General features: G+C 35.8%; 1 protein-coding gene across 2 annotated transcripts; it reads left to right on the forward strand.

Moving 5' to 3' along the window:
- The first annotated feature begins 33140 nt into the window (after nt 1-33140).
- LOC131064923 (cytochrome P450 734A1) lies at nt 33141-44606 on the forward strand. 2 transcript variants are annotated; one of them, XM_057999263.2, is made up of 5 exons: nt 33141-33720; nt 38827-39038; nt 39603-39847; nt 43234-43618; nt 43892-44606. In XM_057999263.2, exons 1-5 carry the CDS (start codon nt 33447-33449, stop codon nt 44321-44323), a joined length of 1548 nt encoding a protein of 515 aa, XP_057855246.1. In that variant the 5' UTR covers nt 33141-33446; the 3' UTR covers nt 44324-44606. The 2 variants fall into 2 exon arrangements, with proteins under 2 accessions (XP_057855246.1, XP_057855247.1); XM_057999264.2 differs by having other exon boundaries at nt 39606-39847.
- The last annotated feature ends 27483 nt before the right edge of the window (nt 44607-72089 follow it).

Raw genomic sequence — 72089 nt, forward strand, 5'->3', positions numbered from 1 at the left:
TCAATGTAGCTATAAATCTTTCATAGAAGACATATGATGACTCTTCTTTTCTTTTCCCTACTTTCTTTCTTAAAAACCAGACAACTTTATCTTGGATCTCTTGAAGACATATTTCAATTTCCCTATCAATTTCTTTTAGATCTGACAGAGAATTTTTAGATCTAGGAACTACATCTAGATCCATCAATTTTAAAACATCTACTGAACCATTATCATGACCATGCATCTTACCGTTTCATAAATTCTTTTCAAAACACATACAATCATACATTTTTAGAATCACATACTTTTCCCATCACTTAACTAAAATTTATTTCAAAACATGAAGTATGTAAACTGCAAATTCTCTTTTCCTTTCAATGGTGACTTTTTCACCTCATAAGGAACAAATTTATTTCATGAATACCTTGAGGAATACTTGGTAAATTTGCTGCTTTTCACTTCACCTCTGACTGAAGATTTGAAGAACTCCTCCAAATCTTAGGTTCGTTCTTACAGAGTTGCCACCTCCCTGAAGAGGAAGAAAATTTAAACCACTAATCTACACTCTGAACACTTTCAGACTTCTAGGTCATACCACATAGTAGAGTCACATAATATTTTTCACATTTCAAAGCAACAAGAGTTTCCAGGGTATACACTTTCAAATGTGAAAATAACTTTAAGATTTACAACACTTTTATGACTCTTTCCTCAAATTGGATAGGCACAACTATGGGATTCAATTGACATAATTTTTTTACATCATTTTCCCCATGCAGAGTCACCATTTTTGTTGATCATAAAAAATGATTAACCCAAGCACACCTGCAATTGATCTATGAAGTAGCCAATTCAATCTATGAAGAACCTCAAGGCTTGGACAATATGACAAGGATCTAAATCCTTCTACTCTTTAGGCTCTGCAAAACCTAGGTGGGTATACCTTTGATGCATTTAACCAGACCTATTACACACAATACTGCATCAACAAAAGCAGATGGATCTGAAAAGGTTCAAAAACTAAGAGGTTACTGTAGATGGGCTAGATCCACACTTGCAACTCAACAATGTTTGAATCATGAGATGGATGAAACATTCCCACAAAACATAAAACAAAGAAAGATATTCTGATGTTGGATTTTAAATTGTTTGAGAATCCCTTCAATTGCAAGATCAGTGCCTTATCCAAGGGCAACAAAGTCACATATCAAACTATAGATGAAAACTTCTATTGCAAATCCATCTTCATTATTAAGTATTCCTGCATTAATGCCTTGCATGAATGCATTACTAAGATTATTCACAAAATCATCAAATCATGAAACTATATTCCATTATTAATGATTTATTATAGAATTTAAATCCTTCCTTGAAGAATCCCTGCAAACAATCACAACTACCTCCTTGAGATAACAAATTTCATCCTCCTTGAGGATCTAATTTGAATAAATTGGAAATACAAATCTAGAGACAATCTTGTGTGAATTTATGTATGCCTTACATACACAAGAACTTGCAACTAAGAACACCTACAACAAGAATTAAACTCCATTACTCAAAGAAAAGCCCTGCCTTGTACAATCTTCAAGAATAATCAGAATTGGAAACCATGAAAATCTGGACTCTCTCTCCAAATTTCTAGAACCCTTACAAATGATAAGAATTGGGAATAAGAAGGAGAGGGAAAAAGATCGGAATCCATCAGAACATGCCATGTGTCTTCTTTTTCCTTAGCTACAAAAATATCTCCTTCCTTCCCGTGAAAACTTCTCTCAAAATATCCCATATTTGTTAAAACTAATTGCATGATTTGATTTCTTATTTTGAGGACTTTCCAACAGTATATAATACTTGCCATTTCGGGCAAAAATAACCCTCTGAGCGAATTAATCCACTTTATGCCTCCATCATTTAAATTTTTGAAATTTTTTATATAGTCTCAACTATATATTTAACTTTGATTTTTTACTTTTTAAATGTCCCACGTCCTGCCACGTGGCAGCTTGTGATTCGTTGACGGGTCCACTAGGATGACACCTCACTGATTCACCACTTGGACTACCTCGTCACCACTACCTATGCACCACATCATCGCCATGTTAGCAGTAACCGCGAGATGGACCTCCACCCAGACCGCCACGTCATCTTTCACCATTTCACAATGGCTAACGGGCGTGCATCTTCGGGTCACGATGTCATGTCGGTCGTCGGATCTTGCTGAACCTGCAGGGTCTTTAACACTTTGCCATTTGAGCACGTGCTTTTTGCCATTTCGCGATGGTTATTCTTTGAGCGTCTTTCCTTTGCGAGATTGTGTGCATCGTCTGATCTCCTCAACTTGCTCACTTGTTAATCCACTCTTTCTCTGCAAAACTCACCTGCCTTGGGATCCGTGCCTATGTGGGGTCCACCTAGTCACCACTTGTCGGCCTCCTTGGTCACCTCGGGAAGCACACCCATGCACGTGGGGTTTGCCTGGGTTCCCAATCGACACTATTCGTCAAAAGCATTTGAGGCTTTCACATTATGGTAGTGTGGAGCTTTGGTTATAAATATCAAAGAGTTACATTCCCCAGCCAACGTGGGATATTGCCTTTTGCCTGGCACTGCAATTTTGAAGGTTTTCCTGAGTTTTAATGGCTGCCATTGAATTTGTTTGGGACTTTAATAACTTCTCAGAGCCAAACTTCACGCAGGGAGGAAGAAACGATCATTTACATGCGAATTGCATTTGATTTGAAAGCTTTTTAATGATGTCTTCTTTACCTAGCCACATTCTATGCAGAGAGGAATGGTGACTGATTTTCTATCATTTGCTGGAGCTTCTAACAGTCTTCCAAACAACCATCACATGGAGGGGGAGATTAGCATAACTTTGCTAATGCATTATGCTAAGAAGTTTCTACATTGCTGAACATTGCCCCTTGTTTCCAATGCAAGGGAGGGATTGCTTGTTGTTGCATTTGTTGTTAAGAGTTTATACAACCTTTCAAACACCACGTAAGCCATTTCCACCCTCCAGCTGTTAATTTCATTTGCCTTTGGAACTTCTCCAAGTCTTTACCGGCTGCCAATGCATTTGATGGTGTCTCTATTGCTGCCCCTTTCCAGCTATGTTGCAGATCTGGAATTTGATTTTAGACCTACTGATTGCAATTTTCTTTAAATTTTTTAAATGCTCCTCTTCAAACTACGTAGGGAGAATTGGGAAAAGGTTGTGGAATTTGGGCTTGCATCTTCCAATTGAAATTTGCTGAAACCATAAAATGTAGTCTATTCACCATGTACGTGGGAGAATTTGGTTTTGGCATTTGTCAATTGAATTTGCTTTGAAATTTTCTGCAGTCGTTTACATCCCAACTGCCTGTAGAGAACTTTGGCATTTGCCAATTGAATTTGCTTTGAAGTTTAATTGAAACCTTTCCAAACCTGGCACCACAGCAGGGAGGATTTACAAAATGTTACACCTTCTAATTGTATTTCACATTGCCCCCTTTCTATAGTTTATTGTATATGTAACAAACTTGATGGACATATACATGAAGTACCAACATCTGTTCTTGCTGCTCGGTGCAAAAACCAATGAGCCTCGCTGAGCTCTTCTGGTAGCTACCATTTCACCTTCTGGTAACATTACCTTTTTAACACTGCCACTGAACAATTATCCCAAACTCCACAAATCTCTTCTTTTCAACGATATAAATGCCATTCCTTCATAGTTAAATCATAATCATATGATTACGAAATAACAATTTAAACTTTGCCTGAAAAGATGCATGAAGTGGCAAGCCAGGTCGGGCCCCAAAGTGGGTCCGGCTAAATTTTTTTTCATTTTCATGCAACTGACCTTCGTAATACCTTAGGAACCTTAAACATACATCTGGAAACAATCGACATCATTTTTGGATCATCAAACTGAATTTTGCAACTTTCAGGCATCTGCGTCACATTTTTCGCATTTAATCGCGAAGATGTAATTTTCAAACCAGTCAAAACACATTTCTAGACCTCACCATCTGACAGGCGTGTACTCTAATATACAAGCATGAACTCTACCAAACAGTTTTTCAAGATGAATCCTGAGTGAAGAGACACGACTTATCAAAAATGACCAACTGGCTTTGTCGGCACTACAAACTTGATGAAGTCGATGCACAGGCAACACATGATGCTTGTCTTAAAAATACCAAACGATCTCCGGAGACCCTCAAATCTGAGGCATAGGTACCTTGAAGTACATATAAAATCTTAGGATACTTAGTTTGACCGAGAAGCTAGCTGGGTGCAAATGGTGCGCTCATGAAAATAGCAACTTTAACTGATACGACAATGAAAGTAGAGATCACTGAAATAGATGGCTCAAGAAACCCTTTTGAAAACCGATTAAACGGATCGACAGGAGCTTGAAACTAAAAACATAGCTTGTCATTTATACCAAAAATAGCCCAGAAAAAATATTCTAACATGACACTTACTGAGGCAACTTTTACACTTATGTAAAATAGGGCTTCGACTAGCAGCTGAAACAGAGACTTGTCAAACCATACAAACTGCAAACGGATTGAGATTTGAAAACTGAGCGAATGGATTCATAAAGACTTGCAATTTTGCATGCTAACTCACATTTATGCATAAAATTAAATCCATTTTGAATTTCATCATGACAATTAACAGGGCAAAATATATAAACACTCAAAGTAGGCTACTTGGTAAAATCTGCATTTGCACCTAAAATGCACTTTCAGCTCACACCCCTTGAAATGGGTACCTAATAAACTGATCCAAACTGAAAAATGAAAGTTTCAACACACTGCATAGGCCAAATGAAAGGTGTACAACAAGTTTCCAAAGCCTTACCCCTTGAAAATCAACCAGCTCCATTTTACTCTCTCTCTAGCTAGGCCATTCAAACTGACTCATTTTATGATCATTTGGAAATGCAGAGCAAAATTTTGAAATGGGCCTCTAAAATTCACTCAAATTTAACAAGTCCCAACAAGTACAACTTCTTCCTTAAGAAAAGTTTATTCACTGAGGGCTTGCCTTGATAAATATCTCCCAACTTATTCTAGAGAAGGTGTGCAGTTTTCTCCTCATGAACATTTAACAGAACATAATCATCAAGACATAGCTTAATTAGACCCCTTGCCTTCCGATCGGCTAATTCCCAATCCTCTTGCTTCATGCCTGTAGGTTTGTGCCCAAACATCGCAATCCAAAGGTCTCGATCGACCAACAAGTCTTGCATCTTGAGTTTCCATAGTTTGAAACTTGAACCATTAAATTTCTCCATGTCTATGCGCCTTGAAGTGCTCGTCATCTTAACCTATAAAATAAACAAGTAGACACCCTGCAAGATTCCCACTGAAACATAACTGACACAAAAAACTAACCCTACTCAACAAGGATAACAAAACGGGCCAAGCTCTGATACCACTTGGAAGGAAAGCACAGTGCGGATACACCTTCCTCATGTCAATTAACAGGGAAGATCATACAAGAATGTAGTTTAAAAATTTTACAGAATGTTAAGAATAATATAGACAAAACAAATAGAATCAACACAGAGATAGAACACCAAGAATTACGTGGGAAAACCCTTTTGGGAAAAAACCCACCACCAACAGTTGAACACTTTATTTCAAGTAAATGAATTTACAATAAAGTTCTAGTCTGCAATTACAAGTATTCGTTCTCAGATTCTCACAAATTGGAGACTACAATCGACTCCTGGAATCAATCATTATGTCACGATAGTTATCCAATGGATTCATATTCCAAATTGTTGACAGTTCATCTAAGCAACTGCACCAACGGTTTGAAGTCTAACTATCTACGACAGTCTGCATTCATGAGTGATAGGGAGAGTCCTAATTTACCACCAACTGGAGTTCTTTGATGGTGCAATCCTATCCACTATTAGGGCCCATAGTCTTCTCTGATGTACTCCCCTACTATTAGTTTGCTTGTTTCACCTTCCTCTAGCTCACAAAGTAAGCTTGCTCACTATATCCTTGCAGGGGAGCAGGACAGTCAACACTTGTTCTCTCTTTTTTGCAAAACCACCCTTCATGTTTGGTTTGGAAAACTCTCACTTTTTGGTTACAAAATGACAAGGTTCTAGGGCTAATAGCCTTTTGGATCTTCTTCTAGTTCTCAATAGATTCCTCCCTTGCAAGTTATCTCCTTCACACTACTGACACCTAGCCGGACTATTACCAAACTCGCCTAGCACCAGTTTGCAGGAATAACTAATGCCATCTCCTAGACTTCGACAAATGAAAGCCTACTGTACATGATTGGCTCTGCTTGACCACCTCCAATGGTCATGTGGAGTTTCAAGCCAGAGCCATGCTGTTATTTACAAACAAAAAACCAAAACTGAAAAAAGGAAAACTTATTTACAGATTTTGAGCTTATTCCCGGGTTCAACCCAGTAACTCACAAAATGGAGAAATGAAGCATTTACATAGACTGCAATAGTGAACTTAAAGATTTTAAAACATTATTGCAATTCACAACAATAACCAGACACTGAATGGAAACCAGAAAATATACTTCTCTTTTTATTCAGGAAAACAAATGCATTCTCCGTGGCAAGTTATTACATTCAACAACAACAACCAACCCGTTCATAGATGCTTGTTGGGTCTTTTATACATTCCTCCCTCTGTCAGGAACTCCTCCTATTAGACAAGATTGATTTCGTTACCAACGATTTCTAGCGGCAACTATCAGGCAGGTTCTATCGTAGCATCAGGGTAACATCCAGACAAGGTCACTGATGTCCGATGACAACCTCCAACTCTTTGCACTTCCCATCGGGTCATCAGGTGGCATGACATTATCCTTTTCTGATGGCCAATGTCTCCAAAGTCAACCTCCTCCACTTGCACTTTGTTATCGGGCTATCGGGGTACCAAGAAAACACTCCTCCTGATACCCGATAACTCTTTCCTCGACCAGCAGTTTCCTATTGGGTCCGCGGAATAGCTTGAAACTCCATCCACTTTCCTATCAGGTCCGCGAGATAGCTTGAAACCATTCTCCCCGATAGTTGATGACAATACTCTATATCTTTGTTTGCTCATCGCATCATCTGGTAGGTTGAAACCACTCTCGCCAATACCCGATGGCTCCACTCTAAGCCAATGCTAACTCATCGGAGTAGGTTATCCCAATGCACTTATGGGATGCTATTTCAAACTGAGAAAACACACCTTTGAACCTAATCACACCAAAATTGTAAAAACTTTGAAAATGCAACCAAAACTAGGTGCTCCTGCACCAATGAGAAATACAGTATCCCACATGCACTAGAAAGCCAGGTCGGTTCGTATTTATATACATCGACAAGACCATCTTCAATGTCCAAGTGTTTACCTTTTGGACTCTAGTTCGAGTGCACACCCGTAGTTGGTCTCTACTCCATCGACCATCGGTAAGAACACAAATGCATTGCTTCGATCTCGCGATGAACTAGTAGATGAATCCTCTGATAGCTGATGACATCCCGATCGTCTGATCTTCCTTGATCTTCTTGATCTTTATCTCAACTGAACTACTCTCTCTTTTTCCATGGTGTTACTTCTTGGTTTGTTCGTGCATCCAGCTGGGATTCACCTGACCTGCCACTGGACTGCCCCCTCACCAGTCGCTATATCACGAGGGATAACTAGCGAGTATCTTCATCATGCAGTATAATGAGAATCGTTCGATCATCCTGGACTTTCCCACCCGTTAACTCGCTTGAGCTCCTCTCTTGTCAGGCCCTACCACTTGGTCGCCAAGTCATGGGGAATAACTTTCGTGCATCTCTCCATTGCACCATAGCAATAGCCATTGATCCACCTTCAACTTGCACGGTTGTTAACTCTCCTCTTTTTGCATGTGCTTTGTCGCCAAGTCATGAGGATTATCTGGCTATCATCTTTCCATCACAGTATAGCGAAAGCCATTGGATAATCTATGATCATCGTCTGAATATAGGTCAAGTTAATTCGAGGCACACTTCCAACAAACTCCCACTTGACGAGGAATTCACTAGACCGATTACCATTCCAGACATTACTGAGAATTATGGGTATCGAGACCCATAGAATTAGAACACCACTTGAACTTGTGAGTGCTCACTGATTTCGTGAAGGTGTCTGCAACATTTTCTAGAGTGTCTACCTTGTTAAGAATAACTTTTCCATCTTCCACCATGTCACGAACAAAGTGATACTGAACATCAATATGCTTCGATCTGGCATGGAAAGTAGGATTCTTCACTAGACATATAGCACTCTCACTGTCACTCCAAATTTCAACCTGCCCTGCATCAAAACCAATATCTCAACTCAAACGCCTAAGCCAGAAAACTTCTTTACAAGCATGTGTGGCCACCATGTATTCTACCTATGTAGTGGACAAAGCGACTAGAGGTTGCCTCTTGCTCATCTAACTAATTGCGCCACCATTCAAGACAAAGATATATCCATTGGTGGATCTGCTGTTGTCAATGTCTCCTGCCCAATCAAAATCCACATATCCACAAATGCTTAGAGTCCTCTTTGAATCAAATGAATTACCATTAAAACACAAGGCAAAGTTTGAAGTTCCCTTTAGATATCTGAAAACTCTCTTTACAACATCCCAATGCGGTCTTCTTGGGTTTGACATAAATATGCTTAGTACTCCCATTGGTTGGGAAATGTCTAGTCTTGTACAGACCATAGCATACATCAAGCTGCCAATAACACTTGCATAAGGGATCTTCTTCATGTTAGCAATCTCTTATGGAGATTTCAGATTGTCAAGCACAGACAACTTAGTTCCCTGCAAGATGGGAACAACCTGTGATTTATAGTCAGACATATGAAACCTATCAAGAACATTGGTTATATACTTTCTTTGGCTGAGCCAAAGTGTCCTCTTAGATCTATCCATCTTGATCTCCATTCCCAGAATGTACTTTGCTGCTCCTAAGTCCTTCATTTCAAACTTCATAGATAATTGAGATTTTAATTATGAGATCATACCTTTTGTATTTCCTATGAACAACATGCTGTCTACATACAAAGCTATGATAAGAATCCCATCACCTTCAGTTTTGTAGTAAACACAATGATCAGCTTTTGATCTCACAAATCCCAAGGACAAAACAAATGTATCATACTTTTGATACCACATTCCGGGAGACTGTTTCAAACCATATAGAGACTTCTTGAGTCTGCAAACCAAGTGTTCTTTACCTTTTTCCACAAAGTGGTCAAGTTGAGACATATAAATCTCTTCTTCAAGATCACCATGAAGAAATGTTGTCTTCACATCCATCTGCTCAATCTCCCAATCATATGCTGTTGCAAGTGACAAGAGAAATCTGATAGATGTCAGCTTAGTCACAGGAGAAAAGATCTCTCCATAGTCAATACCTTCCTTTTGAAAATACCCCTTTGCAACCAATCTTGCTTTGTACTTGTCAATGCTACCATCTGGACCATACTTCTTTTTGAATACCCACTTGCATCCTATAGGCTTTTTGCCTTTAGTCAATGGCAGCAAATCCCAAGTTCCATTTTTATCCAATGATGACATTTCATCATTCATGGCTTCCAACTAGGAATCTGAATCAGACATCTTAATAGCTTCTTTGACACTCCTAGGCTCATCAGTATCTATAAGTAAAGCATAAGCACAATTATCATTCAACATAGAGTGACTGTACTTATTTGGAGTATACCTATCAAGTTACCGCCTCGCTCGAGTAGATCTTCTCAACTTTGGTGTTGAGGCTTCTTGAGGTTCAACAGTAGGCTCATCATCATTTTCTTCTTCAGAACTATTCGAACTGCTTGAACTCTCCTCATCTTTAGGTAACTCTAGAGATTCTTCCTTTGTTGGAGAAATTTCAACCTCAGCTTCTCTTTTCTTTCCTATGTTGTGATCTAGTGACATAGGTTTCTGCTCATAAAAAATCACACTTTTGCTGTACATAACCTTTCCAGTCACTAGATTCCAAAGTTTGTATCCTTTCACACCAACTCCATAGCCAATGAAGATACATTTGACAACTTTTTTATCCAACTTAGATCTATTAATATCAGGCACATGAGCATATGCCTCTGCACCAAAAATACAAAGGTTTCTTAAAGAAGGTTTTTTACCTAACCATGCTTCCATAGGTGTTTTGTCAACCAATGCTGAAGTAGGAAAGCGATTCAGCAGGTAACATGCTGTTGCAACTGCTTCGGCCCAGAATTTTTGTTCCAACCCAGCTCCGCTCAACATGCTTCTTGCTTTCTCCATTAGAGACCGATTCAACCTTTCAACAACTCCATTTTGTTGTGGAGTGTAAGGTACGGTCTTATGTCCCTTAATTCCATGATCAACACAGTACTTGTCAAAATCTGCACTACAATATTCACCACCATTATCTTTTCTTAAACATTTAATCCTTCTCCTAGTCTGATTTTCAACAAGGTTCTTAAACTCCTTAAATCGACTGAACACTTTTGATTTACTTTTAAGAAAGTATACAAATGCCCTTCTTGAATAGTCATCTACAAAAGATACATAATACTTAGACTTAGACAGAGAAGGAACCTCTACTGGACCAAACACATCAGAGTGAACAAAATCTAGAATGTCCGAAGATTTATGAGAAGTGGAATAAAATTGAACACGTTTATGTTTTCGATATATGTAGTGTTCGCAGAAATCAGACTCAAAACTACAATCATCCAGACCCTCAACCAGAATCTTATTCTTCAAAGATTTTAAACCTTTTTCACCTATGTGGCCTAACCTATTATGTCGGAGCATTGTTTTCTCAGTGGGAAGTTTAGCTTCCAATGAATTAGCATTATACATCATTATAGTTGTCTTAACAAACTTTTCAAAGGTTACATTACAACATATAGGTTGAACATTTAACTTATACAGTGTACCAATGTGATCACCCTTTGCCAATACAATAGAACCCCTAGTTATCTTGCAACCACCAGATACAAATGTAACTTGTACTCCAACATTATTAAGTTTACTTACGGAGAGAAGGTTCCGTGCCAAACCTGGTATATGGAGAACTCTATTGATCCCTTTCACTCTACCATTTGGGAATTGAATTTTAATTCTGCCTCTCCCTAAAATCTCCAATGTAGAATCACTAGCCAAGTATACCTTTCCACCAACATACGGTTCATACTTTGAGAACCACTCCTTGTGGGAGGTCATGTGAAAAGATGCACTAGAATCTAATAACCAGGTGTCATCTGAGGTAGGCACTGCCAGGGCTGCTACAAATGCATCTGCATCACTCTAAGAAGATTCAATGTTAGAATACTTCTTCTTTTTCTTCTCCTCCTTGCAATCCTTTCGGATATGCCCTTTCTGCCCACAGTTCCAGCACTTCACCTTTGACTTCTTGCCTGGAGATTTTGATCTCTCTTGAGACTTGGACTTGGACTTCTTTCCTTTCCTCTTGTCTTTGTCCTTTGGTCTGCCTCAAACAAAGAGTGCATCTTTTGTCACCTTAGAAGACTTCTTTCTCATTTCTTTTGAAATAAGAGTATAAACCACAGTATCCATCTTGAACTGGGTCATAGTACTACCGATAGCCATCACTAAGTGAGCCCAAGAGTCAGGCAATGAACACAACAACAACATGCAACGTTCTTCTTCTGGAAAGGTCACACCAATAGAAGTTAACTGTGCAAGAACCATGTTGAATGCATTCAAGTGGTCTTCCGATGGTGTTCTTGCATCCATTTTCAGAGAGTACAACTTCTTCCTCAAGAAAAGTTTATTCACCAAGGACTTACCTTGATAAATATCTCCCAACTTATTCCAGAGAAGATGTGCAGTTTTCTCCTCATGGACGTTTAACATAACAAAATCAGCAAGACATAGCCTGATTAGACCCCTTGCCTTTCGGTCGGCTAATTCCCAATCCTATTGCTTCATGCCTATAGGTTTTTGCCCAGACATCGCAATCCAAAGGTATCGGTCGACCAACAAGTCTTCCATCTTGAGTTTCCATAGTTCAAAACTTGAACCATTAAATTTCTCCATGTCTATGCGCCCTGAGGTGCTCGCCATCTTAACCTGTAAAACAAACAAGTAAACACCCTGCAAGATTCCCACTGAAACATAACTAACTCAAAAAACTAACCCTACCCAACAAGGATAACAAAATGAGCCAAGCTCTGATTCCACTTGTAAGAAAAGCACAGTGCGGAAATGCCTTCCTAATGTCAATTAACAGGGAAGATCATATAAGAATGTAGTTTAAAAATTTTATAGAATGTTAAAAATAACATAGACAAAACAAATAGAATCAACACAGAGACAGAACACCAAGAATTACATGGAAAACCCTTTTCGGGAAAAAACCCACCACCAACAGTTGAACACTTTATTTCCAATAAATAAATTTACAATAAATTTTCAGTCTGCAATTACATGTATTCATTCTTAGATTCTCACGAACTCGAGACTACAATCGGCTCTTGAAATCAATCATTATATCATGATAGTTATCCAATGGCTTTATATACCAAATTGTTGATAGTTCATCTGAGCAACTGCATGAATAGTTTGAAGTCTAACTGTCTGCGACAGTCTGCATTCATGAGAAACACAATATCCCACATGCACGAGGAAGTCGGGTCGGTTCGTAGTGTCCAAGTGTTTACCTTTTGGACTCTGGTTCGAGCGCGCACTCATAGTCGGTCTCTGCTCCATCGACCATCAGTAAGACCACAAATGCATTGTTCTAATCTCTCGATGAACCAGTAGATGGCTCCTCTGATAGACGATGACATCCCAGTCATCCGATCTTCCTTGATCTACTCGATGTTTATCTCAATTGAACTACTCTCTCTTTTGCCACGATGTTAATTCCTGGTTTATCAGTGCATCCAGTTGGGTGCCATCTGACTTGCCACAGGACCTCCACCTCACCAGTTACTATATCACAGGGGATAACTGTAAAGCGGAAAATCGATCGAACCCTAGTTGCTCTCCCCTCTTCCAACTCCAAGGAGAGAGAAGGGAGGTTACTAGGGTTGACGGTTTTCACTTAGGGGAGACTTTACATTCAAAAGAGGGGTTGAAACCCACAAGATCCACTCCCACACAATGCAAGATTGGATTCTAAATGAGTTTCAAGGGTTAAGACAGCAAGGCTACCCTCTTTTGTAAAGAATGTGCATAGAATGATCAAGCTAGGAATGCATAGAAAGTGAGAAAGATTCGCTTATAAACTGAGATAGGGATATAGGATGAAGCTGCAGACCTGGAATTAGCTGTAAAATGTCGATACGGCGTTGTCCTGCAAATTTGAGCAAAATTTGACGGGACGATGGTGCCCGGCGTGCACACGGTCCTCCGAAAAATCCGCGAAACGAAGGGGGATCTGTTCGTCTCTGCACAAGGATTCCAGATCTTCAATTTCAGCCGTGTACCTGTAACCTACACACAGAAAAGCGAAGACGATTGGGGGGTTAGAGATTAGGGGTTTGCCCTTAGGTCAAACCCCGGTTTTGGAATTAACCAAGAAATGAGAAATGCTGTAAATGTAAATGATTGTAATGTAAAACAAGTACTAATACCTTGTTGTAAGGATGTTTGTATCCTTATGTGCAAAGGTATAGATGTTGTTGTTTGTTGTATTGTTGTATGTTGTAGTATGTGATCTCCTCTTCAATGGTTGAATCCTTGTCTTGAATGCAACACTTAGCCTTGAATGGAGACTTAGAATGATCAATTGCTTAAAGGAATGCTTGAATGTTTGAATATCGCTTTTGCCTTTTTTCCATCCATCCAAATGAGAGAGGAAAATGTCGTTTATATATTTGCCAATTAGGGTTGATAGACTGATTTTTCCGACCTTGGGCCGACAAGGAAATGTTATTTTCCAAATTGCAAACAAAAAGACCCGAAGCCCCATAGGAGACCGGGCCCAAAATAGGGCTAGGGACCAGGGCGCTGGGCGCTCTGGTCCCACCTCCCGGGACAACAGGGTGCAAGGAGGATCAGGCTAGGGTGCTGGAAAAATGCAGTTTTTGGTGTCGTGAGCAAGTTTCGGGGTCTCCATTCAGGTTCCGTGTTGCGTCGCCATCGTGAAGACCGAAATGCAGTCGAAATTGCAAGTGTCACAATTTTAGGACGCTACAATAACTAGCGAGTATCTTCATCACGCGGTATAGCAACAATCATTTGATCATCCTGGACTTGCCCACCCGTTAACTCGCATGAGCTTCTCTCTTGCCGAGCCCCACCACTTGGTCACCAAGTTGCGGGGAATAAATTTCGTGCATCTCTTTATTGCGGTATAACAACAACCATTGATCCAACTTCAACTTGCATGGTCATTAACTTGCCTCTTTTTGCACATGCTTTGTCACCAAGTCGTGAGCATTATCTGGCGATCATCCTCATCGCGGTATAGAAACAACCATTGGATCATCTGCGATCACCGTCCAAATACAGGTCAAGTAAATTCGAGGCACATTTCCAACAATATTTACACCTCCTTTGATTGTATCAAGCATAGGTGTACATATCTCACTGAACCCTCTAATGAACTTCCTATAAAACTGAGCGAAACCATGAAAAATCCTCACTTCACTTGCTGTTTTAGGTGTAGGCCAACTGATTATTGCTTCCACCTTTGAGGTATTCATCTTCAAATCACCACTTAAGATTACAAACCCAAGATATACCAACTCTTATTTAATGAACTCACATTTGTCCAAATTGTAAGTTAGTTGCTCATCACATAATTTCTTCAATACAATCTCTATATGCCTAAGATGTTGTTCTTTAAATTTACTAAAAATCAAGATGTCATCTAGATAAACAAAAATAAATTTACCAAGTGATCTTTGAGCACTTCATTCATGAGCCTCATGAATGTGCTAGAGGCATTTGTTAGTCCAAATGGCATGACAAGCCATTCATAAAGACCTTCTGTGGTTTTGAATGTTGTCTTCCACTTAGCTCCCTCCTTGATTCTGATTTGGTGGTAGCCACTCTTGAGATCTATCTTGGTGAAATACTTAGCACCTCCTAAAAAATCTATCAAATCTTCAATTCTTGGAAAAGGAAATCTATACCTGATTGTAATTTGGTTGATGGATCTTGAGTCAGTACAAAGCCTCCAAGTACCTCCCTTCTTTGGCGCCAAAATGGTGGGAACTGCACATGGGCTGATGCTCTTTCTTATCAGACCATTATTCAAAAGTTTTTGGATTTTCTTAGCCACTTCTTTGTTATGCTCTGGTGTCATTTTGTAGGCTGATTTTGTTAGGATAACTGGTGAACAACTAAGAGGGGGGGGGGGGTAATAAGTTGTTAATAGTTATAACACTTAATCCACGATAAAACCTTAAACCAGAGCACATAAACATTCAAATGTCCATAAAGCAGAAATAGATGCTGGTAGACACAGATACCGGTAAACAATGTAACTCAACAATTAAAGAGATAATCAATGCAAAGCAACCATACCACATAACACCATGATTTGTATGTGCAAAACCTGGAAAGGGAAAAACCATGGTGGGAAGCCTACCCACAATTAGATAATACATTTGCAGAAAGTATGTGATACAATAAGGGGCCTGCACATGCAGGATGGCACACTTCCTAGAGTGTACTTCTCATTACAAAAGAGTCCAACTGACTAGAGAGGTTAAAACCACCTCAAGATAAATGGAAAACAATCCAATAAAGTGAACTGCTAGAGATAGCATCTACCATGCCTGATTACAGTCCCGGTTAAGCTTAATACCGAAGTCCTTTGACCTCTTCCTTAATCCCAATTCGATCACCTATGATCGATCAAATCTCCTTCGCATATGATATTGCATTCCAAGTCCATGACACACTTTCTACAATGAGATCTTACATCATTTTATACAAACCCTAAGGCCTCAACCAATTAGGTCAGCCACTTAAAAGATATTATAATAAGATCATTACATAATTCCATATTACAATGATATGCCACGTCGTCTTAAGACCAAAACAACAATAAAAAATCCATAAATCCTCTTGAAACATCTCAGTAACATGTAGAGTACACGTTAGCATGATACCGGTCCATAACCTAGATAGGTACCAGACCTATTCTAGGTCCACTACGCCAAAGCAATATCTTCAAGCAGTTGAAGCACGATCAAAGAACATCTTCAGCATCCTGAAATCCATCTAGAAATTGTACCAACACCACTTATGCATCTTGTCAGGATTCCTCAGTGAAAGCTCTGTCGATAAAGCCTTAAACCAATGTCGGTAAGGGTTTACAAGAGTGTATGATAGTATCTAATACCAAGCCAATACCAACTGACCAAAACATGCTCCAGAAGCATTAATCACATTCCATAGATCCAAACATTCTGGAAGTGTCCAACAGATAATCTCTTCTATTGGTAACACTAGATCTTCTACCGGTAACTAAAACATGTCTGCTGGTAACCATCCATAATAGCTAGTGTTGACATCAATGACAAAACATCAATGCAACACATAATCAATTCATCCGTAATGCCAACAATCTCCCCCTTTGGCATTGAGGGCAGCACTAGATGTGAAAAACATCTAAGTACCAAGAAGTGTCAAACAAGTCTCCCCTTGTGGAAGACAACCAACAATTTGTGTGAATGATATCTCTGTAAAGTTTTGAATAAATCTCTCCCCCTAAAGTATACAACTCCCTTTTCTTTATTTTCACATCAATATCTCTCCCCCTTTGACATCAATGCCAGAAATCTGACAAACATATCAAAGTGTAGACTAGGAAATTGGGAATCATCAAAACAATAGCAATTAGGACAATCACAAAACCTAAAACTGCAATGAAAGCAATCCTAATCCAATCAATGAAGACATAAAGACAAGATATTCAAATTGAATGAAATTGAAGCAAACCGACGCAAATATCTCCTTCATGTGGCTCCATTGTTCTTCTTTCACCTTCAAATTTGATGTGGATCTCACCTACAAGTGCAAAATGCATGTGGAAAGCAAGTTGTTGAGAGTTGAAATTCGTAGCATAAGGTTACTCGAAAATGTGATTGATTGATCGATCCTTTCATTGAAGAAAATCATCCAATTTATAGACAATTTGGAGAGAGGACAAGATTAGCATGAAGAGATTTGAAAGGAAATTCAAATCAAGAATGGCAACATTATGACAAATGCATGGCAATTTGTATGCAAGGTGTATGACAAATTATGATAAATTATGGCAAGTTGCTATGCAAGATGTATGACAAATTATGACAAATTATGACAAGATTGAAATAGAAATTAGGAATTAGGAGAAATTAGCAAATTAGAAAATTGACGAAAAAGATGAAATAGAAATTAGGTGAATTAATTAATAGGTTTTCATCCATTAATTAATTCATGAAAGAGACCTAGGACTAAATAAATAGATTTATTTAACCCATAAAGAAGAAGAAAAGGATTAAATGAACAAATCATAAAACCCTAGAAATAAGAGGACAAGGAATTTGGTCAAGACAACAAGAAATTAATGTAGGTTCGATCATAATTCTGATTGACAAAGGACCAACGTTGATAAATGATTGAGATTGGATGACAGAAATCAATGACAAATTGACCAAGATTGACAAAGAGATCAAATTGATAGGCGCCAATTGACGAGGAATAATGACTAATAGATCCAAATTGACATGATTGAAAAGGACAAGGATCGATGATGAATCGATTGCAAAATGATGAGATTGACAAGTTGATAATCGCAAATGATTACTAACAAGCCAAAGATGATTGAAAGATTGACAAGAGGACAAAACCCTAATTCTATCAACAATTAGGATTGACGATGTCCAAAATGATGATAAATGAGCACGCACCATGATGCGACAGGATAAGATCAACCAAAATCATGACTGAAGATTGCTATCGATAAGACCTAATTCGAAAGTGAGAAAAATGAGGAATGTAGAAGAAGGAATCGATGCTCGCAAATGATAAAGACCAAGTGCACAACATAGAAGAAATGTTAATGCAACGCAAGAACCCTAAAATAAGGCAATGCGCAAATGTTAAAGTATGACTCCACAAGCGTTGACCATTTTTAGACGTCTACACAAAGCAATAATGTAAACCTCAAAGATGACTACTCCCCCTGAATAATAGCACCACTCATTAGTGCCAGAATGAATAATATTTTTGATAATGCATGCCAGACTGATGACAAAACTACATCAATCAAGTCTCTGTCGGAGGAGCAGAAACCCCTAACCCGTCTCTCAAATACTCAAATGATTCCTTAGACAATGGTTTAGTGAATATGTCTGCAATTGTTCTTTAGTGTTCACATAAACCAATTTGATTTCCTTTTCTTCTACCTTGTCCTTCAGAAAGTTGTACTTTATTGATATATGCTTAGTCTTAGAGTGAAATACCGGATTTTTAGACATGTCAATAGCTACAAAGTTATCACTGTAGATAACTACCGGTCCACTACAATTTACCCTGATATCCTTCAACATTTGCTTCATCCACAAGACTTGAGTGCAATTAGTTGCTGTTGCAACATACTCAACTTTTGCAGTAGATAAAGAAATGCATGACTATTTTTTGCTGATCCATGAAACCAGTTTCTTTCTAAGAAAGAAAGCTCCACTAGAAGTGCTCTTCCTTTCATCAATATCACCTGCCCAATCTAAGCCAGTATATACACATAAAGTGAAATCATCATGTTTGGAATACCATAGGCCATATTCTGTTGTTCCTTGCAAATACCAAAATATTCTCTTTACTACATATTCATGATTTTATTTAGGATTACTTTGATATCTTGAAACAATACTTACTGCATTCATAATATTAGGTCTAGTACGAGTTAGATATAATAGACCACCAATCATAGACTTATACCTTGTTGGATTTACTGGTGTATAAGTATCCTTGATAGATAATTTCTCACTTGTCATCATAGGAGTACTTACCGGTTAGGAATTATCCATACCAAACTTTTTCAACAATTCCCTTAGATACTTAGTTTGACAGATAAAAATGCCTTTGTTAGTTTGAGTAATCTGTAAACCTAAGAAAAATTTCATCTCACCAGTCATGGACATTTCAAATTCATTCTTCATGTTGTTAGAAAATTCCATGAACAATTTATCTTCTCCTCCAAAAATAATATCATCAACAAATACTTCAATAATCAGAATATCATCATCAGTGATCTTATAATATAAATTATTATCAGCACTTCCTTTAGTAAAACCAAGCTTCAAAAGATATTTATCCAACCTTGCATACCAGGCTCTAGGAGCTTGTTTCAAACCATATAAAACTTTCTTCAATCTACAAACCATATCTTTATCATCTGCCATCGAAAATTAATTAGGCTGCTCAATGTATACTTCTTCCTCAAGCTCACCATTCAAAAATGCACATTTAACATCCATTTGATAACCTTATAGTTCTTATAAGCTGCATAGGCAAGAAATAGTCTAACAACTTCAATTCTAGCTACAGGTACAAATGTCTCACCATAATCAATTCCTTCCATTCGAGAATATCCTTTACAAACCAATCTAGCCTTGTTTCTTACAACTTGACCATCCTAATTTAGTTTATTCCTTATAACCCATTTAGTTCCAATAAAATTCTTATTTTTAGGCTGGGGAACTAAATTCCAAGTTTCATTCTTCTCTATCTGATCTAATTCATCTTCCATAGCCTTTAACGAATGTTTATCCTTACAAGCTTCAATAACAGTTGCCAGTTCAATTTGAGAAATAAGACATACCTCTTCATTAGCTAGTTTTATTCTAGTCATAACTCCCTTGTTCTTATCTCCAATAATTTGATCTTTAGAATGATTTAATCTTACATACATTGGTGTCTTTTGAACTTCAGGTTCACGACTCTGATCATCAGTCATATTTGAATTTTATGATTGTGTCGGTGTAACTGTCTCAGCTTCCTGTACCGATTGAGGCATTGTCGGTTTAGTTATGATCATTTCTACTGCTGGTTCCTTGTCGTATGATATAGAATGATTTTTGTACTGCTCATCCACTTTCACATTAGCACTCTCAACAATTTTCTGTAATCTTTTATCATAACATCTATATGCTTTGCTCTGAATTGAGTATCCAAGAAATATCCCTTCATCACATCTAGGATCAAACTTTCCAATTTAATCATCTCTTTTGATATAGCATTTACTTCCGAACATTCTGAAATATTTAATAGTAGGTGTATGTCCAAACCATAATTCATAAGGGGTCTTACTGGTTTCACCTTTTAATGTGAACTCTGTTGAATGTGTAAACTGTTGTACTCACAACTTCTCTCCAGTAGATATGAGGCAATTTAGCTTCCATCATCATAGATCTTACTGCATCCAAAATGGTTTTGTTCTTTCTTTCCACTACTCCATTTTGTTGAGGAGTCCTAGGTGCAGATAACTCTCTCCTAATTCCATTTGTCTCACAATCTGTTAAATTCATGAGAAGTAAACTCACCTCCTTGATCTGATCTTAGACATTTGATTTTCAATCCAGTTTCAGTTTCAACCTTTGCTTTAAAGATCTTGAATTTCTCAAAAGCTTCAGACTTCTCCCTTAGAAAAGTCATCCACATCATTCTAGAATAGTCATCAATAATCAACATGAAATACATGTCACCTTCAAAGCTTCTATTCCTTGCTGGACCACATAAGTTAGTATGAATCAAATGAGCACATCATTATATTTATCATATATTCCTTACATACCGGATTGAGGCTTCATAATCTTAGGTATATCTCTAACTGCCTTAGTTGAACTGATCTTAACAATACAATCAAAATTAACATGACACAACCTCTTATGCCATAACCAACTCTCATTAATATGAGCAATTAAGAATGTCTTATTACCAGTGTTCAAGTGGAAGATATTACTTCCTATCTGAATACTGGTTGCAATCTCCAAACTAGTCTTGTTAATGATTTTGTATTTTCTATCTTTAAACAGAAGTTGGAAACCCTTATCAACCAATTTACCAACACTCAAAAGATTATGCTTTAAACCTTTTACATAATAGACATTATCAATATTATGCTTGCCATCCAAAGAAATAATACCTCTACCTTTGATCATACATGCCTTGTTATCTCCAAATTTGACTTGACCGCCATTGTATTCTTACACGGACATAAATTTCCCTTTATCTCCAGTCATATGATGTGAGCATCCACTATCAATTACCCATTCATCCTTATCTTCAACTTTTGCTGCCAGGGCCTTTTCTTCATTCTTGATATCCAGTTTTGGTTCATCTTCCTTCAAAGCATAGAACACCCATTCCTTTCCATTGCTAGATCTACTAGCAGAGTCTTCTGCCAGTTCATCTCCAGAGTCATCAGTTACTCCTTCCTCATCTGCTATGTAGCATTGTTTACTTTTATTGAATCTGTATCTATTTTAGTTAGGCTTAAAAGATTTCTTAACTCTTTCCTCAAATATTGCATTTTTTATAGGACATTTAGATGCAAAATGACCAATCTTATTACATGCAAAACATTTAAAAGGTTATTTTCCTTGATACTTACTTCCAGTTGGTCCTTTAGGTACTCTTCTAGCAAATAAGGCTTCAAGTTGCTGAAGTTCTTTATCTTCTTTCCTCATATCTTCTAATTCTTTTGCATATAGGGATTTCCAATTACTTTTGCCGATAGATGATGATGATGATGCATGAAAAATAGGTTCACAGTTTATAGCTCCAGAAGATCCAAATTCTTCAAGCTCAAAAGCAAATAATTTCCCAATCAGAATGTCTCTGTTAATTGAAGTGTTTGCCATTGTTCTTAACTCATTAATTGCAGTTGCCTTCATCTTGTAAGACGGTGGAAGGGATCTCAAGACTTTGGAAACTATTTCATCTTCACTTATAAATCCTCCACAACATTGAATTCCCATAACAATCTCATTTAATCTTTCCATAAATACAACAATTCTCTCATTATCTTTCAATTTCAAGTTTTCATATCTTACTCATTAACCATCAAGTTAATAGGGTCACCTTCATTCAAAGTTTGCAATTTGTCCCACATAACCTTTGCTGATGATTTATCAGTAAATCCCATGATCTACTAATCAGTAAGTGCACACAAGAGGGCTTCTCTAGCTCTGCAATCATTTTCAATATTCTTATCCAAGTCTATAGGAGCAGGATTGCCATATGCCAGATCATAAGGTGTGTATCCTTTCTCAATGATTTCCCAAATATCCTTTCCAAGACATCTAAGATGAGTATCCATTCGAATTTTCCACATCCCATAGTTTGTTCCATCAAGTTTAGGTATTTCTCTTCTGAAAATAGTTTCTGGTGGATTAGAAGTGTTAGTTTCCATAGGATCTACCTCAAGTGGTCAAGCTTCTACAAAAGAGGACCAAAGCATTGATACCAATTGTTAGGATAACTAGTGAACAACTGAGAGGGGGGGGGGGGGGTGAATCAGTTGTTAATATTTATAACATTTAATCCACAATACAACCTTAAACTGGAGCACATAAACATTCAAATGCCGTTAAAGTATAAATAGATGCCGATAGATGCAAATACCAATAAACAATGTAACTCAACAATGAAATAGATAATCAATGCAAATCAACCATACCACATAACACCATGATTTGTATGTGGAAAACCCGGAAAGGGAAAAACCACGGTAGGAAGCCTACCCATAGTCAGATAATACTTTTGTAGAAAGTATGTGATACAATGAGGGGCATGCACATGCAGGAAAGCACACTACCTAGAGCGTTTTGCTCATTACAAAAGAGTCTCACTGACTACAGAGGTTAAAACCACCTCAAGATAAATGGACAACAATCCAATAAAGTCAACTGCCAGAGATAACATCTACCATGCCTGATTACAGTCTCGGTTAAGCTCAATACCAGAGGCCTTTGACCTCTTCCTTAATCCCAATTCGATCACCTATGATCGACCAAATCTCCTTCGCATATTATTGTATTTCAAGTCCATGACACACTTTCTACAATGAGATCTTACATCCTTTTATACAAACCCTAAGGCTTAAATCAATTAGGTCGGCCACCTAAAAGATATTATAATAAGATCATTATATAATTCCATATTACAATGATATACCATATTGGCTTAAGACCAAAACAACAATAACAAATCCATAAATCCTCCTGAAACATCTCATTAACGTGTAGAGTACACGTTAGCATGATATCGATCCATAACCTAGATAGGTATTGGACCTATTCTGGGTCCACTACGCCAAAGTAGTGTCTTCAAGTAGTTGAAGCACGATCAAAGAACATCTTTGAACAACATCCTGAAATCCATCTAGAAGCCGTACCAACACCACTTATGCATCCTGTCACGATTCCTCAGTGAAAGCTCTAGCAGTTGATGATAGTTGTAGCACTTCATTATGGAGAAATAAGACCCTCTTCCCGATCCACTAGACCTCCCTCTACTACAGTTGCTAGATCCCCTTCCTCTATAGCTTCTCTTGCTATCAGAATCCCCACTTTTCTCTACCAACTTGGATTCCCCTTGGGATCTTTGGTCTACACCTCTTCCACCATAGCTATCTCTATGACCTCTACCATCTCTTCTCCTACCTTTGTCTCTATTACTTTTCTCTTGTTTTTTTTTACTCTTCTCTTCCACCTTGAGTGCCAATTGATAGCACTTGTGGATAGTACTAGGACACAACAAGCTTAACTCTTCTTGGATATTCCACCACAAACCATTCAAGTACCTGACAACCTTGATGCTTTCATCTTCTACCACCTTGGATCGCAAACACAACTTCTGAAATTCTTCAGTGTAGCTACTCACGTCTAGTTCTCTTTGTCTCAAATTTTGTCTCCTTTTGTGTAGTTGGATCTCATAATCTTCTGGGATATAGGCTTCTCTCACCTTGGCTAACATTCCTTTGCAAGTGGCAATTGGGTTCTTTTCCTCCTTTTTTCTCTCCTCTTGGATGAACTTCCACCAAATCAAGGCTGCTCCTCTCAATCTAGATTTGGCTACCTTCACCTTTGGGGCTTCACTAACTCCATTAGACTCAAAGTGATTCTCTAACCCTTCAATCCACTCCATAACCACTTCTGGTTCCATTTTTCCACTACAAAGTGGCACTCTTTCTAGGGACTTACCTCCTAAGGCTTTGATGGCTCTAAGGAAAGGTTATTCTAAAAAAATAGGATCTAGTTCAGGTGTGCCATCCTCTTCTACCACTTCTTTACCCTTTTCTTCATTGACTTTGATAGTCACCTTCTTGGTTTTGTCTTCTACTTCTCCTAGTTTGTTCTCCAATCGTTCCAACTTTTCCTTGAGGAGCCTATTCACTTCCTCTTGGTCTTCTACCCTTTTGGCCAACTTTGCATTAGTCACCATACTGAAAATATTTTTACCCACTGACTCAGTCTTTGACATAAACTATTTCCTTCCTAAGTCTTATTGGGCTCTGATACCACTTTGATAGGGAGATTCTCTAAAAAAAGTGCAATTTGGCTTAGACACTAGGAATAGGTCTCATTGTGGGATTCCTTATTTGTCTTATGCCCTACTCTCCTTGTTTGAATCAATCCCAACACCCAACTCCTTTGGAGAACTCTCTACCACTTAAGTTTCTCCAGTTACTCAAGTCCATGGTTAGAACTCACAGGAGTAAATTCAACCTCCAACTTGCCTAATCCAATGGTCTTCATTTGTAGGGGACTAGGAGGGGTCTGAAATGGTTTGAAAACCCCCACCATGTGGTTCTAGTGTTTGATTCCCTTCACTTCTCTATCGCTTTCATAGTTTCCTATTTTTAAGGCCTAGTAGCCCTATCAACCCCTTTTAGCCCTCCTTTCACGGTTTTGCTCATTTTCTCTAAAAAATTCCAAAAGACCTTCTAGAAGCTTTGGTGATTCGGATACCCATGTGGAAAATATTTAGGATTTAGGAGATGAGGTGGTCTGATATGTTCGTACAGGTATGGCCCCCAAAATGGCACTTTTCAAGGGTTTAAGGTTTATGTGCTTTCAATAATGGGTTTTATAGGACTCTACACTATGTCAAACCTCCATTCTCATACTAAGGATTTGCATAAAAACCATCCACCATGCCAATCACTTGGCTTTATCAATTTTGATCGCCCCTGCAAGAAATAGGAAAAATAACAGTCATGTTCCTAGTCGGGCTATGGCAGAGCTCGCCTAGGGCATGCTTCAAAATGCTCAAAAACAACTTCCAAGTCTTGAAACTTTTTATATACACTGTACATAGACTCCATTACTTGAATCCCAAGGGCTATAGAGAAAACACAATGGGAGTTCATGTTGGAGCCATTTCTAGGGCCTTAACCCCTTTACTCAGGTTGAAAGCAGTGAAACAAGAAATAATTTCAATACACCAGTTAGATCTATATAATGAAATGACACAAGTACTTTCTAAGCACCCATGAAGGTACAATACATAATTTAATCCATCTAGTACAGACTGCTATAAGCAATTTAACAAGTTTTTCTGAAAAATCAGGAAATTGCTTCAAGTTGCTTATTGAGAAATTCAATTTTATATCTTCCAACTCTTCTACAATTTTTCGAGAGGCCTTACATATGCCTACTCAATCAAAACCAACCACTAATTGGACCTCTAACTACCGATTTGAGCATTTTGTAGAAAATGCTCACATTGTTGCAAAATGTTGTCAAGCAAACATGACAACCTTTACTCCACAATGCATTTTTACAACTTTTACATATATTCACACTCTTGACCTCCTAGGATGGTTTCCTAACATCAAATAAACATTTTCAAAAGCCTTATGAGGCCTTACAAGGAGTTTTACAAAATTTGGCTATATGATGCCATTTGAGGCTTACAAAGGCACATAGGCCAAATCTGAGTAAATAAGCTAAGATTAATGACAAACAAACTATAAAAAAAACTTAAGAACATTTTTGGACTCTTAAATATTCCTTTATTTAATCATTGACCCAATGAGGATCATTCACTCCAAAATTTGAAAGTTCATCAAGAAACCTCAGGTGCTCTTGCACCAGCCTTAATACTTCCCATATGTCCCCCCTATTTGATAAGGAGAAGACAAGACATAGAGGGGAAGAACTAATTAATATTAAAGACAAAATGGAAAGCAAAATTTAATATAGTCCTGGACCCAATGATTGTGTTCATACATGCAGATGAGACTCGAACAACAAAGAAATTGGATTCATACCTAGACGCGTTATCAAAGTTTGAATCAGGGTTGACATAGATGAATATTGCAAGGAGAATAATTGATGATGAATACTACCAAAGACATCTCCAAAGGATTCAAAAGTTTAAAGAAGGAGGAACCCAAACCCTATGATCTGTAGTTCTCTCTGAGAAATAATTTTGTAATTTTGAAACAGGGAGTAGTCGTGGTTTCTTGCCAACTTTTGAAATTTTGTAAATTTCACTTTTTTGATTTCTTTGATGTAAACGACATACTAGATCTTATTCTTAGCATCAATTGTAATCCTGCTAGGAAGATTTTGAAGGCTAGTTGTAGAGATTTGACCGTTAATTTCATGCTTGTTAAAATCTGCAACAAGTTGCTCTCTGTCATGATGGTCTTAATGTGTTTGTAGGATTTTCAGATCTTCTTCAACGTGATAAGAAGCCTTGTGAGGAGAAAAGGATGTTTCAAGCTATCAAAAACAACTACACCTACAAATAATGAAAGAGAATGTTTGATTTTGTCAGTAACTCAAAGTTTTTTTGTCTTCTTGTGTGTTAGGTGGTTACCTATTGCCACTTATCTTTTGTAAAAGGCCCAAAGATTGTTTCTCCCTTATCATATAAAAGGGAATTCAAGATCTTATTTGAGATTTCTTAGATTCTTTTAGTTTTTATCTTTTGAATAGTTAGAGACTTTGACAAAAAACACATGTTTGTAAGCTTGTGAAGTAAGAAGTATGAGAAGTATCCGTTTTAGCCCTAGTGTTTGTTCATGAATACAATTGACATTGTGAAGCACATGTAATATAAAAGCATCTTGAAATCAAAGTACAATGGTTTCCAAGTTGTCTCCAATATTTGTATTCCAAAATCTTATGAAATCAATGGTCAAGGATCTTTTTGATTTTGTCTTTGCACAATGTTGCTTATGTGTGTCTGATTTTAGCTTCATCTAAAGTATAAGATTAAATGCTTAAATAAAATTTAGAGATTTTGTAGAGTCTTTTCTTGGATAATAAGTAGAGCTTGTAATTCATCATCATGGTTTGATCGATACAAGGTATTAATAAAAAAAATAGATATGTCTCTGGTTAACATATTGCGGTTGCTTCAAGTGGTTCTATTTTATTCATGATTCCATTAACCCTAGGATAGGCACCGATCATTTTTCTTAAAAAAATTTCCTTTCAATGTTATTTTTCTTTAAGTTTGTTTTAGTTTCATTTTTAGGGTTAAGATCTCAAAGCTCATGAATTAGGGATATAGCCAAATCCACTTGATATCACACATCCATCTGATTTTCATACATTGAGAACATATCTATCACAATACCCATCCAATAAGGATTTAGGACTATTAAGGGTATCGATATAGATACACCCACCTTGGTCTAACAGAGCCTAAAGTGCACAAGATTTTGATTAGTTCCTTATCCTTGATCAAAGATCTTGTCAGTTGGCCACTGATCCAAGTTCTTGTTGATTGAAATGGCTACCTCATAGGGGCCACTTGGGCAACCAGTTAGAACAACCAACATCCACATTGTAAACCTATTTTTATCAGTCTTTCATTTTATTCCCATCCAACATCCTCTCAGTTATCTTCATAAAACCCTTAATATAGGATTTTATTTTTCCATTGCCTTGAGGATGATAAGGTAATGAGAAGGTCAGGTTGACACAATACCTGACATATAACACATAATTATGAACTACTATTCTTATTAGTACACTAAAATTTGTTATCATATCAAGCAATAAATCAACCATAACCTTTGATGTCGTACTTATATCAAGCGAGAAATTTGTAACCCACTTGGCGGTGAGATAATAGTTGCCACAAGTATCCATCTAGAACTATTGTTTAACCTTTCAACTATTTACCCTATTAAATATTATGCCCCATTGCAAGAAATGAGCCTTAACTTAGGCAAACATAAAAAAGTATAAAAAAACTCTAATTTGCCTAAGAATCTTTGACATGGATCACTTCTCCTTATTACCATTGCTAAATCTTTAAATATAGTTGGCCACCAATAATCTACTCTTGAAAATTTGTGTGCAATGGTCTTAGCCATTAAATGCTCACCACGAATTTATTGGTGATACTCATTAATTACTTGTAGGGAATATTCATGATTCAAACACTTGAGAAGAATCCCATCATGGTTTCTCCATGATAGTTCTCTTCAAAACAAAAAATATTATTGTGATTCCAACTTAAATGTCAATGCCAAATTCTCTCTTATACAAGCACAATTCATTTCAAGCCAAGATCTAGTTGACCAAGATCAAGCATCACACATAGTGTATCCTTATGCATATCCAAAACCCAATGCATAAAATGTAAAGAATTCATGTTATTCATATGAACAAAGCGAGGATGAGGGTATCTTATGTTGTGTCTATTTTCTCCATGTCAATCAAATTTCTAAGTAAAATATTGCCTCCCTATACCTTAGGTTATTTTAATCTACAAGGAAATGATTTAGGAGCACCGTTTACTCAATACATCTTTGTTGCATCTAGATTTTATTTTTCGTAAGGTTCACCAATCCTTGTCCTTATATCAACGATATTGTTTACACATCTAAAATGTATCCTTCGATTTTATTGATCAACCAACACCTTTTGCAGATGCTTCCTATTAAGTGAAGACATCCTTTAATGTTTTATACAACATATAGGTGATTATCATAACAATGAGATATGACCTCAAATTTTTGTTTGGCTTAGCACGTCCATGTGCATATTATCCCATAATTATATATTTCAATTCTATAGCTTGCAAGGACGTGCTGAAGACAGTAATGGATTGATTATATTTATCCTTGTTCTTTTAAAAAAATACACCAACAATAGTGTAAAGTAAATAAAACATGAAAAATTTACAGTGATCCGAATACTTTATACTTACTAAGACAAGTCCCTACTTCAATGATTTCGACAAATTTGTTAGTTGGTTCCTTGCCTTGAATGACTATTATTTTTTCAATTATTTTTAAAATATATTCAACAATTTATAATACATAAAATATATAATAAATTAATAATATAATATTATATATACATACAATTAATCAACAAATATATTTAAATATATAACTTTAGTATCTGAATTAAAAAATCTAATTGGGAATATGAGCAATGTTTTATAAACATATTTAGTTGGCTCACATTAATGAATTGGTCACATGCCTACACAAAAAACCAAAGGCCGTAATAGTTAACTTACAAAAAAAACATCGGATTCAAATAAGAACACTTAAAAAAAAGTTTAGTAAATGAAAATTCGATCAAAGAAAAAAATAGAAATTTGGATGAGGTAATTGCGCATGCCGTATACTTTGTACCACCATTTTTCCTGACGTACATTCGTTTTTACGACTGCTACACTCTTTTTCTGTTTATCTGGCATCAAACAATTTTCAATATAATTAGTTAAAGAACCTTTAGTGCAACGGTCATTTCAAAAATAGGCTAGGGCCTGAGGTGTTCTAGTATTACATACAAGAAGTGGTAAGAAATAAATATATTTTCAACATTAAATGGTGCTTAGACCATTACAGAAGACAATGTTGCGTATTAAGAAATCTGTTGTGTTGTCAATGACATTGAGAAGGAAAAATGGGTCAAATTTGTAGAAATTAAAATAATGTATAAAAAATATTGGTAAAAATATGTAATGATTGTAGACATTTCAATCATCTAGCATATCTTTTAGCAAACTTGGATTGTTGATCTTAGACATTAGGTTGTCCATTTCATATATGAAGAGATGTAGAAGACTATTTAAGAAAAAATTATTCTATTTTTTGCATACATATGTGCATCACGTAAGGTCAATTGGTAGGCCATTTAGCAAATGATGTTGTTTGTGCAACAATGGTATCAATGGAGAAGTAATAGTTTAAAATAAACTATGCATCCACTTATGGGGATTCAAACATGACTAAATTAAAACCTTTGAATGGGGAAGATAACCAAGCTCCACTACCAATAGGGGGAAAGGGAGAGATGTGGATAGAAAGAGGGAGATATAGAGGGGGGAAGATTGAGGGAGAGAGATGTGGAAACATGATAGAGATGGAGAAGGAGAAGAAGAAGGAGAAGGAGAAGGAGAAGGAGAGGGATATGAAGAGAGAGGGAGAGAGAAGTAAACATAGAGAGGTTAGTGGGATAGATCTTAGAGGTGGAAGAAATAAATACACCGAGGGAGAGAGAGGGAAAAATATCAAGATAAAGATAGAGATATGAAGTGATATACATAGAGGTAGAGAGGGGAAGGGATATAGGGTAGAGAGAGATGGAGAAATAATGAGAGAGAGAGAGATAGATGAAAAGAGAGAGGGAGACATTTCCAGAGATAGAGGAAGAGAGAGGGAGAAATAAAGATGAGAGATAGTGAGATAGAGAGTGAAATCTAGAGAGGAAGAGATAAAGAAATAAAGATATAAATGGTGAGATAAATGAATGGAGAGATAGAGATGTAGAAGATTAATTAAGAAAATTTCTATTCTATTTTTTGCATACATTTGTGCATCACTTAAGGTTAATTGTAGGCCATTTAGCAAATGATGTTTGTGCAACAATGGTATTGATGGAGAAGTGATAGGTTAAAATAAATTATGAATCCACTTATAGGGATTCAAACATGACTAAATTAAAACCTTTGAATGGGGAAGATAATCAGGTTCCATTATCAATAGGGGGAAAGGGAGAGATAGGGACATAAAGAGGGAGAGATAGATGGGGGGAGATTAAGGGAGAGAGATGTGGAAATGAGATATAGATGGAGAAGGATATGAAGAGAGGGAGAGGGGGAGGGGGAGAGAGAGAGAGAGATAAATAGAGAGAGGTTAGTGGGATAGATCTTAGAGGTGGATGAGATAAATATACAAAGGGAGAGATATCAAGATAAAGATAGAGATAGGAAATGATATACATAGAGGTAGAGAGGGGGAGAAATATAGGGTAGAGAGAGATGGGGAGATAATGAGAGGGAAAGATATAGAAAAATAGAGAGAGGGAGACATTTCTAGAGATAAAGGAAGAGAGAGGGAGAGATAAAGATATAGATATTGAGATAGAGAGTGAAAGCTAGAGAGGAAACAATAAATAAATAAATATATAAATGCTGAGATAAATCAATGGAGAGATAGAGATAAAAGGAGATAAAAAGAGAGCTCAAGGGAGACACAAAGAAATAGGCGAAGAGATAGATAGATAGACAAATAGAGAGACAAATAAATATGAAAAAAGAGAGAGAGAAATAGGGGAGATAGAGAGAGTGAGAGACAAAGATATTTGATAAGAGAGAGGTAGATAAATATATATGGGAAGAGAAGAGGAAAGAGAGAGAGGTAGACATAGATAGATAGATAGGGGATAGGGAGGGAGGGAGGGAGGGAGAGAGAGGGAGAGGGAGAGAGAGATAGGTAGAGGTGGAAGAGAGCATGGGCGAAAGAGGGAGAGAGATAGGTAGAGAGAGAAGAAGTGAAGGGAGAGATAAATCAATATAGAGTGGGGGAGGGAGAGAAAGAGAGGGGAGATATAGGGAGATAGAGTTAGAGAAATATAAGGATAGAAAGAGAGAGGAGTGAGAGGAAGTTAGATAGAGAAATAGAGAGATGCAGATATAAAGTTGGAGAGATAGAGGGAGAGATGTTGTGAATATGTGAGTGAGGCAGAGATATAGAGGGAGTGATAGGGAGAGAGGGAGAGAGAGAAAATGATATATATGTATACATGTGTGTGTGTATGCCTATATATATGTATGTGTATATATATACACATATACATACATACATACACACACACACATAAAGAGAGGAGGTGAGAGAGATAAATATATAGAGAGGGAGATACTGAAGTAGAGAGGAAGAGGGAGAGGAAGAAATAGAGATAGAAAGAGGGAGACGATGGGAGAGGGGGAGATGGAGAGATACAAACATAGAGATTAATAAGATATAGATATAGTGGGAGAGGGAGAGACGGGAAGATAGAGATAGAGGGTCCATGAGAAAGGGATAAAGGAGGTGACATAGATGCGTAAAAGAGAGGGGGGATAGAGAAATAGAGATAGAGAGAGAGATATAGAGGGAGAAACATGGAGAGAGTGTGTGTGTGAGAGAGATATGAAGGTAGAGATAAAGAGGGAGAGAGACATAGAGAGAGAGAGAGAGAGAGAGAGAGAGAGAGAGAGAGAGAGAGAGAGAGAGAGAGAGAGAGAGAGCAAATATAGTAGGAAAGATAGAGAAGAGAGATAGAGATAGGGGAGAGAGAGAGAGGAAAATAGAGTTGAATATGGAGATGGAGATGGAGAAGAAGGAGAAGAAGGAGAAGAAGATGGTCATTCCTTATTGTTGATTTTGTATAGATGACAAAAGGATTTTTTTTGCCTTAACTACTTTGTTCATTTTCATCTCTCAAGATGGATGTACATCATGATTGAAATCTATCAAAGCATAACAAAAAGAAATGCCACCACAGATTAACTTTTTAATATGTGAGGATGATTTTACATGCAACATCTTTTAAAAAAAAATGTAAAACATGACAATTAGTGGGTCCTCTACATGAATTAGTTTTAATTGGACATTATATTTTTTATACTAGATATATTATATGTTTAATGTTTATTTATATCTCTGATATATAAACTTTATATCTTAAATACATTTATTATCATAGTTTACGTTCTCTATAATATATTATATTAAATATAAACATAATTAATATCTATTATATTTTTTAACTTATTAAAATTATAAATATATTATGTGTTTAGTATTATTATTTATTATTTAAAAATATATTATATTTATTTAAAAATATATTTATTCTTATATTTTATAAAATTATACATTTAATCTCATATATGTGTCTCTTGTTCTTCAATACAGTAGCAAATAGAGCTTTTTTTTTTGGCTAATTACTTATCTGTTTATGTCAGTATGCTTTCCAAAAAAAACTTATCACGACCAGATAATGATCCGTGAACGGAGAAATTGTGTGAAGAGGCAGATAACCTCCTTTTGAAGGTCTCAATAATTTTTTCAGATTTGACAAGCTGAAAACGGACATAAATGATAAAATACTCAGCGTGATTGATTATAATAGTGCCAAATTGATTTGTAAACAGAGAAAGTAGGATTCGTCAAGATTTCAGTTCATAAACAAGTGCAAGGTTGTAATCTGATAATGTGATTCAGCACTAGAAAATCATCTGTCAACAACATGGAATGGCTTTTACTGGTCATAATTACAGTTGCAGCTGGTGTAGGAGTACTTCTGTTGGAAGTTGCAAAAGCCATATGGTGGAAACCACTGCAAATTAAAAAGCACATTGAAGCCCAAGGGATTCAAGGTCCTCCTTATAAGCTACTCTATGGAAACGCTCCAGATGTTCGTAGAATGGCCAGGGAGCAGAGCACTAAGCCACTGCCCTTTTCAGAACACAATATTTTTCTCCATGTTCTTCCTGCTTTTCATCAGTGGCGGAAGACCTATGGTACATTTATTCTCTCCATCTGAATCATTAAACATCCTGTTTCTCAATGAAGCTTATATCTTGTTGGTATTGACATGTTGTAATGGTTAAGTTGTGGTATTGTTGTTCTTGTCATTCAAATTCAATTGGGTATTCTTGTTGAATGTTTAAATGAAAATATCAATTCATAATTTTGAATAAAATCGTTTACCCTCTTAAAAGAAATAAGCTTATATACCTGATATAAATAACCCTCATGCCTGCAATTTTAAAACTCAAACAGACTACCAAAACAATAAAATAACAGAGACTTCTCTATTCTCTTAACATAGACATAGAATCACCATATAGAAGAAACAACCATCATTCCATTCAAAAGTTTTTTTTACAACCTGACAATTAAACCGTAACATTTTATTTCAACTACAACAGACAATGTTTATTAAAAATTCAATCTACTCTCCTATCATAGCATAACTCTATTTTTACCCTGTCACCCTACGCAGCTCTTGCTCTGTTTTCATCCAATAGCCAAGTCATGGTTGCTCATTCAGCCTTTTCACAGTCGAACTTCTCTTGTTGCTGTCCATGCACTCCCTTATTTTTCACTCCCTTCCCAATCGCAGCCTCCTACAGGCCTATCACACCCACTCCTTATGTGGTTGGTTCTTCTCACTATGCAGAAAAAAAAACCCAAATCACCTTGGGCCCGTTCCCCAATTTAGCAGACCCACACACCCCATAAGATATTCCTCCACAAAAAACCCCCTCTGCCCACTGTATGATCGATGCAATTTGAAATACTGATGGGAGTATCAAAGAGGCAACAAATGGAATCATAATGAAATAGGAATGATTGTTAATGCTCGAATCTTCAAGCTAATTTTGGACTCCACTCCACACCAAAAGTGCTTAACACAGAAATACCACGAATCCTCTCTTCTAGAAGCAATCACCAAAAACTTTAAATGTACCAATCCATCTCTTACATTATTTTCAGAATCATTACACATTTGCTAAATTTAGAGCCTTTATGAAGCTCCACTTCCCAACCATGAGCATTTAAAATCTAATGGGAGGTTTGAAATTTCAGACTGGGGTTCCTCCATGTGGATGCCCTTGCATCATGTTAATTTTAAATGAGTAGAAAAAACATAAAACAATAAAACTAAAATAGACACAAACAACATACAACACAATGAATTACATGGTTCACGATAACTGGTTACGTCCACAAGAAAGCAGGGAATAACTTCTATTAATCAATATCCAGTACACCTATACATGGTCTGCACTCACACTGGCTACATCCACAGGAAAGCAGGGAATAACTTCTATTAATCAATATCCAGTACACCAATACATGGTCTGCACTCACATCCATTTATACAATCATATGCAGTTGTGAAATGAAGAGTTGGGAGGAGCCAAAAGGTCATGTGACCGTTGGACTTCACATTCCTAACACATCAGACACCCATGGTAGAAGAAAAATGTTTCCTACATTGAACTTAGAAACATTTGTAGATCCTATGTTTGTCTTGGATGCACTTTTCTGCTTTGTCTACTGACATTTTCTTGTTCTTCACTTCCTGCAACCTCACAATATCATTTCCTTTCATTTTTACTCCTCTACTTCTACCCTTCTTAATATTCAAAGTATTAAATTTGACTTCCCACCAACATAATCTATCAAATCAAAAAATTGCAAGTGAATTGATACCTTCTTCAACGAAACAAATATCCTCCTTTACCTCCGTTGTTGTTTTACCTTTTCCGTCTTCTTCCACCTTGTTTCCTTCATGAACTTTTATTGTTTCAATGTCTTCGGAAAGACATAACATTGGTGCAATCTAATATCCTTCTTTCAAAACAGCATTAGTGCAACAATCAAAAGACCCAATTTTCTCATTTTCTAAAAAGAAATCATGATCACTAATCAAGGGGCCTTTATTAGTACTTTTATCAAACAAAGGTTTACTAGAATACCCTTAATTTACCTTTACATCATGCTTCTCAAATTTGACTTTATCAAAGTTATCAACCGCTGCAATTATTTCCTCTCTCTTTACTTTCATTCACATCAAAGAACACATAAAAATCTGATTTTACTTTACCTTTTGCTGCAACCTTTGTCCCACCTTAAATCAGCTCTTCTCGGTCTCTGTCAATTGCTTCAATATGCTTCACTAAATCTTCCTTCTCAATATGTTCTTGTGTCATACCATCTAAGTCATGTACTAAACAAACTCTTGCATTCCCACAAACTTGAACCAAATCATCTTTCAAAGGTTTTAACTTATGTCTTACTCCATCCTTGGTCAATTTATAATTTATAAGTATTGGTATAACCATCGTGCATTGCTTTTCTATTATATTGTCAAGGTCTTCCTAACAACATATGACATGCATCCATAGGAATAATATCAAATAATATTTCATTAAAATAGCCTCCTATTTTAAATCTTACCACACTTTGTTTGCTTACCAAAAGTTTCTTATCATCTTGTACCTATGCTATCCTATATGGATTTGGGTGTTTCTTTTTCTCTAGCTTCAACTTTGTCATCATTTTTTCTGACACAAGGTTGTCCATGCTCTCCCACTATCGATGATGACATTACAAACCTTCCCTTCACATTTACACCTTGTCTTGAACAACTTCTTTCTTTGTGCTGCTTCAATTGTCTCCATTCAACAATACTCTTCTTGTCAGCTTCTTTTTACTATGACAAATGTGCTTCTTCTTCATTGATGTTTCCCGCTCTATTCTGATTTTCTGATCTTCTTTTTGGTCTTTCCTCTTCATGAGGTGACCTTCTTCACCACATTTATAACAGGTTCCTCTTTCCTCTTTCAAAACCTCTACTTGATCTTCCTCTTCCTCTAAAACTTTGTTCTCTGTTATTGTAAAAATCATCAAACTTCCGATTTTCGCTGCTGCTATGGTCTTCTTCATTTTGATTTTTCTGATTACTACCTTCATTCTTCTCTTCATAAGATCTACCCTTTCCTCTTTGCTTGTTTTCAAAACAAGCAAACCTTTTGTTTAATCTTTCTTCAATTTTTTAGAGTAAATTGGAATGCATCCTCCATGGTATAAATTCTTATTAAACCCAATTCTTCTTGGATGTTTGGTTTTAGCCCATTGATGTAATGAGCGATCTCCTCCTTATCACCTTCAGAATGACCCGTTCTGACCATTATCTTGTGGAATTCTTTTGCGTATTCTCTCATTGTATTCTCTCATTGTTTTATTCCTTGTTTCAAGCTCAACATTTCTTTTTAATAAATCCAACTCATAATCAACAGGAATAAACCGTCTCTTCATCTTTTCAACCACTTATCCCACTTACAAATTTTACTTTTTCCTTTTCTCCTTCCAATTTGGACTTCTTTCCACCAGATTTTAGCAGGTACTTTTAGTTTTATTTTAGCAAACCTCACTTTGTTTGGATCTTCTATTTCTTCAAGTTCGAAGTACTCTTTCGTATCATATATCCAGTCGATTAATTATTCTGGAACCAAGTTCCTATTGAAGAAAGGAACTTCAACCTTCGGTCTTTTTTCGATCCTTGTCAATGCTTTAACAAGAGGATCATTTAGAGCTGCTCTTTTTGTTTCATCTTCAGCATTTTTTTCTTCTTCAGAAGTTTCTTCAGTCTCATCATCTTGCAGGGCTTCAACCTGCCTACTAAGGGCTCTAAAATTATCAATTCGGGTAACATCTAGAGAATGTCTTCCTCCATTTCTACCTCCAACTCTACTCCAGACAAACACGTAGGGCTCTTCTTGCATACATTTTCATGAAACCCAGAAGCTCGATCCTAGTGCGATGAATCTCTCTGCACACTCAGAATATCTTTTGGCTCTGATACCACTAATGCAAATAACACACCTCATGCCTGCAATTTTAAAACTCAAATAGAATACCAAAACAATAAAATAACAGAGACTTCACTATTTTTTTAACATACACATAGAATCACCATATAGAAGAAACAGCCATTATTCCATTCAAAGGTTTTCTTAACAACCTTACAGTTAAACTGCAACATTTTATTTCAACTACAACAGATAATGTTTATTAACAATTCAATCTGCTCTCTTATCATAGGAGAGCTCTGTTTTTACCCTGTCCCCCTATGGAGCTCTTGCTCTGTTTTCATCCAACAGCCAAGTCATGGTTGCTCATTCAGTCTTTTCACAGTCGAACTTCTCTTGTTGCTGTTCATGCACTCACACCCACTCCTATGTGGTTGGTTCTTCTCACTATGAAAAAAAAAAACCCCAAATCACCTTGGGCCTGTTCCCCATTTAGCAGACCCACAGACCCCATAAGATATTCCTTCAAAAAACCCCCTCTGCCCACTGTATGATCGATGCAATTTGAAATACTGATGGGAGTATCAAAGAAGCAACAAATGGAATCATAAATGAAGTAGAAAAGACTGACTGTTAGTACTCAAATCTTCAAGCTATTTTGAGACTCCACACCAAAATTGCTGCACACAGAAATGCAATGATCCCCCTCTTCCAGAAGCAATCACCAAAAACTTTAAATGCACCAATTCATCCCTTCGTTATTTTCAGAATCATTACACGCTAAATTTAGAGCCTTTATGAAACTCCATTAGAGTCTTTATGAAACTCCACGTGCCAACCATGATCATTTCAAATCTAACGGCAGGTTTGAAATTTCAGACTGGGGTTCTTCCATGTGGATGCCCCTGTATCAATAACTGAATCTTATCACTGAACACAATCCAGATCATGGTAGGCAAAAACCTGCAAACGAATCATAAATATTTTCGGTCTCACTTAAACATCAGTTGGGTGCCCCTCTCTCTCTCTCTATATCCTTAAATCCAAAGAAACTATGTGAGGGCAGTTGTTTATGATTTGGGAGATTTGTTTGGAAAAGAACCTAAAGCGTTCTTCGCCCATTTTCCCCTGATTCTTTAGCTTGAATGTTTTAAACTATTTTTGAACAGTTTGAATTTCATTTCTGTGGCCACTATAAGTGTAATCAATTCAGTGGGGTTATGACCTACCATTTGAGGAGTAGATAGGAAGGTATGATTGAGACCATCCAATTCATTAAATATTTATTTAACTGTGCTGCAGGACAGAATATTGTTTACTGGTTTGGGACTAAACCCAGGCTCTATGTTGCTGATCCTGAGCTTGTGAAAGAAGTATTACTGAACAAGGATGGGCACTATGAAAAAATTCCAAATAAGCAACTGGGATTTGAAGGCCTTGTGAGATTAGAAGGCGAGAAATGGGCACAACATAGAAGAATCATCAATCCTGCCTTTCATGTCGAACTCTTGAAGGTGAAGTCATAAATTTCCATGATCCTATAAGATCTGAATAAAACATGAAAGATACTTCATCATAACTTTGAAGAACGAATCATAACTTTGTTCAAGAATAAATTTCTTCACATAGGTTAATTGGTACTTTCACAGCCATTACAACACATCTAAAAGTTGCTTTTCCCTTATGCTTTAAGGATTTGTCAAATATCTATGAGGTAAGTCTGGAGTTTTTGGATTTGATCATCTACATATTGTCTCATTAAAGTTTTGGGTTATGTTTCAGGACAAAGATAGTAATAAAAATAAATAAAAATAAAAAACATTTGATGATTTCCGATCCATTTTTTCCTCTTCTTTGACTATCTTCATCCTCGTAATAAATCATGAAATATGAATCTGAAACATTAATGAAAACAATTTACAAAATCAAATTCAAAAACACCAAATTAATATTATAAAGTACAAATTTTTTATTTCTTAAAGATTGTCTTTAATTTTATACTTGCTGACTCTTACAAGCATGAGGTGGTTTTGCTATTCAATTGCACCATGTTAACTTTTATAATACATCTGCTATAGCAGGGCATGATTCCCTCATTTGTAGAAGCTACCAGTAATATGTTGAGAGAGTGGAGTAAATTGGTATCTTCAGGTGCCAATGAAATTGATATCGTAAGTGAATTTCCTGTTCTTACTTCAGATATTATTTCACGTACAGCATTTGGAAGCAGTTATGCAGAGGGGAATCACATTTTCCTTTTACTGAAACAACGAATCCTTATCTTACTTGAATCAATTCGCAGTGTTTATATTCCAGGTTCAAGGTAAATTTTTCTTTTTAAGCGATGTTTAATTTTTCTTTCTGACAATTAATTTATTGTTAGACCATGTTTAAATATCTTTTCTATCTTGTCTAAAGACAAGAATTATCTTTGCTAGTCTATCTATATGTGTTCTGTTTAGGTTCTGTTCTGCTGTTTGTTTGCTCATTGCTGTTTTTTGGTTTGGCCTAACTCTGAGGCCAGCGTTGTGGATGCCGTTTCTATTTTTTAATTTTATAATGGGTTCAGTTTCAGATTCCTTCCCAGCTTAATCAATCATATGTTACATTGCATTATTTCATCATAAAGTATTTCTCAAAAAATATGTATATGTTGATATCCATATGAAGTTCAAGAGATTTATACTGCTTATAGAAAAACACAATAAGTTGATAGGGTTCCCATTTTTTAAGTTTTTTTTTTGGTCGATGATAGTAACATTTTATTAACAGTAAAAAGCTCAAGTACATACTATGACGAGCTGCAATATCAGAGAGACAGACCCTTACAGCCAAAAAAATCGCCGTCAACTGCTATCATCAAAATACGGTCTAGCCAATCTGCCAAAAAAAACTTCTAAACCCTACTGCTAAAAAGACTGCAACGCTACCATTAAAGTGCAATCATTGAAAATTTGCACCAACACATCAAAAGCCTATCTACTATAGGGGGAAAAACACGGTAAACAAACCCCATACATACAAATATATACAAGATATATAATTGATAATCAAATTACTTCTTCTTCACACCGGGTGACATAGGGCCATTGACCCAGTAGCCCGACAGGTCGAAAGCCCGTTTATTCTTGGCTTTCCCTTCTTTCTTTGTCATTGCTCCACCCTGCTCTGCCTCCTCCTCGCGCAAGAACGCTTTAAATTCATCCCATCCAATTAAGGTTTCCGTGCGATGCTCTTCTCGTCTTGCAGAATCACTCCACTGGATAAATAGTTGGAGTGGACGAGGAGAATCCGCACCCTCACCATGATAGAAGGCATACCGTACAACTAACCTGCATTCACGCACCGCTCCATCACCCACGACACCTCTTCCTTCCTACCCAACTTAAGTCCCCACGCCATCACCATGGACACAATGTCAATGTTCATTCGATACTGATGCTCTGTCTGCAAAAATTCTTCTCCAATCAGTATTTCAATGATCTGCAGGAAGATGGGATCCTCAAATTTAAACAGACCCTTAAGTTGTTTCTCAAACACCATACCCAAAAAGGCAATCTGTTGCCTTGGCGTGATGAGAGTAAATGTCGTCTCCATCTGGCATTACTAAAAGCACCCAACATGACACAAAACTCTGCCATAGGTCCATGCCATCTGCCTCAAAAATAGCTGCTTGCCACACCAATCCATAATTGTCACCCTATGTGCCACCCTAAATGCTCTTCCCCAAAAATGATTGAATCTAGCTTTGGCCGTGTACGGAGCAACTCACTTACCAAGGTCCAACTCATGATAGTCCTCCCACAAGCCATGTAACTCGTCCTCGTCAAGAGACAAAGCCACCTTGGAAAGTTTGTCAGCAACTGTATTATCGTCTGTCAATACATGAGAAATTTGAAAATCAGTGAACATTGAGACAATATTCCTCACGATTTGAATATATTTGTTTTAGTCGCCAAGCCACCATTTCTCCTTTGATGAAAGCATTAATAATAACCCGAGTCTCCCTCAAGATGAAGCTGAGAGACATTCAGTTTTTTAGTCAGCACAGCCAATAACGCCGCTTGAACCTCTGCCTCATTATTCGTTCCTTCCTCCATCTTGATGTTTCAAATGCGATAATACTTTCAGTACTATCTTTGGTCACATATCTCGCATCCGAAGGGCTAGGGTCTCCCTTGGATGCCCCATTGAAATTCACCTTGATCTATGCTTGCTCCGGAGCACTCCATTCTACAGCTCTACTCTCTTTGGAGCTTGGATTAACCTCGACAAGGCCATTAACAGGTCAAGAATATTTGGAGCCAATTTCCAGACTTTGATGAGGGATTCTGCTAATCATTTTTGAAGTTAAGTTATTTAATAAAATTTAAATATATTTTTATATTTCTTTAAAATTTTTATTTTATTCTAATGATAGATCATGAAGTGTGATCTAAAATATTGTACAAAAATTCTACATCTTCTAATTCAAAACTCACATCTTAAAATTATAAATTATAAAAATCTGATATCATTGAGATATAGCTAAAATTTAAACTTATTATCAATTTTTTTATTTAAAATATGGAAACACTTACAAACAAAAATTGAGGTCAAAGAGAAAAGGAGTGATCGAAAATTGAGGTCTCTCGAGGCAGAAAAGTATATGATCATGTTAGGGAACAGGGAACAAAATCTACAACTCATTAATAACCTGTGTTGCATGGGTACCCGTACCCAACCCCCTAGAACGCATACCAGAGACTGGTACATGTCTCCTATATGGGAGACTCGTCAGGAGACGTCTCTACACATAGGAGACTCCATGTCAACGAACCCTCCCGTCTCCACCCTACATAACACGCACAAAAGTCAAAAAGTTTGTCGCGATGCATGGGCAGAAGCAAAAACCACTGACGTGAGCCCCATTTTCAGACATTTGTATGACATTTTGATTTGACTCATTTCACATTTGTGTACTTAAACTTCAAAGTGAATGTTAATTCTTGTTTTGAAAGTTCAATGTCATTATTATATTTTCAAATTTTCTATAAATTATTAAATTATATTTTAAAAAAATTTGGCGTCTCCAAGTACCCCTGTCTCCTATTTTGAAAAAATTGGCGTACCGGTACCGGTACCAGTCTCCAACGTCTCCGAGTACCCCCGTACCCATGCAACCTTGTTAATAACAGCTACCTACAATGTGAAGGTGACCACCGAAAAGAATAACACCTGTACTGTTTGTAATCCTCCACATTAATAGAGAAGCTCTGCAATTCTTGAGTTTAAAGATCACATAAATTAATATCCAATAATGAAATTAAAAATAAAGATAAATAGAAATTTCAACATAATACAGTAGATTACGTAGTACACTATTAAAGATTACATTTATGGAAAGTAGGGTAATATCTTTATTTATTGTTTTCCTGATCAGAATACATAACCTGGACTCATTTTTTTATACACATTTTTAATACTTTAAATATGAAGAGACGGGAAAAAGAGAAAATAAATGATCAACTGTTGGACTTCACATTCTCAACAATTATAATTATAAATCTTGAAATGACAAACAAAAGTTTTTGAGTTCTAAATTTTTTTTTTTTCCATCTAAGACAGTTATTTGCATCATCACCAATGAATAACTTAAATGGTTTAAATTTGAACATCCTTAAAAAAAACAGCATTCTCATAATTTGTAAAAGTACTTTCTTCTCACAGATTTCTTCCTACAAGAAAGAATTGGCAACGATGGTGTTTGGATAAAGAAATCAGTAGATGTGTGAGACAGGTGATTGAACGCAGAGAGAGGACTGCTGCCGTTGAAAACTCAGAGGACTATGGTAGTGATCTACTTGGACTAATGATGACTTCCAACAAGCAACAGGAGGGAGGAAATAAAATGAGAATGAGTATAGATGAAATAATTTCAGAATGCCTGACTTTCTATATAGCTGGTCAGGAAACTTCATCAACTCTCTTGACATGGACCATGGTCTTGCTGGGAATGCATCAGGATTGGCAAGAACGAGCACGGAGAGAGGTCTTACAAGTATCTGGCAAAAATGACCTTCCAAATGCAGACACTGTGAATGGCCTAAAGATTGTAAGAATAAATACTAGAAACTTTAACTTGAGAGTTTGTTTTTAACAATTGTGGTTGTTCATTTCTAAAACATTCCATTGCTATTAAGTTTCTGGATTCTATCATGTATGCTTTAATTTACATCAACATTTCGGATCATACTCAATGATTCATGAAAATGAAAAAGTTGCAGAGTAAAAAATAGACCATCTCTTAGATGATCATGTTTTTACTAAAATTATAATACTGAGATTTCGGTTAGTACATAAATACATTTTATTCATGTTATTGCAGGTAGGAATGATTATGAATGAATCCTTGAGACTTTATCCACCAGTAGTGGCATTATACAGACAAACAAGTAAGCAAACGAAGCTTGGAAGGTTCTCACTTCCTGCAGGCACTCAAATTCAACCTTCAATCCTTGCAATGCACCATGACCCAGCTTTGTGGGGGCATGATGTGCATGAGTTCAATCCAGAGCGGTTCAGCCAAGGAATCTCAAATTCTGCCAAGCATCCAATGGCATTCATCCCATTTGGATTTGGCCAAAGGATCTGCATTGGTCAAAACTTTGCACTTCTGGAGGTCAAAGTGGTATTGTCCATGATTCTGCAAAAGTTCTCCTTTGTGATTTCACCTGATTACATCCATGCTCCTGTGGAAGAATTCACACTTAATCCCCAACATGGAGTTAAGGTCATCCTCTGCATGAATGAAATTTAACAGCGAAGGATCTAAAGTAAATAGAGAATAATCTGAGATCACAAACTGCGATACTTTTAAGCTGTGTTTCATTTGATTATAGTATGTTTGATAAAAAGAAGTATTTATATATATAAATATTAGTGCAAGGATTTTGATATATTTAATATATATCATAAAAGATTTGAGTTCTGTATCATCTAGGTGTCTATAATATGAGTTTTGTCATTAAATCAAGTGTAAACTTTCCAAACTTCATTTGTTCACTTGTTTGTTTCGACTAATATCATTGTAAAATTGCTTACCATTGATATTAGTTGAGTGTGATCTTGTTACATTTGGCTCATCTTCACCACTAAATTTAGACTTCAACTTATTTTATGATCAAATTTAAAGAGTTTGGAACTTATAGGAATGACCAAAAAATAAATTGTTCTTTATTTATCCTAAATATATTAAAAGGAAAAAATTAGAAAATGTCTCACAAATGCAGGTTGTATTTAAATAGAGAATATGTTAGAAGAAGACAATTTAAGCTGCTTACAGTAAGACAATTCTATCAATTTTCTTAATATCCCATTCACATTGAAAAATATATATGGTCTTAATATTTTAAAAAGAAAAAATTTGGTTGATCATTAAATCAAATGCATATTAAAGAATAGTTAAAAGAGAATAATTATTTTAACATTTACTTTTGATTGAAAGGAACACAAAATTTAATTCTAATTATTCTCCCTAGCCTTTTTATGGATATCCTTTCTCTTGAATTCAAATACACTAATTATTGTTCTTATTTTCAAATATGTCACAATGTATTATTTTCTAAGGAAAATGACAACTCATATTTGTGACGTTTTAATGCTATTAAATAATTAGAACCATTTTACCTAAAGCAATAAACATGATTACAAATTATAATGAGGTCATTGTTCAAGCATGATAAATTATGAAAGAAACTTTGGCTTAGGCTTGGATCCTTGAGAGCAAAAAACTTATTAATCATTCTAGGATATCAATCCATAATAATAATTGAGAAATATTTACTACAGAAATAATTTAACACAAATAATGGTTAAATTGATGAAATAAATAATCAAGAGAAGAAAAATAAAATGAAACTATTTTGTCTTTTTATAAATGAAAAGATGCATAGATCTCTCAGTACTAGATGAATCCAACTCAACAGATGCAACTATTTGGGTAAAAATTAAATGTAACTAAACTTACAAATATAAGATAAATAGTTTATGTTGGGGAAATGTCTCTTCCATTTAATATGAAGACTATATTTTGAGGTCATAGTTACTATCTCATGGATTTTATTTGTTAACTTGGGGAGGATGGAAGAACATTAATTCTATAGATCTGATTGTTTCCACGAGAGATCCAATTGTCTTAGTTTTTAATAAGAAAATTAATTCTTTGATTTTCCTCCAGGAAGCTAGGCAAAGGGATAAGTTCTAGGCAAATTTTCATGTTCGTGTTCTTAATGTTAAACCTATAGGCATTGGTAGAATATTGCATCTATAGGCTTGATGGTTGTCATGAGAGATTTGAGAACAAGAATGAAACTCAAAGATTGAAAGCTATTTCATTAAAAGGATTTGATTATTGAGACATCTTTATGAACCTTTGTTATCCTAGTTACTTTGACATAGATGAATAGGATCATAATTTAGAAATTTATTTCTTAAATGATTTTCCCCCAAGAAGTTGGGGTAAGACACAAGTTCTAGGTTATTTTTCATGTTCACATTCTTAATGTTTAGCCCATGTTAGTTCTGGAGAGCATTGTTTCTATTGAATTTATGGTTATCACGAGAGATCAAGAACAAGAACAAGAACAAGAATAAAGCTCAAATATGAAAAATCATTCTACTAGAAATATTCCAATGACATAATTAAGACGATGTTGTTTATGAAGCTTTTATTTGTGATGGTGTAGCTCTTGTTGCTATGTATAACGATGTACATGACTTGAAATCATTTGTATGGGTCTAGCATACAAGTGATAGTAAAGTTGGACAACAACATATATGCCAAGTTCAAGGTAAACGTATTGCTTAACTCAACAATATGCTAGAGATTTAACTTTTTCAATTTGATTTGCAAAAGAAATATTTTCTTCACATAAATCAACAAGGTAATGGAGTACATTTTTTTTTGCAATGTAAATTAGGGGTGTTTTTTGGCCTCAATTGAAAAAAGGGGGCCAACAAGTATGAGAACTTGACAAACAATGGATGGTGGATGTTTGTATTCATCCACATATTTTTTTGTTCACTTACATTTAATTTTTATCCCTAATGCTTATGTGTGCATGAATTAAACTATGGAATAAGTCAACACCTATTATTTGTGGTTGCCTTGTACTGGTTAGGTTGATAGTGAAGTGGATCTTCACTCTTTAGGAATTGTTTATACATTCATACATGTAGACATAAGTAGCTGGGTGGTGAGTACAACTATGACTTGATATAATTTAGCCCCTTCAGTAGGCTTATATTTGACATAAGCGAATAGTTGCAAAAATCTATCCATGCCTTGTGGCATGAGTCTTCATCAAGATTAGACTTGCAATTATATTTCTAAGTTTTATTTGTTGCAATATCCTTACCATTTACTTATCAAACTTAATATCTCAACCCCTCACCCTCTTAAATTTATCTAAGTCTATTTTTTGGACTTTTAGACTTCCCTCTCCCTTCATTCCTCTAGGCAAAATTTTAAGTTTCTTTTACACTTGTTGACTTGTCAAACTTCCCTCCATTCACCTACCTTAAGGGATTATTTCCTTGACATAGCCAAAATCTGATCCTCAACAATCTACAATATATTTTCCTTTCAGAGTTAGACCTGTAGGATTCCTTGTTTTCCCCTACATCCATGTCATGAGTTCCATACCATCTACAAATCCCAAAACCCAACCAAAGGCATGTAAGGCATGAGTTTCAAGTGACAAAGAAAAAAGTTGCCCAAATATCTAATATGAAAGAAAGAAAAAAATAATATGTATTGGTGTCAGACCTTTTGAATGTTTAAGAACCACTTGAAACTTCAACATGGTTTTTCAAAGGCAAAAAAGTTTGACCTAAAGATAGTATGTGAATGGGTGCTGATGGATTTGTAGGTTATGAAATTATTGTTTGTCAAAAAAATTAAACAAAGAGGAATGAAGGAGAAAGTGAATAAATTTTAAATTTTGCATTGCATATGAGTTTGTGAACCATCACAAAGTGTGACATGGTTCAAAAGATTCATGAAGTTTTAAAGTCCATAACGATTAATATGCTTATTTCTAGATTAGACCATGTTGATTTTTGCAAATAACGTTTCTGATCAAGCTCAAGGTCGTAAGGTCGTATTGTTAATGTTTCAGATTCACTTGCTATTTGCCTTGATGATGGATCATTATGTTTGATTTGAACAAGGGGCACTAATGAACAATATGCACAAATGTCATAGTAAACACTAACTACTCTCCTATAGTACCCAAAATACAATTAGTGGTTAATAATCTTCTAGAACCATCAAATTTAATTTTGCAGGTGCTTGAAAAACATATTTTAATCAAAAGATACAAATTCAGGCAACATAATGAATAAAAAAGGGGCATGCCTTAATTAATGTTGTAAATTTTGTTACAGGGCTTGATGCACTCAAGCTATGTCCAAATAGCATTTTAAGATGTGAATGTTAAAGGATTGACGATTGCCACCAAAAAAATGATGAGTTTTCACATGCCATCATGCCTTTTTCCTCTTGAGTTTCCCTTGAAGGAAAAATAACAAATCTATATAAATCAGAAAATTGTTCATTCAAAGGGTTGGTTGTTCCAAGTTTTCTTAGAACACATGAGTTGAGTAGTCTAGAGTTCCAAATTTGTTTGTTAGTCTACCATTAGTGTTTTTTTAGAAATTTGAAAGAGGTAGCTACTAAAGTAGATATTTGTAACCATATGCTTTTTTGCTAATTGTTTCCATTTGGGAAGGTTCTAAACAGTAAGGTATGATAAGTTCATTTCTATTTGAATTTTTTGGTGTGATTATAGTAGAGATTAGACTAGCATCGTAATAATTTGAATCAATGCAAACTACTATTTATATTGGTCTTTTCTTTGTTGCATGTGAATGCATATAAGTGTTTGCAGATATATCTAACATCTGTGCAGGAAATTCTAGTTAATCAACCTTAGGTGAATCACTTCTGGGAGCTATGCTTATGAACACTCTAGAATATGTGTGAAACAATGGAGGGAAAGTGGGCTTGATGTGCAATGAAATGAAGCATTCAATGGACTTTGGATTGCTTATTGGGTAGTAAATTGATGGAGTAAATGCGAAGGGACACGTAGTAAATGTGGCTAGTGCGATGGCATTGAAGGGGTGACATGTAGTTAATGTGCCTTGTCATTCATAGAGGGTGGTGTACTACTTGGATGCTATGCTAGACCTGTCATGCTACTAGTCAGAGTGGACCCCCCATGACTAGTCATCATCCAAATGACCCATTTTTTAAGACCTTGGACCAATTGAATTGTGACAAATGGAAAATCACATCCAACATGGATGAAAATTGATATATTTGGGTTTGCCTATGTAGTGGAGTAGCTAGATGTCGATGTGGACATACAAGGTGATCCATGTGGTTTTTGAACATAGGGCGTGTGAGTATTGGCCCCTCTCCCCTACTAACATAAGTTTTCCACTTTCTTGATATTTTAGTTTTTGGATTTAGTTGTGTTTGCATTTATTCATCATGTTATGGATTACTATGATTCAATTATACATATACACGTACACGTACATGTACATATACTTGGTAAAACAAATATAATTAATTTAAAAAATTAGAATATTATCATAATTCATTTTCTAATAAATATATTTTGTCTAATATTGACTTTTGTTTATAGAAAATTATATTTTTCTATGAATAAAGAAAAAAGATCTTATATATGAAATTCCATTGTAAAGAATTCATCATATGTCTCTTACATTTTCTCGTGGATAAGATTGTAATATAAAAATTTGCATATTTATTATTAGTACTTGTCATGGGCAATACCATTGCATTCAATGAAGCTCAATTAATCAATTGTTTTGCACCAATCAAAATGATTATTATTTTTGTTTTCAAAATAAATTTGAGATTTATATTTTTAAATATAATATATTTGGAAAATTATTTATCTACACTATGACTGGTGTAAAATATTTGGTGTTATAGGACAAGAATTCTAGGAATGATAAACTTTTAGGTTTGTTTGGATTTCTTTATATTTAAAAAAGAATTGTCTATTTTAAATGTTTTCTTCATTTTTATTTATAATATTGTAAGTAAAGTGATTTTCTATATAGATCTATAGATTTTAATAATTTTTTTCTTCTTCAAAATATAGGTAATAAAATCAATTAGTTATTTTATAAGATTTGATTCACACTATTTAAATGAAATAAAATAAAAAATTTAAATAAAAAAACAAAGTACTCCATTACAAGAATTACAACAAATATTTCTATTAAAAAATTAACTCAATTATTATTATGAAAGCTTTTAGTGATTATGGGTAATCACTGTGTATATTTTTGCTTTACAACATTTTCAACAAGGCTGTAATGCAACGAAGTTCTTGCCAAATGTTAGCGACTATTTTGTTATAATAGTTTTAATGGTGAAACATTAGGGTTTCCACCATTAGATGTAGTAGAAACCACTAAGTTTAGGCTTAGGCACCACTACATTAAAGAAGAGTGAACCCAATAGATCTAGCCTCAAATCAACAAGGATAGGGATAAGAAATTCTATTGGATTCATTCGATTTGGAGATTGATACCCTCTTTTCAATTGAATTGTTGAAATGCTAAAATTAGGGTAAATGTGTTGAAATTGAAGTAATCATGCACAAATAGTGAGTTACAGTTGTCAGATCGAGCCACAAACCTGGATTTGAGTAATATAAGAGTATTCAGATCTGTTCCCAGATGGAGCTCCTAATTTGTTGGGACCAGAATGCTCGTCGCTGTGGTCCTCCACACTTTTCGCCATCCAAAGGGGAACCTATTCATCTCTGTAAATAAAGCCAATTCTGAAGATCATAGCTTCATACCTATTCCTACGCACACTAGAGAAGGGAAATAGGTTGGGAATATGGGTTTGCCCAAGTCAAACCCCGATTTAGGAATTAACCTTGAATGAAATATTGCAAATGGTGAAATAAATAATGGAAAGGTATACCTTAGATCTACAATTCTTGATGATGATGCTTTTCTATTTGAATGTAATCACATATGTTGTTGAAATGACATGAACATGACAAAATCCCAATCATACACACACATGCTTGCATATGAATGATGTAATTTTACTCCACAATGGATTCCAACATTTGTAAGTTTTTAATATTTAAAATATATTAAGATATGTGACTTGAACTATTTTAAAATACACTTGTACAAAAAAAAAGTGTCTCTACACCAATCACACTAATTAATAATAAATAAAACTAATAGATAAGATAGCTCTCAAAATAAATAATAAATAATTTTTTTTTATATATAATCTGTCAAGCAATATTTTATTATTCAACTACTTTAAAAAATAAAATAATCCAAAAAATCATTTTGTACACAATAGTTTAAAAATTAAATTGTTAATAAAAAACAAAGCGAAGAAAGCATAAAACCATTCTGCAATCTTTCAAAAAGATTCAAAATAGAAAGTTTTCCCATATCCCCTAAATTTTAAGGGTTGCAGCTAAATTGGCTCCAGATTGTTGATTTAGCTGCGACTTTGATTTTTCGATTTTTTTTGCAAAAGTCAATAACATGAGTTTTATAACCCTTTTTGGAGCCAGTTTAGCCACTTCCAATTTTAAGAGCCAATTAAATTGAAGATAATTATTTTTCTTAATGTTATTAATTAAAAAAATTGCATCTATACTTTAATAAAGATTAATATTTATTTTTGTAATTCTCAATTTTGATTTGTTAATTTATTTTTTATTAATATCTTTAACTAAGATAACTCTTAAAATCAATCACTAATTAATAATAAATAAAAATTAATAGATAAGATAACTCTCAAAATAAATAATCAATAATTTTTTTTTTCTGTATAATCCGTCAAGCAATATATTATTATTTCGTTGATTGGTGTCAAGCAATATATTATTATTCAACTACTTTAAAAAATAAAATAATCCAAAAAATCTTTTTCTACACAATAGTTTTAAAATTAATTTGTTAATAAAAAACAAAGCGAATAAAGCATAAAACGATTCTGCAATCTTTCAAAAAGATTCAAAATAGAAAGTTTTCCCATATCACCTAAATTTTAAGAGCCAATTAAATTGAAGATAATTAATTTTGTTAATATTATTAATTAAAAAAATTGCATCTTTACTTTAATACAGATTAATATTTTTTTTGATAGAAAAAATTCTCAAATTTGATTGGTTAATTTGTTTTTTATTAATAACTAGTTAAATAATAGCCCTTGTAGATAGTTTTAAAATTAATTTGTTAATAAAAAACAAAGCGAATAAAGCATAAAACGATTCTGCAATCTTTCAAAAAGATTCAAAATAGAAAGTTTTCCCATATCACCTAAATTTTAAGAGCCAATTAAATTGAAGATAATTAATTTTGTTAATATTATTAATTAAAAATATTGCATCTTTACTTTAATAAAATTAATATTTTTTTCGTAGAAAAAATTCTCTAATTTGATTTGTTAATTTATTTTTTATTAATAACTAGTTAAAGAATAGCCCTTGCCAATAGTTATATGCCTACGATAAGAAATAATAAATAAAAATGATTAGGAAAGAAAATGTATGACCTTATAAAGCAAGAGGGAAGAAAAAAGGAAGAAGAAAAATTAAAATAAATTAAAAAATAATAAAGAAAAGACAAAAGACAAGATCCTAAATAATAAAAATAGTAAAAGTAAAAGAACAAGAAAATACTAAGAAACTGAAAGAAGAAAAGAAGAAAGAAAGGATAAATATTAAGAAAATAATAACAACTACAATTAAATAGTAATAAAATAACCAAAATAGAAAAGGACAAGAAAACACATATTAAATAGTAAGGAAATAAAAAAGGACAAATAAAAAATTAATAAAAATTAATAAGACAAAAAACAAAGAAAATAAATAAAAGATAGTAAAAATAAAAAAATGAAAGAACAAACAAAAGAGAGAAAAACCAAAAATAATATAAAATAAAATAAAACAAATAAGAATAAAGAAAATAAGATGAACCAAAATAAAACATTACATTAATAAAATGAAACAAAAATCAAAGGAAAAAAAACAAAACAAACAAACTAAAAGATCATAAACAATAAAAAATAAGAAATAAATAAAAAAATTAATTATTAAATTGGACTAGTTAGAAAAACTAAATTGTTGCTAAAACCTATATAGACTAGGTAATTTGACAAGTTACAACTCCCTAAAACACAATACCTCTCTATTCTACTAATTTACTGTTAGAAATAGATCCTATTTAAACTAAAAAAAAACATACGATCAAACAATAGCCAATAAACTATGAGAAAGAATATAATTTTGAAAACAAAAAATAATAACAACACTCTACACTCATAATAAATACCTTAATGTAATTGCCATTATACACCTTCCTCTACAACTACATCTAGTGACAAACTAAGGTAAAAAAGGTGTATGACCCTAGGGGCCACCTAGATAAATAAAATGAGCAAGTATACTTAAACTATATTACTAATTGTGACAAGGAAGAAACCTAAATTGTGACAAGGAACAAAATAATCGAGATAAAATCTAAGGATACCTTGGTCTTATCAATAGACCTTAGTTCCTAGATAGCAGCAACTCTGATTGCATAGATTGGTAACAATGATCTAAGGACTTTACTAACAACAATGGTATCATCAATAGTTCCACCAGTGCTTTTGATATCACCAACCACAGTCTTAATCCTAATGCCATACTGCTGAATAGTCTCACCTTCAACCATCCTCATATCCTCAAATTTACCTCTAAGGCTTTCTTCCTTAGCTTGCTTTACATGCTCATCACCACCATAGATGTTTTCCAGTGCATCCCATACATCCTTAGATGTGTCCTTGTCTTGAACATCAAAAAACTCAATGTCTGACAAGCTGCTGATAAGGGCTTCCATGACTTGCCCATTTTCCTAGATTTCTCTCTTCTGATCACCAGTCAAAGTGCCAGTGGGAGTCACAAATGCATTCTCAACATAGCTCTAGTGTTGAGCACCCGTACTCTTGATGTAAATCTTCATTTTGTCCTTCCATATCTTAAAGTTATCTCTATTGAACTTAGGACCTTCCCTCTTCATCATTACAGTAAGATCTTTTACCTCAAGCGGTTAAGGGATGGCTATATACCCTGTTAAAGGTTACCTCGCTAGAGGATTTAAAGAACTCAATGATCTTGAGTCACTTGGTTACAGGTTTTACAATAAGCCTGTTAAAGCTACCCGGTAAAGGGATTTTCCATCTGTTGAAATGATTAGAAGACAACAGGAAAAACTATGATATGATAACAACACTACATGCCAAGGCAGATCCTTTTCATATCCTCTACTTTGCAATCACACTTGGCAGTTTCCCTCTTATTGGTCTAGCAAGTATCAAGTATCTCTTCACTTGGATACACACACACAACATTTTCCAACAACTTTACAATAACAAACATCATCAACCTTATAGACAACAGATAGGTTGGTAACATAAACCTTAAACCCTAAGCATCTTAGGTTTACAACACAGGCGGTCCAATCTTGACCATCCAAACATATTGCATAGAGCATTACAATTTTAAACAAATCACAAGACAATCTGTGTCATTCATTCATCACCGCTCATGGAAATCAGTAACCCATCACGCTTTCTTCTCATACCACTAAGAAGAATGATCATTCCCGAGGTAGACTTCAAAAGTGGTTGATCTTCTTATGCCTCAATCCTTCACGCACACAAAGCTGACGTGGCACCTCGATCACATCTCTTAGCTAACTCATCACAGAGTATCATTGGTTCATCGCACAAGTTGGATCACCAAACCGATAACCATAGAGCTGAGACTACCAACTGGTAATCACACTTAGTGAAACCCCGACACTGATTCACTGAATCTCCTTATACCTCTTCATACCAGTTCACCAACTTCTTCCAATCTGCACATCGGTTCACTTACACTTATTTGACATCAATGACAACATACATTATCATCATATCAACATGTCAGTTCATCATATGCCAATGATATCCAACATGCCACACTTGAGAGATAGAACTATTAGGAAAACCTTGACTGCAAAAATGGGGAAAAAGGCTTGAGGTAGCCTCAAAAACCCTATTGACACCCCCATATGGCATCCAAAAAGCTTTTTCCTATGTTTTTATGGCTCCAAGCAAGAGACAATGAGGATAGAGCGATCGCCTTATGTGACCTTTGTTGAACGCTATCAAATGCTAAGATGGGGTGAATCAACATCAATTAAAATCTTATAAAATAAAACTACTTGTAATATATCAATCATCCAATTCATTATGCAGGAAAGTAAATAACAAAAAAATGTGGTGGCGAGAAAAGCGAGATCAAGTGACTAGAACCCAATCTCACTTTTGCCAACACATTGGGAATACGAAAGAGCCTAGGGAGATATATCACTTTGGCTACTTCTTGTGAGAAAGAGAGAGCCAAGGATTAATTACCTCTTAGGGTTTCTATTCCTCTTGTTGCAAATGATGAGAAAAACTAGGGTTTGAATGATCAACTAGGCTAGGAGATAAAGAATGAAGCATAAAGGAACTAAGAATTGAACAAAATTGCAGATTTGAAATTGAGATACTAAAAGAATGAAAGGGGGAGGATTATTGATGTGTACTTGATGCTGCAAATTGAGAAAAAATTGACTTGGAACAGGGTGCCACGCCACTGTCCTGTTTCTGCAGACAGGAGGCTGCAACTGAGAAACTGCAAATATGATGACCTGAAGCTGCAACCTACTAAAAATCATTGAAAAGGAAAGGGACCATGGTGCAATGCCACTATCCTAAGAAGGACCAGGGCACCACGCCCCTGTCCTAGATAGATTAGGGCAGATCTGATGATTCTGGGTGGTCCCTGTGCCTTTTGCTGAGCTGAAAGTGCCTTCGGGTACCTGTTTTTGCACCTGCAACTGAAAAGGGAAGGTTTGGGTGGCTATATGGAGTTTTTCCTTAGTCAAACCCCTGTGTTGGTGATTTCCACCTCCACAAATAGCCGATAATGTACTGAAAATGTGTGTGCTAGAACCTTGTGTGTATGCAAGATCCTAAAATGAAAGTAAACAATCTAGAGCAACCCTAAAGAGTAAACCCTAATTGCTTGTAATTGAAAAAGTAAATGATCTAAATCAATGATGCAAAGTGATCTAACACATGAATGTAAATATGCAAGTTGATGTAAAGAAGCTCATACAAGGACATGAAAATAACATGAAATCATACCAATCCCCAAGGGAGAGATATTGCCACTAGATCTCCTATTACTCTTCAATGTCTTCAAGGGTCCTAGTTGATGATAAATGCTTAACAAATGCTTGATAATTTTATTTAAGACTCCACATAGGATTTTCTTTCACTACATAGAAGGTTCCTTATGACTTTTAAACCATGGTGAGAAATTAAATCACAATATATATCAACAATTTACAATGATTATGACTTTTTGCCAAAGAGCTCACTTCTCCGAACTTGCAGACTAAGGTGCACAACCTTAGGCAAGATACAAGAAGGACTTGCACAAATAAATATCACTTCTTTAGGGAAAGATACAAATAATTGTCTAGATACAATATAAGAAAATAGTTTGAATTGTAGAAGAAAAGAATCTATTAGAATGTAGATAATAGTTCATAGTTTAAGCACTCATTTGACTTATCTGAAACACTTATTAATCTCTGACTAAAATCTACTTCGCATCATATTATCACAACATATATCTTCTTGTCACAATGATACTTCTCACACATATTGCATAACAATTCTGACATATATATGCCATTCGAACCAATAGCAATCATTGTGAAGTCGACCTATAGTAGATGTAACATATGTTCTAGCACCAGACCAAAAGAAGTCAATTCCACCAATTTTGGAACACACAAATTCATGTAGAAACCTTAACATCCTTAGCTTCATCATCTAGAAGAATTTTATCCAATCCACACACAACTGCATAGCTGAAAACATCTTCAAGGGATAGGTTGACACACACTAGACCTTAATCTTGACCAAAGTACATTCTCCATATATTCTAGAAACACATCATGATAACCTTACTTAATCTTCTGAACATCTTTAGATAGACTCTGATCATTCGAATAATATCTATCACATATATAGGTAAACTGTGCTTAACTGGACCAAGTTGAATATCACCGGACTACTTCTGGACCCGAGGCTTGACATCAATGACAAGCTAAGGGCATATTTACAACAATGTCCCCCTTTGTCATTGATGGAAACATTGTGCCACCAATAATCAAAACTCCAAAAAATTCTTCAAAGACACAAATCCAAAATCTCTCCCCCTTTGACAATGATGATAAAGGGTGCACTATACAACAAACCTTCTCCTCCTATGAACAATATCCCATAAACAAAAATATCCAATAAATTATATACATAACAAAAAAAAGTTATGCCACTGATGTTTACAAACTTTGTAAGGTAGGAGGAATTATACTATTGTTAACAATTCTCAATGTCTACCAAGAAGAACTCCAATCGACTTCAACAGATACTAAGATCTTAATCCGACTTTCAATTTCAAGAATAAATTGTTTAACAACATTGGAATCCATCAAAACTGAAATAGATGCACACAGAGTTGAAAAATGAGTGACAATGATGGAAACTATCCTTGACCTAAAAGTGTTGGATGTAGACAAAAAAAATAGTTTCAAGACTAGGATGTGACTTCAAATATATTCTTGAAATTCCATTGGAAAAGGGCTACTTGTTGTTGGTAATTGTCCTTGACCCTTCTTTTCCACAATATCTCGCAATCTATAGAAATATTTCTTCACATTCTCTCTCCAACTTACCAATTCATTCAGCTATTTGTATAGCTCTTCAATTTCCATTCTTCCATTAGAGTCCTCATCGTCCTTTAAATCAATGGTTTTGTATGAATCTGAGATTTACCAATTCATTCAACTGTTTGTATAGCTCTTCAATTTCTATTCTTCCATTAGAGTCCTCATCATCCTTTGAATCAATGGTTTTGGATGAATCTGAGATTTTAGCTTCAATAACTTGAATTTCCTTCTAAATTTTATTAGTGGACTTAGGCCATGAGTGACATAACCTATAAACTTGAATCACACTATCCACACTTTGCTCAAGTTTTGCAATACATTCCTTTAGATGATTGTGTGTCCTAACACACTTATTCTTTAACCACTGTAGATGATTACTAGTTAGCTTGTTTTCCAAAGCATGTGAAATTGTTATCTCAAAGTTCAAAGCCTGTCCTTTTAGCCTCTCAAACAACACTTTCAACTAATCTTCATTACTAAAACAATTATCAATTTGCACACACGAAAGTTTCTCATGGAGAAACCTCAATATTTATTCTACCAAATATCTAAACACATAATTATTTTTGGTTGATTCCAAATGCAAAATATTGCTCAGCTCAAGCATTTGTTGGAGAAACAATTTGCCCAAATCCATTCTTCCTTGAGTAACTAGTACTTGCAATACCTCGATGAATTCTCTGGTTCAATAATAATCATCAATTTTGTTGCCTTAGAAATAATGAGAGGTTCTTTCACATATGTTCTTTTTGTCTCAAATCAGACCTTCTTCATTCTTTTTCTTTTCTCCATCTATACCAGACTTATCTGGTTCATTCTGCATCATGCCTATTTCAACATCTTCTTCCATATTTGCATCCTTATAAGTGTTTGCTAGAGTTTCCAACACTTCATTTATGGCTTAATCACAAGGATCATAAGGAACATTCTCAGTAGTGCTTACAATTTGTTGCACTACTTTAGCCATTGGGTCTTTATTTATAGTATTTAAACACTTGTTCAAAATGATCTTCACTGTCTAGAACTTCCTTTGGTAGACCTTTATCAATGCTCTATTTTTCTCCTTCTTTTTCAAGCACATGGACATCTCCACTAGATTCACCAATGCACAATTTTTTGTCTTCATTCTCCGAAGGAGCTGATAATGACTTCACAACCTCCAAGGCAACTTTAGATGCAATATCATTATTTTGTTTGATAAGTCATTTGATATCAGTCAAGTCTCCACCCATTATTAGATTTACTCTCTCCTTTTTGTGGAATCTTGCATTGAGAACTAATTGAATTTTTCTTCTAGCATCCTCAAACAATGGACTACAAACTTTATCAATGGCTACAATTCGAATATCATTTTCTTTCTATACAACCTTGTTTCTCTTATGTTTTAATACATCATACAAACTATTAAGCACAAAGTCTTGAATATCACATAAATTTTGGTTGAAGATAATAAAAAATATTACCACAACATTCTCAATCACTTCTCTATCAACTTGCTGACTATCATCATAAATATCTAAAACATATTCTATGGATTTGTTTTCTTACATGGAATTAACAAGACTATTCACACTAGAAGATAGTTATATCTTTTGTTACTTTCCACCTTTCTTCTAATTCAATTTTTTCCGAGGATTCTTCTTTTTTTCAACATTAGATTGGCCTCTAGTCTTCTTGGTAGGAGTAACATCTTTTTCTTCAATATCCTCCATTTTAGTCTTTTTAGTCCTTGGACTAATGAAAAATTTCCCTTTCTTCACTTCTTCATTACTCTTGTTTCCAATCTCCTCGACTTATTAAATATTGAGTTTTCTTTGAGATTTTTCTTTCTTCCCAGGTGACTTCTTCTCAGTGGACCTAGATAGAGTAGGGGTTCCAATTTTTTTTTTTTATCACATGTGGTGATGCTGATCTGGTCAAACTTAAATGCGTATAGATGTTTACAACTTTAGGGAGTCCTAGGTCATAGAATACTTTCTTCATCCTTTTATCAAGTCCCTTTTTGGATCTCTCATCTCTCAAACGTGCCTTCAACTCTTCTACAGTTCCAAAATGAGGTTCATTTGGATCCTTGTCCAAGTTGATAATATCAGAAATATCCGACTCTACTAACTCTTCAAAAACTTCATAAGACGATTCTGGAATCCACACAACTCTTGGTTCAACAACCACGATATATCAATTGTCATGGTTAACTAAGAAGGTAAATGTTTCTTTATATTTCAAAACCAAATCTAGAGGAAATCTGTATCTTTCTTTCATTCTAGCTTTAAAGTCCACAAACCACCACCAAATGTCCTTATGAAAGTCTAATCATCAAAACCCTTGACGTATTACCCTATATGTGCTCTGATAGGTGTGGATTTTTTTCAATCATAATATCCCTTTTGGGAAGCTCATTTAGGTGCATGAATGCAAGAAAAATGATCAAGGAACCAAACTTGAATGGGTACTTACATTTCCTCATTTTCTCTAGTTTCTCCATTAACTGTTCAAACAAGAGTTTGCATAGGTCAAATCATTCTCCACAAAAAACCATCTGAAAAGTAGTTTGAATGGTAATTGCATTCGTGATTCCTTCACAGTTTTGAAGTAAATTTTGTATGCAAGTGCCTTAACAATATATTTGACTCCAAGGTTAGTAACGTCTTCAATTGTCATGGCTCTTCTATCCCACTTGGCACTTGTTATTTCAATTACTGTATTATTCTTCACATTCCTTTTTCGTTGAAATGATACTCTTTTCGCATAAGCCAGTCAATGCCCTAATGTCATTCTTCATGATCTTATAGGATTTATCTAGATAAATTGCATCTATATGAATTATTCTTATAATAACCCTTATCTAGTTGGCATCATAAGAAAAGTCGGTAAATACCCTCCAAATGTTTAACCCTAACTCAATAATATTCCTGCATTCACTTTTTGAGAGAAACTCCATTGCTTTCAGACATTTTCACCTAGAGGTCATTAAAATTTGCATAACTCACTTCTCCAATTTCTATATGAATATATGCTCTAACATCTATGTACAAGTAATGAATTGACACACTTGAAATCACACCTTCCTTATCTTTGACTATCATGACAAATGGGTATGGCTTCAAAGTTGTTCATGACTTCAACAAAGACCCAACAACAATTGAAATTGACATTATTGCTCCAACTAGTGTTTTCTTGTAATTCACAAAATGCACAACAATTCTTCTTTTGTACAAGAGCTCTCTAAATTATCAATTTGCAAATGATTGGAATGAGTCCAAATTTTTTTAATATATTCAACTTACCGATGAGTTGTCAGTCATAAATGCGCTAAGACCAAAAAGATGATAAATACTCTTCTTTTGTTGTGGATCGATCAAGCCATTCAGAATACACTGATAATAATTATTTGAACACTGAAATGCTGAAAACTCTTCAACATCAAACTGCATTGAGGTTCATATGATGTTCTTTCAAATCTCCCCCTCAAACCTTGCTATCTGATTAGTTTCCAGAAAAGGGCTCAACACCCTCAACTAGTTCAGATCCTCCATCTATCTTCTCTTCAACCTTATCCTTTTATTTCTTTACGCATGTCATCTTCATATTCTCTCTTTCTTGATTGATGTCAATATTCTTTGTCAAACCATTAGGTTTTTGTGTTCAACTTCTACAATGTTTTGCAATGTGACCCATCTTGTTGCAATTATAACATACTAGACCTCTCTGAAGCTTACCACCATTCATTTTGTTATTTCTAAACCTTCTACATTCAACAACTTTGTGCCCAAATGTATTGTAAGCATATCAAACTCCATTAAAAGACCGAACATAGCTCATACTTCTGTATCCATTACCCATCATCCTCCTTTTGCATTCTATAACTTTATGCCCAAACTTATTGCAAGAGAAACATCTTATGCTAGTTGATTGATTTTTATTTGAATTCGACATTCACTAGATCTATGTCTGAATCTATTGCAAGAGAAAAAGTACCATTAAAAGGATACCTAAATCAAGCTTGAAAAAATATTTTGTCATTTTTCTTGTTGTTGTTCTGAACCAGAATGAAATTAGTATTCTCAACCTTCTCCTTATGTTTGAAATTTTTGTCTTTTTCATTATCGAGTCCATCCTTGTCATTATTTTGTTTATGAGCACTGATCATGGCATCACGTACTTCACTTCTACCTTTCAGTTTTAAACCTTTTTCTATTTTTTGCTTTGCCTCCTTTAATGCCTTCATGAGTTTATGTACTTCTTTTTCAAGTTTGGAACATTCCCCTATTTTTCTATTCAATTTTGTATCAAGATAATCCATCACATTTCTTCCTTCATCAAGTAGTTTTCACCCAGATATATTAAAGCGGATCTCAATTCTCCTTCCATATCAACAATGCCTTCAACTTCCCAATCACAATGACTTTTAGCATCCATATTTGTAGATTAAAACTTGTGTTTTAATCTTGGATCTACCATAACAGTGAAATTATCTCTTCAAGAACCAACACTCTAATAGAAGTTTTTCAACACTACAAAATGCTAATAGGGGGTGAATTAGCATAAATTAAATCTAATCAAATCAAATTGATTGTTATATATCAATCATCCAATTCATTATACAAGAAAGTAAATATTAGCAACACTAAATATATCCACACAAGAACACCAAGATTTTTATGTGGAAAACCCAAACAAGGAAAAACCACGGTGAGAAACTGACTCACAATATATATCAATGGTTTACAATGAATATGGCTCTCTTCTAAAGAGCTCACTGCTCTAGACTTGTAGACTAAGGTGCACAACCTTAGGCAAGATACAAAAAGGACTTGCACAACTGAAGATCAATTCTTTAGGGAAATATACAAATGATTGCCTAGATAGAATATAAGAAAATAGTTTGAACTATAGGAGAAAAGCATCTGTAAGAATGCAGATAATAATTTGCAATTTAAGCACTCATTTGACTAATTTGAAACACTTATGAATCTCTTACTAACATTTGCTTCACATCATATTCATACAACATATATTGTATAACAATTCTAAAATATATATACCATCAGATCCAATATCAATCATTGTGAAGTCAACTTAGAGTAGATGTAACATGTGTTCTACCACCAGACCAAAAATAATCGATTCCACCAATTTTAGAATGCACAAAATCGTTTAGAGACCTTAACATTGTCAACTTCATCATCTAGAAGAGTTCTATCCAATCCACACACAACCACATAGCCAAAAACATCTTCAAGGGATAGGCCGATACACACTAGCCCTTAATCCGGACCAAAGTATAGTGTCCATATATTCCGGAAACACATCATAATAACCTTAAGCTTAATCTTTTGAACATCTTTAGATATAATCTGATCATCGGGATAATATCTATCACATATATACATAAAATGTGCTTAATCAGACCAAGTTGAATATCAACAGACTACTTTCGGACTTGAGGGTTGACATCAATGACAAGCTAAGGGCATATTTGCAACAACCTTGCCATTGAGGCCGCCATCCATGGATGCATCATCTTTATCACAAAAGCTTTTGACGCTAGTTTGCATATGAGTGCAAAAATTTGTAGAGAAAAGCATTTTAGTGGTTTTTAAGATTAATTATAATTAATATTACATAAATATAAGTAAAATAATATTATGTTAAGCTAATAATTAATAACTTATATACATATCTTAAATACATCTATCTAAAGAAATGCTGAGAGGTAGCAATTGTAACTATTTTATTTACCTTAAAATTATTTTATTTCACTTTAAATTATATTTTATTACATACAAAAATATTTAAATTATATTTACTACATACAAACATATTTAAATTATATTGTATCTACATTGTTTATTTTTTCCATCATACAGATTTTTAATTTGGTAATTGGCATCCAAGTTTTTATATTTAAACTTTAAACTTCTTATCATTGTTCAAAAAATGATCAAAAATAAAAAATTATAAAATTTATTTTTCAAAAAGTATTATAATTATGAAATGATAGATATTTTAAATATATGTTTGTTTTTATTTTATATATTTATCTAAAACTTATAATTTTGATGGGGTATATTTTGTTTTATATGATGTTTATTTTAAAAAATTAAGTTTATAATTAATATTAATATTTTGACATGTGAATGGTTGTCAAATTCAAGCTAAAGATAAAACTTAACATTAACACAGTCATGCCATTTCACTCCATCCCTTGATACCATTATAGAAACGACTCTCGATATTAATTAAGTTTAAGATTGATTTTATTATTAGAATTTTTTTTTTAATAAGTAAATAGCTGCAGAGGGGCAGCACCCTTGTATTGATAAAAAAAAGGAGAATACAAGGCCTGATTCAGTGAGAGCGGTAGGGGGAAAGAACCAGGAAGAAAACCCCCTACCTTAGCTCTATTCCTTAAACAAAGAAAGACCAACACTGACGGCTGGATGAGTACAAGACAAAAAGATACCAACCTCTTAGAAGTACAAAGTTTAAGACAAAAATAGACAATAACAAAATCAGAGAGACCGAAGGGCATAATGACAACCGGAATCAAAGGGAGTTTCTAGAAGCATCATCCACAAGAGCATGAGCCGCATCCAGGACAATAGGACATTCTGTGCCACATTTTGAGTGAGCCGCTGATTCTGCCTTCTCCCTAGGGAATCGATAGTCTTTTGGGAACCACTCCTCACCCAGCCCAAATCCCCAGTCATTACCAACCACCAAGTCTCCATTCTCCAAAATCCCAAAATCATTAGCACCCGCTAGATCTTCATCACGAAGAAATTTTGCCCTCCATTCTGACATGAAGCCGCTTTGTATGTAGGTTGCTTTAAGCAGGAATTCAATGTTCCTGGAAATGACAGGTCGGGTTGCTTGAAGAGTCTCAAAATCCAGGGAGTTAACAATCACAAGCTTCCTCACCTCTGCCCCATTGCTTAAGGACATATAGTAATTTTGGGGAAGCAAAATTCTAAGATTGGCATCAATATTTTCCAATACAACATCAATTTCCCCCAACAGGTGATGTTTAAACATCATTTGAGTTAACAATTTTGCTCTCTGCTTACTAGTACCCATATATATTATCATTGCAAGAAAAAACGCCGGGATATCAACATTGGCTCTGTACCTGTGATAAGCCATAAGGAATTCCTTTCCCAAAATCCTCTTAAGGCTATGGAGAATAAGAGGATGTCGAGAAAAGAGAACCTCTTGCAGACGTCTGTCCATGATTTCGCCTAGGAAAGCCATCTGGCGACAAGTAGCTTCAAGGAGGATTGGGGTCTCCATAGCAAGTCACCGAGAAAGGAAAGCAATTGTTTGATGGAAAAAAGGGCATTCCATAATTAAATAGCAAGACATCAAACCAGAGAATACGACACCCTGCAAGTATTTCATGCCAATTGAATACCCACATGCTTGAAATGCTAGTGTCCAAACAACATCTGCGCCAAAGCTCGTCAACTTAATTTCGACCGAATTTAAGCACCAAGTGATCATAAAGAAAACTTGAAAGGATCTAGTCGTAACTAGAAATTAATTAAAGTGCACTTATATTCAATTGCCATGGGGCCCAAACTGACACTTATTAATGATGATGACAATGCATCACATCTCGGTGATAAGAAGAAAACATAACAATATATCAAGACAGATGGACATTCTATCCACCGAAAACCATGACCATTAGGTTGAGAGGGGGTAAAGTGGCAACCAGGGAGGAGAGAACCAGTTTGCACCACAACTAGTAATTATTGCGGAGAGAAGCTCAATCAGAAGAAAAGCGCAACCATCAAGAGACCCAACCGGAGAGCACCCCCCTCAATGGGATAGTGAGGATGCCTTGACAACTAGTGGAGGAAATACTATGTCACCAACTGGCCCAACAGAGAACAATCATCTGGGAGGAGAAGACAATCGGTAGAAGCCACTGCCGATAAACTCAACCGGAAACCAAAATGCTTGGCAGGATAAGCAAACCATAACACCGTTGGACGATCAGGGGGGGTCACCAATGACTATCTCCAATTGAGAGAGTCTATCAGCCTCACCATTACCTTCCTTGTAAATGTGGCTAACCCGATATTCATCAAAGGTGGCTAGCAGCGCGAGGATCAATTGAAGCCACTGGTTAAGGCGCCAACTAGGGATGTTATTACAACGAATCACATTTATCACATTTAAAGAGTCTCCCTCCAGATGAATTATCTGCACCCCAAGCTCCTTCCCTAACTAAAGACCTCTTAAAGCCGCTCTAAATTTCGCTTCATTATTAGTAGCAACTCCAATCTTTTTAGAGATTTCTTTTATACAAAAACCATCAGAGTCCCTCAGAATACAACCAATACCACTTTGACCTGTATTTCCTGCAAAAGCACCATCAAAGTTTATCTTGTTCCACCCAGCCTCTAGTGCATCCCATTTCACCCCCACTCTTGGATTGGCTTGATCCACCGGGGTTCCCAAGCCAAAAAGTGGTGGAATGAGTAGATTTGGAAGAGTCAGCTTAATCTTACAATCCTAGTCCATGTACAAAATTTTCTTTAATGATTTGGATTGAGCAACCTCATTTAGGAGCTCAGTCAGGTGGTTCTCAATTTTCTCACAAAGAGACATTAAGCTCATTTCTTTACCCTGGAAGATTATACGGTTCCTTTCTTTCCAAATTTACCAAATCAGAAGCGATGGAAGGATATAAAGAAAATCAACAAAAATAGCCTTACCTACTGGTTTAGGCCATTATGAAAACCACTTATCCAGCCCTGATGGGAGGGGGCCGGAGATTCTCAATTTTCCCATGAAATGGCACCAACAGTGGCTGGAGAATTTGTAGTGGAGAAGAAGATGATCCGCAGTCTCTTCCTACTCTAGACATAAAGTACATTTGCTGGTGTAAAGTGGAAAATCGCGATCGAACCCTAGTTGCTCTCCCCTCTTCCAACTCCGAGGAGAGAGAAGGGAGATTCACTAGGGTTGATGGTTTTCACTTAGGGGAGAGACTTTACATTCAAAAGAGGGGTTGAAACCCACAAGATCCAATCCCACACAATGCAAGATTGGATGCTAAATGCATTTCAAGGGTTATGACAGCAAGGCTACCCTCTTTTGTAAAGAATGTGCATAGAAGAATTAAGCTAGGAATGCATAGAAAGTGACAAAGATTCGCTTATAAACTGAGATAGGAATATAGTATGAAGCTGCGGACCTGGAATTAGCAGTAAAATGTCGATACGGCGCTGTCCAGCAAATTTGAGCAAAAGTTGTCGGGATGATGGCGCCCAGTGCCACGGTCCTCCGAAAAATCTGCGAAACGAAGGGGGATCTGTTCGTCTCTGCACAAGGATTCCAGATCTTCAATTTCAGCCGCGTACCTGCAACCTACACACAGAAAAGCGAAGACGATTGGGGGTTAGGGATTAGGGGTTTGCCTTTAGGTCAAACCCCGGTTTTGGAATTAACCAAGAAATGAGCAAGTGCTGTAAATGTAAATGACTATAAAACAAGTACTAATACCTTGTTCTAAGGATGTTTGTATCCTTATGTGCGAAGGTATAGATGTTGTATGTTGTATGTTGTAGTAGGTAGTAAGTGATCTCCTCTTCAATGGTTGAATCCTTGACTTGAATGCAACACTTAGCCTTGAATGGAGACTTGAAATGATCAATTGCTTGAAGGAATGCTTGAATGCTTGAGTGCTTGAGTATAGTTTCCACGCCTTTTCCATCATGTCGAATGAAAGAGGAAAATGTAGTTTATATACTTGTCAATTAGGGCTGATAGACTGATTTTCCCGACCTTAGGCCAACCAGGAAAGTTAATTTCCAAATTGCAAACAAAAAGACCCGAGACCCCTTAGGAGACCGGGCCCAAAATAGGACCCAGGGACCAGGGCGCTGGGCGCCATGGTCCTGGGGAACTAGGGCGCTGGGTGCAGGACCAGGGCACTGGGCGCAGGACCAGGGCGCTGGGCGCTCTGGTCCCACCTCCCGGGACAGCAGGGTGCAAGGAGGTTCAGGCCAGGGTGCTTGAAAAATGCAGTTTTCAGTGTCATAATCAGGTTTCGGGGTCTCCATTCAGGTTGTGTGTTGTGTTGCCATCGTGAAGACCGAAATGCAGTCGAAATTGCAAGTGTCGCAATTTTAGGACGCTACAGCTGGGTCCATTGATACCCATTGAATGGAGTCTTTCTTTAGTTAATATTTTTCTTTGACAAGCCAACCAGGCAAAAGAGCTGGCTTTGGGAAGGAGGTGTCGATGCCAAAAAAGATTAATAGGCCAATCTATTTTATCTATGGACGCTTCTTTCAATTTGTAACCAAAAAATACTTTGTATTTACCATTAGAGGAACCAAACCACCTAATAATGTCCTTATCATAGGAAGGGAAAATAATCCTCTTGCTGAGAATGTCGGCAAACAAGTCTTTCTGAGACTGATCCAAGTCTAAGGGATCCAAGGAGTTCCATTTCCATTTAGCAATACCATTTTCTTGCATAGAATAACCATAATCATAGATATCATGCCCCCAAAGGCGACATGTTTCTACCATAATAGGTTGCAGAGAGGGATTGTGACATAGGGCATCTTCACCAGACCAAGAGTCAATCCAAAAGGAGGCATCCCTGCCATTCCTAACATCCCAGGTAACCTAATCACTTATGAATTCCCTGCTATCCACAATAAAATTCCAGATGGTCGAGCCTCTGGGAGGGTTGTTTATAGTGAGAATCCTTTTTGGCTCCAGGGAGTCTAGATATTTATGTTTCATAAGCCTTGCCCATTTTTGCTTCCCACCACTACAAATTTCCCAAACTAGTTTTACACCCATAGCTAAATTCATAATCGAGATTTGGTGAATGCCAGCACCCCCTGCCTTTTTTGGTTGGCAGATCTTTTTCCAAGATACCAAAGGAAATTTCCCTTTGTCATCTGAACCATTGCAAAGGAACTTTCTCATTAGAGAGATCAATTCATCTTCAATTGCCACCGGTATTCTTAGGCAAGCCATGGAAAAAATCGGTAGCGCAAAAAGGACCGACTTTATCATAGTGAGCTTCCTAGCAGAGGATAACCACTTGCCTTTCCAATTTGCAAGCTTGGATTTGCACTTACCAATAAGATGCTTCCAGTAGTGAGTTCTATTACTACCAATGAAGAGGGGGGTTCTAAGAAATTTCCCTGGGAAATTTGCAACTTTGAGGTTAAGAATCCTTAATAATACACCCTGCAAGTTAATCGGAGTTTGACAAAAAACACTTCAGATTTGTGCCAGTTGATTTTCTACCCGGAAGCCATACAGTAATCATCAAGGCATGTTTTAATTGTTTTGGCCTCCCTCCTACATGCCTAACCAAATAGAATAATGTCATCGACAAACTACAGATGAGTCATTTTTTCAACCCCTGTTGCCATATTGACTCCAATCCAACGATCATCTTGCTGAAGAGCTCTTATTGATCGACCTAAGGCTTCAACCATTATGATAAATAGAAATGGTGATATTGGATCACCTTGCCTGATTCCTCTTGTCGAGGAAAAGAAGCCATGAGATGAGCCATTAACTAGAATAGAGAATTTGGGGGAGGAGAGACAACTCGTAACCCATGTGAGCCATTCCTTGCAAAAGCCAAATTTATTAAGAACATCAAATAAGAAATCCCTATCCACCATATCATAAGCTTTCAGAATATCCAGTTTTAAAATCATACAAGAATCCTTGGTCTTCCTAGCTGTGTGAAGCATTTCATGAGCAATGATAATGCTTTCCATAATGGATCTTCCAGGGGAAAAGCCACTTTGTTCATCTGATATGATATGTTTAAGGAGGGGATTCAATCTGTTGGCTATGATCTTTGTTACAATCTTATATACCATGTTGCATAGAGCAATGGGCCTAAAGTCACTCATTTGTTGTGGGTTTTGGTTCTTCGGGATTAGAGTAAAAAAGGTGTGATTAATAGCACCTAACATAGTCATTTTCTTTCTTGATTCTTCTACTGCAAGATATAGATCTTGAGCGATGATATCCCAGAAATGATGGAAGAAAGTAATAGGGAAGCCATCAGGGCCAAGATTCTTATCGGGTTTTAGCTGGAAGGTAGTAATCCTTACTTCATCAATTGAAATAGGAGTACAAAGAGCTATATTTTGACTATCAATTATATCGGATGGGATTGAGTTAAGAATTTTGGCTCTTGCTTCATGATCAATCTAGTGACCACCATTCAACAAAGAGTCAAAGAATCTTACAGCTTCTTGCGCAATGTCCTCATAATTCCTGACAGTGACTCCATTCAGTCTCATAATCTTCGATATTCTATTTCTATTTCGGATGGCAATGGTGACCGGTGGAAGAATTTGGTGTTTTTGTCACCTTCCTTTAGCCATAACTCCCTTGATTTTTGACACTAGTGGATTTCCTCACACCAAAGGATTTCATTTAGATAAGATTTGAGAGTATTTTCTCTGATAAATAAATCCTCGGTCATTCTTGAGGTAATAACAGAGTTGGTTAATTCTTCCAGTTCAACCTTAATTCTTAATTTCTCCATATGAATATTCTTGAATTGGCTCTTATTCCATTCTTTGATCTTAACCTTAATAAACTTGAGCTTCTTATTGAGAATGAGTAGTCTCGAATGATTCCCAAAGACTGGTTCATTCCACCAAACAGATATAAAATCATATAGCTCAGGCACTCTAAACCATATTTTCTCAAACCAGAAAGGAGTACCTCCCTCCGCTTGACCCATGGCGACCTCCAGATAGATCGGGTAGTGATCTGATCCAATAAGCGGGAGAATCGACGACTCTAAAGCTAGATTTTGTTATAGCCACTCACCAGTAACAATAAACCAGTCAAGTCGTTCAACAATATTAGTACAACCCACTCTCCGGTTCGTCCATGTGAAAACTCCATTTTTAGGAACAATGTCTAAAAGGTGATTCTTCTCAACAAATTACAGAAAGTCCTTCTGGGATGTACCAGTCCTCTGAATACCCCCACTTTTCTCAATGCAAGAAAGGATTGCATTGAAGTCCTTGGCTACCACACAATTGCCATTGGTAATACTATTCTGTTTGATGGATAAGAGATCCCAGAAAGCATGTTTATCACCAGCAGAAGATGGTCAGTACACATTGAAAAGATTGAAATTCTCATTCCATCCAAGAATAGTAACCGGGCAATGTTGCCAATACTTATCTTCCCCAACAAGAGAGATCCTAACATTCCCAAGCCACCAGAGGCTCCATCTGATTTCCTAAACAACCCATTCCACTATTTCCAAAGTCTCATTTTAGCATCAGTTTCAGCCTTACTCCATTTAGTTTCTTGTAGTAGCCAAATATCTCCTTTGGTGTCATCAATTTGGTGCTTAAGCAAGTGCCATTTTTTAGGGGCATTGATGCCCCTGACATTCCAAGATAAGAGTTTCATTGCTCCTAGGGAAGGGCATTTCCCTTCCCTAAATTAAGCTTGGTTTGACCACTGGCAGCACCAGCCACTGCTAGCATAATTTTTTTGGATTTGCGCCCCCGCACACCTTTTGGCTTAAAATTTCATTTCTCAATAGTTGAATTCGACTTCCCAAACCCTTTTGAAGTAACCTCCAATATAAGATCAGAGTCAGGTTCAAAGTCTTCCTCCCCCTCCGAGGAGGAGGTTTCAATTTCACCATCTTCCAATTCAATTCCTATCGAGGAGCAGATCTTCCCTCCCATCTCCCCTAGAGTGATAGCCTCCATACCCTGACTGTGAAAATTGAAATCTTCAATTACCAGTTGATTCCTGGGCACAAAAGGGGAGGATGGAAGTGAATTTGGTAACTTGGATTCAATATCCTCCTGTAAGGTTTTAGTCTTTTCTAGAAGTTTGAGAAGATCTTGTTGTCTTTCGCTTTGACCAGAGGAGGGAGGAACTATGATCAAAGGAGTTGCCTCTGTTAATGGAACATTCTCATTATCAAGAGTATCGCTGCAAAAATCTTCCTCGGTATCAGTGGAAATAAGAGGTTCCGGTTGCAGCTTTTCCTCAATAGGAGATTGCATACAGGAATAACTTTGCTGTATCTTAGCCGAAACATCACAACTAATACCGGTGTGGTCCAAGGAGAAGAATTTAGGACAAATATGTAGCTGATCTTCTCTATCAATCTTCTAGATCTAGATCTTCCCAGCCCCAATAATTCTGACATCATTGGGGATCTTGGTGATTTGGTTTGTGCTAATACAAATTCTGAGGAAGCTTCCCCATAATTTATCCTCCAAAATGTCATCAGCTGATACAAAGGTGCCAAGGTTTTTGCATATATCCTTAATGACATCAATGTGCCAGTAATCTGAGGGACAATTGTACAGTCTTATTCATACCTTGCTGTCCGGCAATAAATGTGTTCGGGGGTTGAAATTGGGCTGCCAATCAATGATGTGAACTTCAATGCAATCCAAGATATATGGAACTTTGTTTTTAGCTTTCCATTTCTCCTCATTTCTCATAAATTTAATCATATAGAAATTATTCGAGAGAATATTAATGTTGATATCCTTTCCCCACTGTGCTCTACATTAGGATTCAAAGTTGTCCTTAGCCCATTTTCCACCACCCCACTTCATGAAAAGGCAAAACTCAAGCAAACTCAACCTAGCAGAATTAATTTTATTTTCATCCAAAAAGATGGC

Source organism: Cryptomeria japonica, chromosome 3, assembly GCF_030272615.1.
Source record: "Cryptomeria japonica chromosome 3, Sugi_1.0, whole genome shotgun sequence".
In the NCBI taxonomy this organism is placed as follows: Eukaryota; Viridiplantae; Streptophyta; class Pinopsida; order Cupressales; family Cupressaceae; genus Cryptomeria; species Cryptomeria japonica.

What these genes read in the sequence shown, in the direction of transcription:
- LOC131064923 (XM_057999263.2), top strand. Translation starts at nt 33,447, where the DNA reads ATGGAATGGCTTTTACTGGTCATAATTACAGTTGCAGCTGGTGTAGGA. An exon ending in TCAGTGGCGGAAGACCTATG is followed by an intron (nt 33,721 to 38,826) that starts GTACATTTATTC and finishes ACTGTGCTGCAG; the next exon opens with GACAGAATATTGTTTACTGG. An exon ending in GTTTATATTCCAGGTTCAAG is followed by an intron (nt 39,848 to 43,233) that starts GTAAATTTTTCT and finishes TTCTTCTCACAG; the next exon opens with ATTTCTTCCTACAAGAAAGA.